Source organism: Manacus candei, unplaced genomic scaffold (genome assembly GCF_025592945.1).
Source record: "Manacus candei isolate 608988 ecotype Guabito, Panama unplaced genomic scaffold, ASM2559294v1 h1tg000050l, whole genome shotgun sequence".
NCBI lineage: Eukaryota > Metazoa > Chordata > Aves > Passeriformes > Pipridae > Manacus > Manacus candei.
Window position 1 is genome coordinate 11,150,416 of NW_026138098.1, and position 72,089 is coordinate 11,222,504.

Below are 72,089 nucleotides of genomic sequence, written 5' to 3' on the forward strand. Positions count from 1 at the left end.
ACACTGTGGCCCTGCAGGTTGGTTTCTTATCACAAACCAAAAGGAGTGACCCAAAGTCAAGGTGTTTCTTGTTTTATCTGGATGAATTTCTAAGTCACAAATGCAAGTTGAATCCAAAAAGCTGGTAGGTGTAATCTCTTTTTTAGAGATCTTAGTTCCTCAGTTTCTTTATGTGAGGAACCACCTTTGTACCATGTACAAAGCTGCAGTTAGAGAAAGGAAGTTAAAGAGCAAACGCTCTCAGCAGCAACCATCCAAAATCTGTGCATCACAGAAAGCAGTGACACTTTTCTGGAGACTGCTGAGATGAAAAGCGAGGGTGAGCTGCTGAGTATTCAGCTGTTTCTCTGGTGAGCTGTGTCTCAGCCACTACCTGAGCAGGGCTCAAAATGCTTCACCGTTAGGTGGGAAGCTCTGCCACCATTGCACATTCCAGGCAAGATGGAACTGGAGACCTTCTCATATACTTTTAGCAGTTGTTAGTAGAAGCTTCATGCAGGTTGGATCTTTGCACTGAAGGTAGTTATGACACAGCATTCAGAGGGCAGAACAGCCAAAATGGTGAGAACTGACTCCAGAGGACACAGAAATACTGAGAGAGAGGGATTGACCCAAATCAACCTCACTTCATATTAGCCTTCCTCAAGTTTGGCTGGTGGTGAATTGTACCCTCCCAATTGCCCTGAATTGCCCCCAAATGCCCATGTCCTGTGACACTGATATGTTACTGAGCACTGCAGGAAACAGAGGAGCATAACATGGAGTTGTGGGACTGATTATAGAACATGGTGCAGTTTTGCACGAATAAAGAAAAGTAGAACTGGGTCTTGAATGAGGAGTTTGGATTTTCTTTCTTAAACAATTCTGATTAATGCTGCTTCTGTAAGTATCAGCAGCTTAGATCAAAAGGCAACTGCTCAACAAAATGTTCATCCTGGAACTTTTACTATTGAGGTTTGATTTTCTTTCTTGAAGATATCAGATCACAGGGGAAGAAAAATGACAACAGGAAGTGTGGTTTGCATGTGATACAAGCAAGATCAACAACAAAACATGCTGAGATACTTCCATTTTTGCTGGTCCTAATGACACTGATATTGTTTCTGGTGGTGGTGGTTCATGCTCAAGAAAACTCAGGGTGGTGGCAGGATAAAAGATGACAGTGGTTGCAGGAGAAAGAGACTTTTTTTTCCCCTGTATGAACTCCAAAACCTATCTACCAAACCTACTCTCAAATGTGGTCTGCTCCTTCAAGGGCAGTGGGGATCAAACACTCTGCTCTGCTAGTGCTGCTCTGCTTTGCAAGGGAAGTTCAGCACCTGAGAGAAAGGCAGCTTGGCAATACAGTGGTAGCTAGAAAGGAGTTCATGGAGATCCTTTCTTTGGGCATCCAGAAAGCTTGTAGACACATAGTTGCCTCTGGACTATCACCTGTAAGAGAGTCTTGGGAGGAAAACTAAGCTGGTGAGCAGGTGTATGGGTCAGAGAGCAAAATGAAGTGGTAGGATAGGCAGTGGCTGCTACAGCCTATTTACAGAGAAAAGGGGCCTGGAAGTGGGATTCCAGGTCCTTGTAAAGGTGGTCAGAAAGCAGGAGATGGAGCAAATCTAGGTCTGAATGCTTCAATGGAACTATTTCCTAACTTTCCTGCTTTACTCCTAGGCAGAGATGTAATTGAAAATCAAAGGAGAAATCCCAGAGAAGCCAGTTGCAGAGCTAGACTTGACCACCAGCCTACCAGAGAGGGGGCAGCAAGAGACAGCATAAGTGGAGGGAACTGAGGCAGATTCACAGTGATAGAAGATTGGCATTTATTGCCTTTCTTTTGGAGCTCTGAGAGGCTCTCAGGCTAATTATTTGCTTATTGTGGTAATGTTCCATGGGTGTTCTCAGTTCTGGGAGGAGTGATACCATCCTTCAGAATGAAGATGCCAGTCAATGCTGAGAGATGTTAATTATAGTTATTATTAACTTTGAGTTTCTCGTTGAATGCTTGGAGACATATATATAATGACAAGTTAAAGCAGTGGAGGTTTTTTCCCTTAAGCTAGTAGATTTTTTAATTCCCGAAATTTGTGGGCATTTAAGTGCATGAGTGACACTGCTTACAATGACTCCCTTTTTGCCTCCATAGACCCAAGCATGTCCATTCTTGCATCCATTCGTAGTCTCCAAAAAGTACTCAGAAGCGTATCCAAAACTGCAGTTAAAAAAAAAAAAGGAGAAATGAAGAAACTAGAGAAACTAAACACCACTGCTTTAGTAGAATGATTGCATGGTGAATTTTCCAAATGAGTTACCTGCCCTCTCTCTCCCACTGAGCTCCAACCATGGTGCTAAGAAAAAGGCTGTATTTATTCCAGCAGGCATGAAGATATCACAGGTTGGGATTGGCAATGCAGCTCATTTTGGCAGTACTCTGAATTCTGTTGTCCATCCCAAAATGAGGCTACTTAGATTTCATGAGACACAAAGAAACTGAAAACAAGAGCCAAAAACTGAGGTGGCATGGGTCCAACCTGACATCCTGTTCTCTCTTTCTTTTTTCTGCTCACAATCATTTTTCTATGCATAGAGTCAGGGTAGGGAGGGCAGCAGTTTCGTGCTACTTCAGGAACATCTTTATGCTGAGAAGACATGCCATTGCAGAGACAATCTTCTTCTTTTGCAGAGTCCATCAAAATGATGTTTCATGGGAGGGATTCTTAGTTGCCTTGGGTCTGGGGCTGACAAGATGTAGTAGCTCATCAGTAGTGTCATTGTGTCCATGCAACCCAACTAGCAATAATTTCTTACCGTGCACCAGTTGTTTAAATGGATCTCAGTTGGAGTAATTTACTGGCTCCAATTAACTGAAAGGTTTTCAAGCAAAAACTTTTGTAAACAAGAATTTAGCCTAATAGTTCTGTGTTTCGTACACCTTTTTAATATCGCATTATTGTGGTCAAGCTGATGCTGACCAAACAAAAAACCTGTCAATTATTCTATATGTCCAGCCTTCTGGAGTTCATACAACAATTACCATTTTGTCACCACAGCCCCCAGCATGAAATGGATTTCAGACGCCTGAAATCCAGATAAGCCAAGTAGTCAACTTGCATCTGCACTGTAATGCAAAGAAAGAGGCACTGAGAATCAGGAGTGGTAGAGAGGGGATGAAAACTTTCCCTGCTGGGGCTAACCCAGAGCGAGACTTTGTTTCAGAGGAGATCTTGCTCAGATCCTCATACCAGGCCTTGCAGGGCATCCCCCCGATGGTGCCAGGGATTGGTTGCCTTCTAGGTTACTCAGAGGTCTGCACACCTGGTGTGGACCTGTCTTGTCTCCTCTTGTCACATATGTCCCTCAAAATGCCTTATGAAGCATCTCCATGCATGATTGATAGTTCACTTATTTCCAGTTTGTAGCTAATTTGTGCTTTAAGATCACTTTGCAACAGGCTTCTCCAGCATTTTTCCTTTGTGATGCCAGTGTTAAGTTTCTTTCGTACGTGTTTGTCTCTGATCTGAGGAAGTTTTATCAAAGACTGGAAAGGTGGATGTTGTCCAAACCTTGTGCTGGTAGGTGAATGTCCCTCTTGTCTGTCAGCAAGAGGAGTTGTAGAAAGGCAGTTTGCAATGGAGAAAATAAGAGAGCTTGCTGTGAAATAGACTGAGATATCTCTAAATCCACCTCTTATAAGGGGTAGTCCTTGATTTTGAGATCCATAGCTGAAAAATAGTTCACAGAATCAGAGAATATGCTGAGTTGGAAGGGATCCACAAGGATCATCAAGTTCAATCCTTAACCCTGCACAGGACCATCCCTAAGAGTAATTAATGTTCTGACTGCAATGGCTCAAAACACAACCTACCAGTCAACTAACACCCAAATCTCCCAAGCCCTCAGATGTTCACACAATTGCTTAAGTTCTGTATAACAATGAAAATAATACAGAATATATCTTTATTCTTCTGGTAGTTCTTGGAGCAATTCTAGGGTGGAGCAAACTGGTGTTATGCATAATGTTTGCTTTTTCTGAAAGGTTATATAAACAGATATTTTTTAAATCACCAAAGTCACCTGGAAATATTTAGGCTCCAGGCTTCCTTCTGAACACAATGTTATTGGTTTTTGCTGTAGTGTGAAACAGTAGAGCAAAATTCTCATGTTATCTGTCTCCAACAGATTTACAATATTGCAAGATTAATTATATTAGTTGCATTTCACGACTCAGTGCATTTGTATTACCATTTCAGAAGCACAATCATTTATCAACAGCAAACTTCGGGGCATTTACTTTCCATGCCCTGGCATTGCAAACTTCAAAGTATGTGAGCTTACCTATAAAAACTGCATATGAGTGCGTGCTCCCTTTTCCAAAGCAGTTTCAATGGTTTCAACCTCCTTCAACCTCCTGGGTGGGACAATACTTTCCCAATTAAGATATGATTACTAGAGTCAGATTCTGACACCCTCCTTCCACTCAGAATTTGATGCTGTAAATAATACATTTTAAGTAATTATGATAAATACATTATAATAACTAAAAATAAAAAAGGCATAACAACTGGCTAGAGGTGATCTCCAGCTTGATGTAGAGGTTGTCCTGAGTCAATTCATCTACCTTTCTCTCATTACAAGATTGATCTCTGTGGTCCTTCTGTACATCTTATCTCTAACCATTTCCCAAACAACCCTTTCTGGAATGAGCATCACCTAAACTTCAGCCTGCCTGAAATATATTATCTGCATTTCACCATATTGTATCTTCCTTTTTCAGGTTCAGACATCTTTTTCTTTCAAACTTGATCTTTTTCTGCACTCGCTCTAGACACGCCAGAATTAGTTTTCAAGTTGCTAGTAGCATCTACACAGATACTGATCTGATTTTACAATAAGCTGCTGCTAAGCCCTGTTCTGTCACTGTTACAGACCCCTAGTAATTTAAAGCCACCTCAGGTATGTCCATATTACAAGGATTCTTACCATGGCTGCACTTAACCATGCCCTGAATTTTGTCCAATTTTCTCCTTACCTAATCCTGCTTTAAATACTTTAAACACTTCCAGCCCTTTCTTTACAGCAGGGAAGGTGAGGCGTGTTCTGTGTGCAGTGCAGCAGTGGTAGCTGACCACTGAGAATGTTAGCTGGTAGGAGGCTGACAAATTGCACTTTATGTTTCTTGTGGGTCTGGCAGAGTTTTTTATGTCAATGGCAGTGCAGTGTAAATAGCAACCTGGCTCTTGAACACCTGTGTGGGAATAAGAAACCTCAAAACAGAGATCTGCTGTGGGAAGTGCCAGAAACCCCATTTCACTTCTCTAGTTCCTCAGATCTCTTTGAGTCCTGTGGGAGTTAAAGTTGCACCATGACTCTTTTCGAAAAGTCATGATTTCCTTTAAATCGTCACCTCCTTTTCTGGAGAAGGAATTATTCAAAGAGCAGACAGACATACACTGCCTACCTTCAGATACAAACACATGGATTGCCCATCTGCCCACCAAGCAGTCACATGTCTGGCAATTTAAATAAAAACCACCTGGTACTGGATAAAGTGACAGTCCTATCGTATTGATAGTGGGCATAAAAAGTATTGCTTTCCCCTCTGTATTCTACTGCATTATGGTTTGCAAATTCCCATAATTTTGAACAATTCAACAACAACAAAAAGAAAGATCTGAAGCTGAAGTGGGCTGAAAACTTAAAAAAACCACATAAATTAGTTCATGTTCATTTTGACAAAGAAGGTTGTTTGGCACCTGTGACGACGCATTGCTGTTGATGTAATTGGCTCACAAGCAAGCTCAGGCAGGTCATTTTACCTAGTAGAGCCTCAGATTTCAATGCAAAGAATCACAATTTTACAGCATTTTACTCCTGAGGATAATGATACTAATTTAATGGTAAAGCATTTTGAAACCTAGGGAGGGACATATTCTCGCTCTATAGATTGAAGGAAGCAGAAAGCTCAGATCTCCTTTAAATGCACCACATTTCCATTTTTCCTGCAGTTTACATAGATGTTGGTTATGTTTTGAATACAGTTGTCCATATGTAATTTTCCCACATAAAGATTAAGAGACATGTATTTTGCCTGTGAATGTCATCTTGGTGTCCCTGGGACAAGAAACCAAACAGTTTCACAGCTGCAAGTAGTGCTACATCAGTCAAGACCAGACCCACCTCAGAATATAAATGTTTGCCTGTAGCAGCTCATTGGGTTTTGGTGGTCAGGGAAGGTCTTGACCTGCACCCTGGTGCACTCTGTTTCTTATATACAAATTCAGTTCAGATTCTGGGAAAAGCAGCAAAATGCTGGCAAATGTTATCATTATGCAGGGTCCAAGGAGCTAGAGATAACAGATTCCAGCCATTTACCACCCTTGTTATTGTTGCCGAAAAAGCAGTTTGGATGACACACTTGAAGAGTACAACATCATGCATCTGAAACAAAGGGTATGCAAGGCCAACAACGTTCTGTGTTCACTAAGTCACTCCTTGGATAGTGCAACTTCATATAAAGGAGGCATTTGAAAGTCCACTGAAAGGTTTTCTGTCTTAGACTTCTCTTGTTATTAACCTCTTTTTTTTTTCCTATGATATGTGAGTGCCAACCTAAGGGAACCTTATAAATCACAGTAAGAAAGAAATAGTCCCATTTAATCTTGCACGGTGATATTAAATTTTCACATCCCCTAACTTCATATTATCCTTCATAGACCCATTGAACGCTTCAGTAGCTTGACGCTGTGCAGGAATAAAACTAGGACTTAACTCACAGTAGAGGATGCTTACAAAAACAGGCCCAGATGTCTATTTTGTATGTGCTCACTTTCATTGACTCTCCTATTTGATTTTTACCAGGTCTTTCTAACACTAATGAAAAACCATGTGGCAGTATGATGTATTTCATTTCTAGGATCCTCTGATGAAAGAATATATGTGGCATTGTAATTAAAAGGACCTTTATGACCACCAGGTGAGTTTGGAGGCAGCACAGAGCAGCCTGTGACATATACTGAGCAAGAGTAATTGCAGGAGACTTCAAATGCACCTGCCACTCTACTTCTACAGATCCTTCCAACTCTCCTATTTTCATACTACATTTTCCTTTGGGCAGAGGTTAAAACCAAAGTCAGTCTCTGTGCTTTCAAGAAGCTCAAAGCATGAATTTTTTTGGACAATGTAAAAGCAGGAGGCACCACCCCAGGCTTTTTGAGCTCCTCAAGGTCAGCTGGAAGAGCATCATGCTTCCTTCAGGCTTCCTTTTAAGGAGTCAAGCTGGGGACGTGTGGAAAAGAGAGGAATGAAATTCTTTTTACCTTGCTTTCCTTAGTGTCAAAAGAAGGACCTTCAGGGCCCCAGCCTTCACAGCAGCAGATGGGAAGCTGTAGCTGAAGAGTAGTGCACTACTCCAAATCTTGTTGTTTATGTCCCTTGCTCAGGGTTAAAGAATTATTCAGGTGGGTTAAAATTTATCACTTGCACAATGAATATCTGATGCCCCAGATGCTCTTTTGCTATTTGAGTGGAAGGAAAACTAAAGGATTCCCAAATTATTAAGCATGCATTTTCCTTGCATTCCCATCTTGGGGTTCCCAGACATCTTCTTAATTGTCTTTAGCAAGAAGTTTAGGTCAGCTGAATCATTAAGCTACTTGAAACAAAAACCAAGGTGGTGGCAGCAAACAGGCAGAGAAGTGCTGGCCTTTCAGCAAGCACTTCACTACTCAAAACAACCACTCCAGGTGAGGGATGCCACCTGGGCTTCTCCTGATCAAGCTTCCTGGTGAGATGTTGGTGCTGATGGCATGGCTCACAGTGGGAAAGAAGAACAAGCACAGCTCTGTAAGGTGCATTGTAAAACCTGCCTGGGAAGGGACTCTCAGCACAGTCCTTCATGGATCATTGTCTATACTTACACAGAGCACAGGGAAAATATTCAGATTTAAGATGTGACCTTTTAAAGGATAGGCATCCAAACAAAACCAAATAGACCATCAGATTACTAAGCTGCTTTGGGAATGTCCTAAGCTGTTATGAACACAGTCTGGGATGTTCTTTGTTGTCGCCAGCACAAAGATATCAGTGAGCTGCACTTCTCTCGTACACTGGCACATCAGAACAAACAAATGTCAGTGGAACTGAGGAGAAGGCATCGATTCAGAACTGCAGTCTGGGTGTTTTGGTGCAAATTCCATCTCTTCCACTGGAAAATATTGGGAGTGGAGAATAAAGTGGGACTCACTGGAAGACCTCAGCTTTCTAGCTTTCTAACTCCAGGAACTTAGAGAAAAGACCAGAAGAAACCTGGATGCAGAAGGTATCATGATTTTTTCTGCTTTAGGCCAGGGAGAACATGATTCTAGACAGAGAACTCACTTATTAATTCCTAGTCCTGCCTAAGCCTGCCAGTTTCGCTGTGAAAAGGGTGCACGTCACACAGAGGTGAGTGCAGTGCCCTGCCTCTCTATGCCTGTTGCCACCGCAGTGCAGTGCAGAAGGAGACACTAAGGCAGCTCTCTGTGACACACTATAGGGTCACATTCCTTCCTCCCACCCCCAGACAGTGATCAGCTCAACACTTGAAGCACAAGGGTTATTACTGCTGGATTTTGCAAAAGCAGAACACTTTCATAAAGTATACCTGAATTTGGATACGTGACCATACCTTATGCCCTTGAAGCTCTGTTGAATCAGGTCAGGTTTTAGGAAAAGCCAGATTATTTTCCATTGTGTTTATCCTCCTGCAGGATCCATTTCTGTGAGTGATTAATAAACTGTTGTTTATTAACAACAGTTAAAGGGGTTCTCTGGTGTCCTTACTGTTTTCTTTAGATAACATCTAGGAAAACGCAGTGAGCAATTAGCCAGTTAATGTGCTGTGTGTCAGTACTTCAGATGGAGGGTTGATTGTGCTCTTCCCTGTCCTGAATCACACTGGAGCCATTTCACTTATCAAGGGAACAGAAGTGCTCCCAGGAACAGCATCTTCATTCATTATTAGCGTATGGAGGCCTAGGCAGGGTCTGTCTAGGTCTGTGAATGTTGTGGTACCATTTCCTTGCTGGGAGGCCATAACAGGGACTACATCAGCTTAATAGACAGGATAGTGGTTCTGGCAGCCTCAGGAGCAGTGAGAACTTCAAACACCAGGAAGAGAGAGGTTTTTGTCCCTTCATCAGTGCAGAAGCTCCCCATGAATGGGAAAAAGCAATTTAACAGTTTACAATAGAAATCATATTTTGTCTGTAGATTGGACATACAAGATTCATATACTGTGAAGCTCAGAGGCATGCAGGAGATGTATTAGGTACAGGACTAAAACCTTATATTGTAACTGGAGGTTGGAAGAAGAGGGCAAGGCTATGGAGGGGAAGGGAGATGAGAGGAGGTAACCAGTAAAGCTCTTAAAGGACTGACGCCTTCTTGGACCCACAGCCTTCTCCAGAATGCCAGGCACTTCAGCTAACACAATCCCTTCCTTTCATGCTCTGGGTCCGTCCCCATTAGAGCATTCCCCAAACGGTGTTGGAGACAGCCACAAAGGGCAGCATTATGTCTGGGAAGTGACTGGTGTGTAGCCGGATCCAGCTGAAAGAGAAAGACAAATGAAAGCATTTCCCAGGGACAATGAGGGAGCTTGTGTCTCGGGAAGCTTCCCAGTCCATTAGCATCTGTAGAGGACAATGGACTTGTGTGGTGGAGAGGAGGAGAACGTGGCCTTGCCAGTGGCCCCTGTCCATCGCTGGCAGAGCAGCACTGCTGAGGAAGGACAGAGCCTGAATGGGCTGATTCATGGGCAGGCGGCCCCTGCATCCCGCTGGCAAGGAGAGACCTCAGCGGGGGATTGTCACCACTGGGCTGACCTGAGATATCGAGTACCTTTCTGACCTCTGGCTGTGCAGCAGCCCAGCCCAAAGTCTGTCCTTTCTGCTGACAGGCAAACGAGGAAAGGTTTGTCAGAGGAAAATATAACAGGGAATGGTGGGAGTTCCCTCTGCGTGCTCAATCCCAGATGCTTCTATCCTCGGGTTTTGGCTGGTCAGAACAGGTACAACCCTGGAAACAAGGGAGCCTGACACATCTTCATGGGGAGCCCCTGGTGAGATTTCTCTCCTGTCATGACTTTATATACAAAGTCTCCAACAGACCTGAGTGAAAATATGTTTTTGGGAAAAAAAACGTGCTGGTATTTCCTGAACAGGAGTGGCATACGGTTTGAAAGCATTGACAGTTTTCCTTAATTTGTGATAGTTTCAGCTAATTTGCTTATTCTGAAAGACATTGACAAACTTGATTATATTTTTAAAAAGATAGATGTTTGATCCATTTTAAGACACACTGGAGTTTTCCTTTCTGAAGCAGATTTAATGCACTTTACTCTAAAATCATTCAAAAATTTCTCAAAATTCTACATTACAATAGAATGTAGAGTTTGTTTTTTCATCCATAAACCAGTTCCTCTGATCCAAAAATTTTTCCCCCTTTTTGAATAGCCAATTTATTTTGTGAAATCATCACCACCACTGCACAGGACCGAAAGCTTTCAGCTTCTCTTGGGAGAGAGCTTTCTTTTGTGGCACTCAGGTTCTGTAGCCTTTTCTAAGCAGAACCCATGAAATACGCTTTAATGTTGAGAAGATTTTGTGAAACAATACAAAGTCCTTGTCAGAAATATGGAACAGATATACCCTGGACTTGATACACTAAGTTTGTCTTTAGTTCTTGTTTGCAAGTGCTTGAAAATGGGATGGACTTTAATTTTATCAGGAAAATCTCCTTTCAAGAGAGAAATGGATTTGTGAACCCAAATGACCTTAATCATTTACAGGAGGGACAGAAAAATGAATTCTGTTAAGAAAATATTAAGTCACGTTTACATTGCATTAATAAGGGACCCACTGAGTCTTTGACACTAAGGAGATGAAATACACACTAGCCCTGCCTCAAGTCCCATGCTGGGAGAGCCCATTTGGGTGCCACAGGTGCATCTTCCAGTTTTGCTTTCTGTGCAAGAAGTCCAGAAAAGCACAACAAATAGGGTCTGTTTGTTTTCAAATATCAGTTCTGGTCTGAGCAAATGTATGAGTTTAGCTGTGCCTGACCATAAAACATAGCCATCCCCATCTGCACACTGTATTGGATTCTAAGGTATTTTGTAGGGAAATAGAAACATTTTATTCTTGGAGCCAGAGGGAGCAAAACCATCTAGTCTCACCATCTACATGTTTTCTTAACTTTAAATAAGGTTAAGAAAGGGAGTAATTCAACCGTGGCAACTCTAATTGGCTACAAGTATAATCCAATAACCTAATTTCACCCATATTGTTAGTTAAGTTAATTGGACCTGCACAGCCACCAGCTAAATATATTGGTGTATGCAAATGGTGAAACTAATTTTCTTCATAAACCTTTCTTCTGCCGAAGTAGGAATTAGGCAGAAGGGGTGGGGGGGTGGGGGAAAGAAGGCTGTGCTGACGTCGTTACTTCAAAAGATCAATTCTCTTCCAATTATTTGCTCTCTCCAGATAGCCAGGACAGAAAATATCATTAATTCCTTTAAATAGAGGGGGGAAAGGGAAGTAATTTCATTCCCTCTTGAAGACACTGTACAGCAGAAGTGATTGAGCCTTTAGCTTTTAGGTGCCTCAAATCCAGATGGAGCTTCGCAGTCCCTGGGTCATGAAGCCCTATTTTGTTTGCACTATATGGAGTGAAGAAATCTGCACCAAAATGAATTCCTGGGTGTTGCAAGGACTTGCCTTGCCTGGAGGGAGAAGAGCAAGCTGATCTTCACTCTAACATTGATTTCAGCAGGGTACTTTGCAATAGAAGTTTTGTAATTTGTACCATGCTGTGTATCAGCCAAATCCATTTCCACCGTTAGGTTAAAAGCCTTCCAAGAGCATGTCTCCTGGAGTCTGATGCAGGGGATTGACAGTCAGGCCATGTGTCCAACTGTCCACACCTAGAGTAATGAGTAACCTGATCTGGCTGAAGATGTCCCTGCTCATTGCAGGGGGTTGGACTAGATGACCTTTAAAGGTTCCTTCCAACCCAAACCATTCTATGATTTTATGATAATTTCTTTCTTACTGTCACAATAGGGAACAGTCTTAGGAAGTGAAGGAGTGATCTGAAGCCATGCTATTCCATCACCAGAGGACCTGATGGCAGCAAAGCTCAGTAAGTCCAGGGGAAAGTCTGCAAAGCTGACACTGTGGAAGTGAGGAGCAGCATCCATAAAGATAACTTTGGCTCCAAAATGTTGGCTTAAATCATCAGGATTCCCTGCTACTATTCAGCTGATGCTTTGCATGTTCTTTCTGCTGCTTTTAAGGAATTGTAACTGTTTCTTTACGTGACACCAACTCTATGCCACTCTCTCATCAGATTTTTTCTCTTGCAGATTGGAAGAGTTGTGAGTGGACCACCTCTGGTGCCCTGTGCTCTGTATTTGCATCATGTGCCCACAAAGTTGGCTGCACTCATGGGTGTGATAGCAGCAGCAGCATGTACTCATCTCAGTTTCCATCTTTTGTAGGCAGTCCCAAAGGAGAGAACGTACACAATCTTGGTGTCTTTCAACTCACTTTGGAGCAGGCCTGCACTGAATTGGGACTAGCACTGTGCAGGGGAAGGAAGAGATGCTGCTTGCGCTTGCTATTTGAACTTCATAGGGGAATGGGATGGAAAAGGAAAAAGGATTTGAGGGAGTTAATGCTTTCCACAGTTACACTTGAATTTCAGCCCCTGCTAATATTCCCAGGGAAATCACAACTCGCATGCATACACACACACAGGTTTAATTTCAGCAGTAAATGAAGTCATAATGCAAACAGAAAGCAAACAGCAGGGAAGGCTATGCTTGGCCAGGTCTGCTCGTACTACAAGTAATACATATGCACCAGTGCAAAAAACTGGCCCCAGAGAGCAGTTAAATCTTTCTAGCAGAAACACACTCTGAGAAGGCAACCGTAACTTTTAACTACAGCTTCCTACAATAGAAAGTGCTGTGGTCTTCTTTAATATTGGAAAGGATAAGAACTTATAAGGGGAAACCAGTGCAGAAATCAGGTTGGAAACTTGTTTGCTTTTAGTGAACAAAAACACTGAGACAAGAAGACATTTACAATGAAAATATTAGATTTATCTGGTCTGAATATTGCATGTTTGTACCTGGATGTCGACAGTGGGGAAATTACTATAGAGTGTTCAGAAGAGTGATGAGTGGGGAAAGCCACGGTTGGGGAGGTTGTGGCATCACCTCTGCTTCTAAAAGCTGAAGTTCAGCTGACACTTGGGAGCTACTAATGGAAGGAAATTGTTTCTGGATCGTCATGGTCCACCAAAACAAGAAACCAAAAAAACAACCCTCCCAAGTTTTTGCTATTTTTATCCTGATCTGGTACATGAATTATATTTACAACCTAAATTCCTTGTGACAAGAGGACTCAGTACTTATTGCCATATTCAGAGTATGGGTAACCTCTGTATCTACATGTAATAGTTTCAATCTAAGTGGTCTTCCAGAGAGGATCCATGCAACTGACCCTTCTTTAAAAATAAGACTAAATTATGAAAACAAGGAGGATATAAAGTCGGGCTCTTAGAAAAATTCTGAATACTATGAAAAAATTTGCTTTTCTCCTACAAGAACCTCATACTTAAAATGCATCCTACCAGAATGGGAAACATTCAAAAAGCTTTCCAATAACAAATCCTTATACATTAACAACAATTACACATCAAAACATCTTTAAAATGTTATTTTTCTTTCTTTCAACATTTCTTACCCCAGTAGGAGAGTGATATTTCTTGTCGAAGTCTTAAGCAAACACTGCAAATATTTGGAGACTCAAATGACTAGATTAGCAGTGATGCCATCATTAAAGGCAGTGACAGAAAAGTGTCAGGGTTGCAACTTTTTTTGTTTTTTAATTGGCCCTGCAATTGTATTGTCAAAACATTTACTCAAGGGTGTGATTAATAATAATAGGTGACAGCTCCAATTATCCTCAAACATATTAGAAAATATCAGCACCCAGATACAATCTTCAGAAGTATAGCTTAAGCTGCTTTTACAAGCTTACTGTGACATGAATAAATACAGAGATAAAATTTTGAATTAAAACACTTGCTTATTTTAATCAGGGTTTGCTTGATTTTTCTTTAAGCATCATGGAGCCAAAATGTTTTTGTATACATTAACACTTATCTGAGGATCACCGAACATTGTGCCTGTAGTTTTCCTGAGTTCTTTAATTCATTCCTTGACATGGCTATGACTTTGAGAAGCAAAGTCATCTGATGCTCTTTTAGTCATATATAACCCATCAGAGTTTTTGAAGAATAAAAATAAAACCTCCCAACCCCTAAATAAAGTTGACTGAAAATACGAGCTATCTCACACATCTGAGTCACAGGCTTTCCTTTGCAAGCAAATAAAAAGCAAGCTTTGTGTCTCCATATGTTTCATTTCCTTCCATCTTTTCTCATGTGGTGCATGGTGGTGCATTTATCTTTTTTCTGTTGGTTGTTTGCAATCAGCTCATGGACCAATTTTCTCCAAAGGAAGAACAGTTGTACACAGCCCTGGGAAGAGGCACCTGAGTTTAGTGGCTGTGGGATTGACTTAGGAAAGGATTTAGGAAACTTTTTATTTAACCATTGACAAACCTTAAGCACTGTGCAATGCAGGACATGTAGTGCAGGTACCAATGGGCACAACAAAATTTTTGGTGCCTTCAGCTTCACACTGTGGGGCCAGAAGCCCTGACCAAAAGAACCATTGGTTCTTTACAGCTGATGAATCCGTATCTCCCCCTGTCTTCCCTTGAAAATTTTTAAAGGCTTTAGTGACATTATTAAAGCAAACTAAGTGTTGTTTTACTTTTTAAACTTTTTTAGAACCTTGGTTTCATTTAAACCAAGGATCATTTAAACCAAGGAGCAACATACATTTTGAAGTGATAATGACTAAATCAGGGGAAAAAACCCCACAGTTTCTGGGCCCAGAAAAGTTAAAACAATTGGTTCTCAGACACCCAGAATTCTGTGACAGGTGTGTTGTTGGCAAGAAGAAGAAGAAGGGCTGTGTTTGATCCATAAATTATTGAAAGGATCCCAGATCCGAGTGCTCCATCTGTGTTATTTTTAATTGGGATGGCTCACAGGAACAGTGACCATGCAAAAGTCATGAACTTCCTTGAAAAAAGACAGCTGAAGTCTCCTTACATCAAGGGCCCTTGGGCAGCATTTCACTTAAACGTATTTATCATTCACTGATTCCCAAGATACTGAGTACTGGGCAAGTGTGCAGGTACTTCTGCCAGTTTCAGAGCTGGCTCATTAAAAAAAAACGTGGAAATGAGCTGTGATTTGAATTGATTTATTGGGGGTTTTTTTTGGTTTATGTGTGTTGGGTATTTTGTGTGTAATTTTTTTTTTATTGTTTTTGTTTACATTAAGAACGAGGTAGAGCTTCTCTCGTCACAAACCAGGAAGAAATGACAGAAATGAGATCTAACTATGCCATCTAGAATATTATTTTTGACCATAATGCAAAGATTTTAATGTTTATTTTTTTGTTGGGTTTTTTTTTTCCACAGATGATGTGAGTCCAAGGGGGAAAACCTTTAATGTGTCCTGAAAAAGAATTATGTGTTTCAACTAATATATCTGGGAACAGTTTAGTCTTGAGACAGAATTTCCCTTTGCTCTCTCTCCCTACATAGAGTCTTTAATTGAAACCTAAACAATGCCTTACTCACTTCAGTTCGAAAGAAAGAAAGAAAAAGAAAGAGAGAGAAACAGAGAAAGAGAGGAAGGAAGGAAAGAAGGAAGGAAGGAAGGGGGAGGAGGGGATGTGTATAGTGGTGAGAGGTCTGAAAGGATGCTGAGCCCTAAAATACTGCATCTAACATCCTCCTGCTGCTTATTCTGCACTTTGATTATGTGAACATCCTGTTCCTCTTTCTAATCCCACTAAACTGTGCATCTCATTGATTTCCCATGGCAGCAAAGTCAACACATGCTGCTTAAAGACTTATTCCCTTTTATATATTGTTTTAATTTTGCTGCCAGTCATTTTCATTGACCATTGCTTTTGGATCGTAAGGCTGAAAGAAGCAAAGCATGGAATCTTCTCGGTTGTAAATCACTTATTTACTCACTAATCCCCTGCTTTTCTGTCTCTTCTTAATTTTTTTTTTCTGTTAGATTTTTTTTCTTTTGCTCACAAATGAAAGTTAGCGAGACTTGGAGTATGTGGATGACACCATCCCTCTCTGTTGGAACAACATAGCCGGCACATTTCAGTGGCACTTCAGCTCACAGAGCTCCTCCTGGTGAGGTCCCACACTTGCTTCACCAACATATCTGTGAGTGGGAAGAAGCTGCCCAGCTGCAGCAGCATAGCTGTGTCCCAATCATGTAAATCCACAGGGTAAATGTTGTTACCTTGAAGACATTATTTCAGGAGATGGGTATCTGAAAGATGAAAAACAGCATCAAGATGCAAAAGGTGAAAATGAACTTTTGGATATTACGGAAATTAGGGAGAAAGAATAAGAATCTCTCTAGCTGAGAAACCTGGATGAGAATCTATCAGGCAGCTGCATTATCAATCTTATTATATTAAGCATAAGTGTAAACACTGAAAAATTCATGAAGCAGAATGAAACAGTAAAGCCTAGTTAAAACCCAGAGCTCCAGTGTGATATATGCTGTGCTGACAGAATAAAGTGAAAGGAAAGAAGGAGAAAGAGCAAGGGCAGTTTTGTATGCTTTTTCCTTTATGGATTTTTTAAGATCATTTGCATTCATGAAGTTCAAGTGCTGTAAAGTGAATCTGTGCATATTGCACAGGGCATATCTCACTGATTCACCCTGGTAGTTCGTCTCTCTCTGCTTTTGGCCCCAGGGAGTGTTTCCTTTGGTCAGACTGTTCAAAAGTACAGCCCTGGCTGGTATCAGATGAGGGCTAGACTTGCCAAAAGTTAAGAGTATGGGGAGAGAATTTCAACATCAGATGAGGGAGTCAGACTTGGCTGGGTATCCTTGGGAATGAAGCCATGAAAGTGACAGTGTGGCCACTGGTAGGAATTGAACTCCTTTGTTGCAATGGGCTTTACTGGACATGTGAAGGCATTTCAGACTCAGTTCAGAGCTCTCTGCAAAGTTTAGTTGTGTATGTGCAAAAATTCCACGCTTTTTACTTTAATGCATGTATTGTAGCTGCACGTGATGAGCATCACATGGATATTACAATGTGAGAGCTGTTTAATTGATGGACATACTACCCATGAGCTGCTGAGGATGGCACCTTTGCAGGTCTGGTAGTGTGTGGGCACATCAGTGTGCAAGAAGATTCATCTCCAGTTTCACTCTGTGCATTTGCTACTGGGATTTGGTAACAAAAGCAGATAAAAACTTCCCACTCTCTGTGGATGTGCAGACAATACCAGCAAAAAGGAGAGGGATTTGAGCTTTGAATCCATACACATAAAACTAGCGGAGGGCCTTTTATTACTGAGACTTTAAAGAAAGCTCTGCATAGAGAAAGGGGGGGAAGTAAAAGGAAAGAACCAACAAAAGAGGTTGTGTGGAATAAGACAACTCACAGGTAGAAATTTACAGAAAACTCAGTGAACAAACAGAGAAAGAGGACAAATACAAGTTATACTGGAAGTTACTGGGGCCAAAGAAGAGCCAAGTGTCTTGCTTTTGAGGATACATCTGAGGTAAAAGGACTTGCAATTTCCTCCAGTTTGGGGTGTTCAAAGAACCAGACCTTTTGTTTTTTGTGTCCCATTTTCCGTCCTCTCATTTGGGCTGTTCTTTACTATTGCCCTTGAGGTTCCAATGGACATGGCACAGCAATCTGTCCCCTTTACTTTAAGTGGAGAGAAGGAAACCTCTGGCGGTCTTTTCCCTGTCCTCTCCTCCTGTCCCATGAAACAGGGCTTAACCGAGGCTATATAAATATGGACAGAGAGATATCCTCCTGCCAGGGCTTTGTTTAGGCTCCTAAATGTACACTGGAACAGATTGTCCAGAGAGATTGTGGAGTCTCCCCCACTGAAGAGATTCCAGAACCATCTGGATGCAATCCTGTGCAATGTGCTCTAGGATGACCCTGTTAGAGCAGGAAGGTTGGACCAGATGACCTACCCTGGTCCTTTCCAATCTGAATGATTCTCTTATTCTGTGGAGTATTGGAATGAAGAGATTTGGGGAAATCTAGTTCTCAGGAATCTACCAAGCCATTCCACCCTCATTCTCCAAATCCTCCATAAATATATAGTGTTGGGAGAAATTTTCCTCCTGAAGTACTACAATGTTTGCTTCCTTCATTCCCCACAAGGCATTGTCCTCCCCAGCTCTGCAGGCCAAAGTGAACCTTCTATGCTCAAATCAGAATGCCTTCCTTCTCCCTGAACTGCAGAACTAGAGGATGAGGTAGAGAAGACAGTCCTGCATGCAGGGAAACAACAGGATTTTTTGGGTGGAGACAAAGAATATTTTTTCCTTTTTTTCCCACTAAAGCTGCAGGGCAAAGATTTGGACACTTTATTTAAGTTATTTAGTGGTATGAGTGTTGATATAGGGTTTATGGCATTTGGTTTTTCATTGTTGTGTTAGAAGGTCTATGTGAGACACTGAGGATTGAAAATCATCTTTCTCGTCTATCCTAAGTTGAAAATTCTGGATTGCACAGTGGAGGGAACTTGTTGAGGCAGTCAATCAATCAATCAATCAATCAATCAATCAGTCTCAGAGTACCTGTTGGGTAAGGACATTTCTTTTGATCTACACAGAACTAAAAGTTGATCCAAACCCACAGGCTACTGCACTTCAAGCCCCAAGAACAAAGTGAGAAACAACAAAAGTTCTAAAAACAAAGCAAAGGACAAAACCAGTAGTTAACTTCTGATGACAGTCATGTAGTTTTAACAGGTATGTGTGAATAAACACAGATATACATGGAAGCAGACACAGACAGACAGTCACAATGTATTTGATTTATTCCCCTTACAGAACAGCTTATCTCAAAGCCAATGTTAAAAACTAGCAAAAAGCTGACTAAGTCCCTCGAAGAAATCCTATTAGTTTAAGACTAATACTGATGCATTTTGATAATTTGTCTTTATATGTGGTATGATAAAGAAATGGAACAATTCAGGGTGTTCATCTGACTTTTCCACCAGGTGGACTTGTGCTGCATGGCTAAGCCCTAAATTCTCTACATGGTGAGAAGCAGCTATAAATTGTACTGACTAAATAAGTAGGAGTTAAGCTTCATCGCCTGAGTTTAATCTAGAATAAAATGTCAGCAATACTGGTACCATTTTATTATAAACAAGAGGACTTCCACTGTATATAGGGCTCAACTCAGACATCTATATGAGCTCTGAAAATAATGTCCCTATTTTCCAAGTAAAAATGAAATCTATTTACATGCTATGACATCTTTATTTGCAAATCACCAAGAAATCCACTGATTTGAAGGCTGTAAGTGTGAAACAATTGTCCACTTAACACAGCTGACATTTGTAGACCTTTTTCAGCTTTCATTTGGCTGAGGGATAGTGCAATTTTAAAGAGTTAAAAACCTAATTTGATCTCTTTTGAACTCCTTTCAAGTAGTAGGACCTTCTTCACTGATTTTTTTTTTTTAGTTATTACACTGACTACATGATGTACATGCAGCCTCCAATGACATTGTAGGAAGGAGCATCTCTGTTTTTCTCAGGCTTTTTTCCGTACTTTATCTAGAATTTTACAACTCATGTCAATCGTTTGAGTTGTTCAAAGGGACAGCCACTGACTTTATATCAAAGCATTTTGATAGCTTCACCATGGGAGCTTTCATTTTTATTCACATTCTTTAAAGATAACTTATTGTGGAGAAAGCCTCATGGTGAGAAAAGTGTGCTATTTAATGCTGAATAATTGCTACACAATTTTCTGTCCACATTTTTACACATTGAGCTAGTCCTTGCACACACCCATGCCCACATAGCTAAGCACATTTACTCAGTGTTTTCAGACATCAGAACAAATAAATCAGAGACAACTTTTCCTTGATATTCATGATAGGCAGTGGAAATGTTCTCGGCTGAGTTCAGCCATCTCAGGCTGCAAAGACGTATGAATTAAGGAGTCTCTGATCCAAGCCCCATCCAGCTGTGGGGAGAGGGGACACGTTCCTCAACTGCTTCAAGGAACAAGAATATATTGCTATGAACTATGCTCTTTATGAGAGACAGTCAGAATTCTTACACTGTCTTCAAATGAGATTTAGAAATGGGAGAACCCATAATTTTAGTAATCTTTAGGTTTTTTGATTTAATATTCCTCTGGAATTCTTTCATTTTTGCTAACATGAAAAATTTTTAACTAACCTTCCCCTAAGAAATTCTCTCACAGTTCCAAAATCCTTGAGATGATGTATGCTCTGGAAATTCTGCCGCTCTCTGTCTGCAGGCTCAGGAGTATGCTCAGCAATATGCAGGGTAACTGATATTTTTCCTAAGTGATATGATAAGTCACTGCCCTCCCAGAGTTTTCTGCATCCAGGCTTGACACAGCAAGCAACTTCAACTGAAGTCATCAACATCAAAACATGCTGCACAATTTTGTTGTTTCCCCTTACTTCTACACAATCTTGAGAAAAAAAAAAAAAGTTTTATTTGCCCCTCTTGTGAGTTATTAAATATTTTACAGTTCCAAACTCCTCCTTTCCCCCCATAATAAATGTGAAAGATGACTGATATATTATAAAATGTTTTGGATAACAGTTTTTGACACCACTGCAAACAGTAACAAAGAAAATCCTTCAGTCCTGCTGAATTTCAAGTCATGTATCCGTTCTGGTTTTACTCAAGCTAGTTCACCAATTATGGGGAGATAATGTGAAAGAAATTACATCGCTACTGACCCTGGTTTTCCATTAGTTTGCAAATTGCAAACATTCTGATTTAGTAGCAGTTTATATTCACTTTGTAGGGGTGTAAAATTGCAGTCCCACTGGCTTGAAGGAAGATTAATTCATACCAGCCAAGAATTTGGCCCTTAATGTACTTAGATGTACTTTTGGTAATGAGCAAATTGATTCTGATAATAACAGAATCAACCCAAATTGCACAAGAAGCTCTTAAGGCCAAGACCTTAGTAAGATTCAGAAAAAAAGATTGAACATTTATGTAGATAATAAGTTTATATGGAGTCAGTCTGTGTGTTAACCTCCACCATGCCAAACCCACCCTCCTCTAGATTTTTTGACGGCTTGACCCAACTCTGATTTGCCTTAAAAGGAGCTGCTGGTGTGAGATATTGAGGAATATGACAATATTACAACATCACCACCATTACCAACGGATAAGGTGTACTATGGTGTCTTTGAACATGATTAAGTCACCAAGCACAGCTGACAAGACCACCAGCTCAGATGCTGAACAGCCACCTTTGTGCCCCAGGCCCTGTTCAGTTTGGGTAATTACATTTTTCCTACTAGATCTGACAGATGTGTGAAAGGGATGGTGTTTTTCACTCTGCCTGGGTCTTTGTTCCAAGCTGCTGATGTTTCAAGTGGAGTTCAGGGGCTCCCAGTACTTTCCTGGAGACACTCAATTTCAAAGTAATTCAGGTGTGACTTCACTGAGCCTAAGCTCCATGAGAGAAAACCAGAAAAGGATGATTATTGCATGTAGTATAAAGACACTACAAAATATAGTGCAATAGATGTTAACACACACATGTGAGGTCCCCATGGAGTCTGATTTGGTTATTGAATTTTATACTGGGCTACGTTTCAGTCTGTTACTAGCTTATTGTTTGAGCAGACATAAATTCCTTGAAAAATCATTTTGATTTTTGCATCTGACAAGTAACTCTTGTATATCTGTTATTTTTTCTCTGTTTTCATGCATATTTTTCTTGCAATGATGCCCATCCTTTTTTTTCCCAACATGCTGACAAGCACTGATGTTTAAGTTCAGACAGAAGTCACAGCTGAACGCAGCAGTCCACCCTTTCATTTTAACCATGATCTGGGAGAACAAGATTGCAGCAGGACCTTAATTTCCCTTGTTAGATGTGTAGCATTTGGGGCTGATGAAGTTCACAGTAAATCTGTCTTAAATGAGCCTTACCCAATATATTATCTATCAAAGCAACATAATGAACATCTGGTGGGGATTGTGGTATGTCTGCAGTGAGGCAGCAACTATTACACTGCTGAGGTGATGTGCATTGTGCTCGACGAGTTCAGCCACAAGAAAGTAGAATCAGGCTTTCACCGAGCTTTCCTCCACACTTATCCAGGACAGAGACCCAGCCTGCCTGAGGGCCCAAAGGGCTGTGCAGAGTGCACTGGGAATGTCAATACTTCAGCCTGCCAAGCTGTCAAGCAGCCTTATACCCTTTGCTGAATCTCTTGAAAAATAAGGGTCTTTGCTGAAGTACGATCACAGAGGATTCACTTTTATGATCTGCCATGACAACTGATGCCCATTGACTTGAGAAAAGATGTTTCCTTCTGACTCCAAGACATGTACCACAATTAACAGGTAAGCCTGGATTCAGAGACACATAGTGTTTTGTCACCCACTGCTATGCTGACCGTGACAGAAGATCTGCAGGGTTGGTAAGACCTTCAGTGAGAGATGCAGAGCTGCTCTGGCTTTCTGAAGGCTTGAAAACACATAGGCAGTTTATGAACAACTTAAGAATGTGAAAATGACTGCACTGAGTGAAAACAGAAGAAGTACTTCCAGGGTAAAATGTGGTGAGAATAGAGAACTCATAGCTTAAGGGATTGGTCACTGTCACCTCTTTCTGACAGATCTTCAAGAGAGGAGGAGAGTGAATGTCTTTCGAAGCAGACATGTGGGACGATTAGTCTCTCTCTTAAGTGAATGTAGGAATGGAAAACAGTCAGTGGTCAGCAGACCATAGCAGCAGTCTGTACAGATTAAGGCACTGAGAAGAAATGCTTCCTGCTAAAATGAATAAGGAATACAAACAGACAGCGCAGCTACTCTGAATTCAAACAGACAACCAGACTCTTATAAACTGGTTGTGTGTGCAGGGAGTGTGTGCATATGTGTGTGTGTGTGTCTTTGTTTTCCATTCGTGATGGCAATGACCCAGGCTCCAACAGTACCCAGACATCATTTTAGAAACAATGTTGTAATCTGGAGAGACAAGGTCTCTAAGCTTTTAATTCATTGTCTGTAAAGCATCTGAATAGCAGCACAAACAACTTGGCTGAAAGTCTCACAGGGAAGGAAAAGTTCATGCACTTGATGAACCAGTTCATGAGGTATCAATCCCTCTCTCCCCTTGCCAGGGATCACATTTCTCTCTAGTATTCAGTCTAATCTTACACTGATTTTTGTATTTCCTTTCCAAGACACATCCACAGACTTTTCTGTCAAAGATGAGACATGCAGAGCTTTAAAGATTTAAGGACTTTGTTTTCTTCAACTGAATAGATTTAGGGATTTTCATGAGTGCTGGAGAGCTGAAACTGCCTCTGTCATGGAGATCATGGAGTCCAAACACCTGTCAGTGCCAGACCTGGAAATATGATCTGTTCTTGATAAACAGCAGGGTGGAGGGAGTTGATTTCTTCTTCCAGGTTCTCTCCTTTGTAATGCATCTTACTCATATCATTTTAAGGTCTGAGGCACATTGCCAAATTTCTGGAGTTCGAAAGGAAGAAGTCTGAGGTTTCCTTTAATTTGCTAAAGGCTGTCTACTTCTAATCTAATAGAACACAGATATGTGATGGGGTTTATACAACTCCAATTTGTCTGATTTGCAGACAAAGCAGGATACAGCTGGGACGAAAATGAGCTGTAGGGAATTGTGAATTCCCCAGGGAAAATGCCTGGGGAAGAGTTCATCTCCAGGTGGAGACAGATTACCAAAAAGAGACTTCGGCATCAAAGGTGGGGCAGGAAAGATTTTCCCTCTCACCATAGGATTTTAGGATAGGACCTAGACCAGAAATCATTCCCTGGGTTAAGGAAGGCTGACTGTGCTTGTTGGACCATCTCACAGATCCACAGAAAATAGTACCATTACCACTCAGTGCTACCCATGGGTAACACTCATGGGTAGCACTCAAACGACCTTCCCATCACAGTTTTCCCTGCTGAAAGGCCATTTCCCAGCAATTGCTGAATCATCAGCTCCAGTTTACTAGAAAAGCTGTTTGCTTAGCAGAAAGGACCCTGTGGCAATTTAAGTTCGTGTCCTGAATGGAGTTTTTATTCCCCCGTATTTCTCAGTTTCTAAATAGATAATGTTAAGTCTCACATTTAAATTCTGTTAAATTGAGAGGTGGAGTGGGTGTAAGTGCTGGTTTATGCACAAGTCTGTATGAGGCAGAACAACCCGTTCTATTATGCCAAGTATATGTGTGACCAAACTGTACCCCATCCAAAGACATTTCTTAGATGCGGGAAATTCCAGGGACTGCCTCACAACAACCCTTCATGACACAGATTTCTCCCCAAACCATGCCTCGTTCAACCCACGCCTACATAAATTCACATCCTATTCCAAGTGCAGTGTCTATTTCCTTATGATACAAAGGAATTTGTCCTCTTTATAGTCAGGCAAATTAAGGGGGAAATAAAACTTAATTGTTCCAGAGTGTTTTCTGCCTCTGATATTCAGTTGCAACATCAGGGATAATATAATTAATGTAGGTAATGAACGGATATGGAAAACAGACAACTCTACAGACTCATTGTGTTGGTGTTCACTAATCAGTTTTGTGGATTAGTTGTCTCTGAAGTGTCTGTCTCTCAATGAATGGCTCACTGAGGACCACTCTTCCCTAAAAAGGTCTGGTTTAGTATATTTATAGTGGTGAAGTTCTAGTAGTGGACATACAGCTTGTGTAGCCAAAATAGTTCTTTTCCTGATAGTAAAAGCACTTCCATAATTGACATGAGATCTACTGAAAAAAGGGCTCTTTTGTTATAGTGGGTCGCATCTGCGCAGGGGGTTCTAACATTCAGACTCCACAAAGTTGAATCATCCTGTTTTGACTATGACTGAATGGGCCACCTCTCAATGTCAGCTCAGGGGAATCCCACTGGTACTTGTTATGCAGGAAATTTCAACTGTGAAGTTAAAACATAATTTTAAAAATCTCCTTTATTCGAGTAGAAATGTAGTGACCCCCCTTTCATGATTTTCTCATCCCCTTAGGGTATGTTTAGTGACCAGTGAAACGAGTTTCATTGTCTCAAATTTTTGCTTCTTTTTTGTTTGAACTGGTACACCAGTACAGTGGTGATGGTATCCTTTGGCCCAAGGCTGACATCACCTACTGATTGCTCTTGGTCTACTCTGTGCTGCATGTGCAAGTCTCCTCATGAGTATAAAAAGGGAATTCTGCTCCTGAATTTGAGGGAATTAAGCAATCATACTGTCTGGTGGATCCCACTCATATGGTTCACTATTTCCATTGACACACTTGATTCACTTTTGCCAGAACAACAGAAGACTCTGAGAATTCAGGTCTCAGAATTTTTCCAGCCATACAGAAGTTCAAAGAAATTCTCCATGACTTATGTTTCCCTCTATTTATCCTACCACTGTAGAATTCACAGGTGAATGGTGGCAGAATGGCTGAAGTAAATCCACTTTTAGGTCAAAGTGGAGTTGATTTGACTCAGACTTGACCTAAGCCCCATTCTAGTTGTCAGGTTCTAAGAAGGTTCTTTTGTCTGATGAGAAAAAAGATGGTCAGCTGGGATGTTTCTGTCACTGACTACAGATGTGGTTGTTCCTTAATCACTGTGGAAGAACAAAAATCATGTAAACTTTAAGTCATGGGCTCTGAGACAGCCAAGGAGACAGCTCTTACTGACCTGGTTGGACTGCCAAGACACTGGAGCTGCTGGGAACAGATCCAAGCTCTGTTGAGTCAGAGCCCAAAACATACTCCTTTCCTCCACCTAGTTTAACACTTATAAATATCACAACAGCTGCTGGATGAGGCACCTTGTGCAGAAAACAACAAATTAATTATATGTAGCCAATGAAGAGGTGTTACAGACGAAGTTTGTCCTTCATGTTTTATAATGTTCACACCACAGTTAATGTGGGATGTTATTTCTGTTTTAAAACTTTACTTAGTATTGTAGCTGTGTAACACCAGCACTGTGTTTTCAGCAGGTGTAGCACAAGGACTCCAGGATATTTATACCTACAGTACATCGAGGCGGTGGAGTGCATTAAATTTCAACTCAGTGGAGATTTATTGTGTTAGAATGAACATTGCCTACAATACAATAACTCACAGAGATATGAGGAAACATGCTCCTGGTACAAGAATTTGCATTTCATAGTTTGGGATTGTAACTGATACAGCAGGTGGCTTAATCTGGAGTCTTAGTTGTGTGACACTGCCGAAGGTCTTTTTTGCTTAAGATAGATATTGCCTGGATTGTGGAATAGCAGATCCAAGCTGGTGATGTTTGCAGTTCAACTGTTTTCACAGTAAATATTTACTAGGATACAACCCCTGAAGTTTTGTTTTGTTCATGCTCATTTGTATTTGCTTTCTAGTAAATGACTGTGAGGTGAGAACATGTGAGAACATTAAATAAACAAATTTTAAACAAATGTCAAATAATACATGTCCCTTAACACCTAATTTTGGAATACAAGAAATGGAAGCCTAGGAGGGATATTTATAGACCCAGAGAACAGTGAAAATTCCATGTGATTTGTTACAAAGCATATAAAGCAAGTCTCTGTGTGTCAAATGATGCAGTTTGCTGAGATTAGGAAAGCAAAGTAAACATTTCTTCCTCTTTGGTCACAGGTTGAATAAAGACAACTTTCCTCTTTGTGTAAAGGCATTACTCTCTTCTTGAGTCTTTAAATTAGGAAAAAACAAAGTAAAGAAAGATAGGCCTCTGAGAGCCAAGAAAATGTCCATGACTTCTAGATAAAGATTAAATAAGTTTTCTTTTTATTTCCAGAAACAAGACTGACCCACCATTTCTGTGCCATGATCATCTCTGTCTGGATCCCCAGCATCAGGAAGAAATTGTCTTTCATATTTCTATTGCTAATGTCAAGTGGAGCACCTCCCATGGACTTAAAAGGAATTGGGATTTAGGCTTTTGCAAATGATCAGTATGTGGGTTTAGAAGGAACTATGCTGCATTCAAACTATTTAGACACATTTGTATTTATATATATTTATTATATGGCAAGATCTCATTCAAAGCAGGTCACTGGATGTGGAATATCACTGCAAGCCCCCCTGTGACTCCCACCCATACAGAAACATTCAGCAAAAAGCACCTGTTTGTTGGAAAGACCTCATCCCCCATCTGCTTGTCAGTCTCTGATGCTCAGAACAGTAAAATAGAGTAACAAACTGTGAATAAGATTGAAAAAAAAAGAAAAAAAAATATGTTCCCAGCAGGCAAAATACTGCTGACATTTTTAATAATAATGAAACATAAGACGACAGTAGGGCAAAACTGAAATTCATTTTGCATGTCAAAGAATTGGTTGCGTTTAATTTGTTTGGGATATTTTGCTAGGGTTCTATTTCTTATGGAGTAAGTTCAAGGTTATGAAAAGTTTTGCTAGGACTAAGTACTCATAAGGCTTTGAGACGAAAGAGAATAAAGCAGAGGAAGGTCTTCAACTCAGTTTTGATTGATGAAGTCTTTTGTGAAAAATCCCCTTTTTCCTTTTCAGTTTAGCTTTGAATTCATATTTCAGAAACTAAGATGGAGCAGTATGAAAAATGATACTGTGACACCTATTCTTTCTTAGAGTCCTAGCTCACCTTTATTCCAGACTTGTTGAATTTATCTAAATGGTTCCCAAACTCTATAGCAGGACTTAAATGTCTGCAGTCTTGAGCTGAATTTGACTTTGCTTCTTGCGTAATTATTGCCTTATAAGCTTGAAACCACCTGATTTGGGTCAAATCTGTAAAAGAGCAGCTTCATTTGGGCTTCTGATATGAAAAATCAGTAACAGGGGAACTTCAAAAGCTTCTGAAAGGCCACGATAAGCCTCTGAATTATGGGAGGTTTATTAATGGATTTCATGCGAGTTCTCACAATGTGTCCATGCATTGGAAGGACAGGAACAAATGAACCCTGGGGAACAGGAAACAGAGCAATCTCCAGGCACAGCATCACAGTATTCACTTTCCCTGTGTGGTCAGATGTTGGGCTATGTCTTGGACTTGCTCTCAGCCCCACAGCAGCAAGGGTGTGAGGTGGCTGGGGGGGAACTACCATGGGTGGGTGCATGAGGTATCACAGTTTTGGCCCTCTGGACCTCCTGCATCTGCATTTTCTCCACTAGATGTCTGTGTGTCCTCTCCAGAGCCTCCAGCTGCAACTGAGAAAGTCTGGAAGAGCAACATTCTTCCTTCAATTTTGAAGGAAAACACTAGTTCAGCAACACTGCTCCCTTTCTTGGGTGCAATTCCACACCTATATTCAGGAGTGGTGTGGTTAAAAATAGCTCTTCGCTTTCCAGAATTATTCCTTTTCCTATTTTTAAAGGAAAAGAAACAAAAGATATTTCCCTCCCCCCCCCCCCCCCAGTCCCCTAAACCTTCACAATCGCTGAATGAAAATTGCCTTAGCTTTTACTTGAAAAAAAACCCCCAAAACAAATAATTTCAACTTTTTAAAGTGCAAAGAGAATGTTTCATAGTGGAAACTTTCAATCTATATGGTTAATATGACCCAGTATTCCTCCATCCCCATTTTTTTCAGTTTGTGGAAAATGAAACAAAGATATACAAACACCAAAATAAACAAGAACCAAAATCAGAATAGTTTGACTATTGTGAGGAAACAACCAAGTTGAAATGCATATGTTTCCTCTCACATGAGATTTATAGGACTATCTGCCATTAAATACAGCCCTATATGGGACAGGTGGGATGGTGCAGTGTAAAGGTTAACCATGACATAACCCATGGAGGATACTTTACTTCTCTTTATCTGCTCCACAGAAAACCAGAGGGTAATCACAGCTCGTAGAAGTGGGAGCACTCTCAGGCTGCTCCAGAGTCGTGCAGCTGGCCCTGCACAACATCCTCACAGACTAGAGAAATTCAAATGACAAGTTTAGACTATTTTAGTTATTGTAACTCATGCTTAGTCAGTGTGCATTCAGCAGAAATTTATGAAGTTTTTATTTTCAAATGAGATAGGAGAGCAAAATTTACACTGGTATAACTCCAGAAACATTAATCAAGGAACGAATTCATCTTCTGACTCTTTTTGTGTGACTAATCTAGGAAGAAAATAACTGTAGTAAGGTTTGATGACTTGTAAACATGTGCCTGTTCATTTAAATTGCATCCACACAACACATACAGAAATGTTGTTTGTTTGTTTGTTTTTAATTTAAAAAGTCTTACTGTATTGTGGTGAATTTTTAAAAAGCAGAAATAACCAATTTCATGAAAACTGTAAGTGTGGAAAATCAATGAACGGCAAAGTGCAATAAATCTTTTCTCCAAATAAGTTCACCTATCTTGATTTTGTTTTCTCTTATGCTGGCTGCAATTTCAAGTGTAACTACTGAAAAACAAAGTTACTTCATAGGCTCTTTTATAAATCAGAACAGAATATGACCCATTAGCTAAGTGGAAAAGATATTGACATTTCCTTTATGATACAAGGGAAAGAATTTGAAAAATATAGTACATGATAGAGGTAATTTTTATCCAAAGGTCAGAAATGCAGCTACTGAATTCTCAGCTACTGAAAGTTCTGAAGTAATACAACTATAATATTGTCTATTTGAGAATAGACCCTGTGATTAAAGAGAAAGTATTTTGGAAAATTAATTCTCAAAGTGTGAGTGATGCTGGAAGAGATTTTCTGGTTTTCCCAAAGAGCTGAGTGATTAATGAAACAAAATTATTCTCTTGTTAATCAGTGGGAGTCCTAAAAAGAGATAGCCCAGATTAACTCACAACTCATTTTGAGTGTTGAAAAATCTGTGCAGACGTTAGTCTGAGAGTAGGTATTTAGAAGAGAGAATTAATCTCTTCTCAAATCAATGGAAGTTTCTTATCAAAGACAGGAAGGACATTTTAATGTTAAGTGAGTAAAGAAGACACACCCCCCCCCCCCAAAAATCCAGAGATGGAATTATTTGCAGAAAATACTAGCAAGTTGTTTTGAATAATGAATGCATTCAAGGAACTAATGATCCTTCATGGACAAAGATGTCACCCATGGCATTCCTGGTCAAATTGGTGACATCAATATGTGGAGATCAATTGATGTTATTTGAATTTATTAGAAAAAGTATTCTTCACATCTTTTAGGAAAGATATTTAAAAAATGTTGATTGAAGATTTTAGTGAAAAAGAAAAAACAGATCCAAACTCCTGTGTAATTCTTACTTACATAGTTTGATTTTATTGGAATTTGATCAAAGTGAATCATAACTAAAGTGATAGAAGAAAATCAACTAAATTATGAAAACTGGGCAGATAATAAGGTGCAGCTTGGTTTTCAGTTGTCAATTGCAAATGACAGTGAAAGATTAATACCAAACAGTGCTTTGTATCAGTAAGCTGAATGGAACCAGCATGTATCTTTTGATGTTCACACATTATTTTTTTAACATTGCTTTTTTTTTTTACTGAATTTTTGGTAATGACTTCTTGCTACAACATGAAGACACAAATAAATGCTTCCCAGATGCTTTCTGCCCCCCTATCCAAATCCCATACTAAGAAATCACAGGTTAGCCCCCGTGTAAGTCAAACCTGTGGGATCCACACAGCAGAAAGACATATTCTTGTGTTTGGGTGGAAACTCTGTGGCTGCACCTGGGAGATGCACAGGGCAGCCCTCACACCATGCTGTGACATCACTTGATAAAAGAGTCAGAACCATTTTCTAATATTAGAACTATTGCAAGGAACCAAATTATTTTATTCTGGGCTTAACAGCAATGGATGGAGGTGAAATAGTCATTGGACTGGAAGCTGGTGTTTGGCTGGAGGCCAATACTCTTGACTCCTTTACACCCACACGAGCAAAAAGAAGGTAGAATCAGCAATTACACTTGCAAAAGGACACACAGATACTCACTGCTGCAAAGAAAGCACAGCTTCACTGAGTGATAGGAAAATCATTAGCTGAACCATTTGAAGAGGAAGGAATAAAAAGAAGAATGAGAAGGAAAATTGAGAGCTTTTTTAATTTTAGGAATCGACAAATCAGGAAAAACAATGACTTTGGCTAAAACCTGATTCTAGTTTAATGTGCAAGGGAGGCAGTTAATTTTTTTTCAAAGAAATTTATAGTTAACATTGAAAAAGGGAAACAGATGGCAATCAATAACCCTGGGAAATTGTGATGTGCAGAAAAAAAATAAAATCCATGCCTGAAGTCATACAGACTTCTACCTTGTCAGTTATATTAGGAACCCAAATCCTGCAAAAGATAATACTTTTATTGGTAGAGAGAGATAATGGAACTCTTTTTGGTACAGAGAAAGCCAAATTTTTTTACAGACTACTTTTGTCTGGAAAAATAAAGGTGATGAACTTATCACTCAAAGATGAAGAATTTTCAATGCATGAATAAAATGAGGATGTTAGGCAATTTCTAGTAGAGAATATTTTCTGTCTGATAACAGTCTAAGAGTTAAAAAAAAAAAAAAGACATAAACCCAGAAAAAAAATTATAGCAAAGGAGCATCTGTCTACCTGATTTTATCTTTAGCTGGCTTGGGAAACTGCAGAAGGGAAAGACAGTGCTAATGCTGGACTGATACTGAAAACCAAACCAAAGCACAACAAAATAAAAAATCCCAAATGTGGCAAACTGGTAGATGAAATGAAGTAGCAGCTAAGGTTATTGGCCTACTTAGCTAACCTCATATGGCTCCCAGGAACAGTGGTGGAAGGGCTATACTAGGTTTTCAGGCAATAAATACTGAAAAGACAGGAATTTAATTGCCCACAAATAAAGTAGATTTCTGCTAAATTTTAGGGTCTTAAAGATTGTCTGATAGGAAGTCAGCATGCAGTGAAAGAAGTGGGGAATAAAATCTAACATTTTCTTTTTAGGTGGCATAAACAAAAATACTTGCAAGAGGATGAGAAGTCTGACAACAAGGAGGCCCCTTCATCACCACAGACAAAAGTCAAGCAACAACCAACATTCAAAAGTTTGAAGAAAAAATTGGAGAATGCAAAGCATTTTTTATTTAGACAAGATGGTTACAGATACTGAAAGCTTTGATGAGTACATCATCAGCTCCATTTGGAAATCTGCAGTGAATTGTTTTCTAAAAAAGATCAGAAAAATTTGAGTGCTGCATGACTTTGGGCAAGATTCTACTCACGTGCACTTGTTTGTGAGTAGGTGGAAATCTGGTTTTGCTCTTTATAAACTGTATTCACAAAGAGAAAAAAAATGGGATATTAAGAACCTCTTTTGCCTGGAGGAGAGAAGCACAACAAGAAGCAAAGGTTAAAGCTGAACTAAGACTCAAAAAAAGCTTTTCAGAATACAAGATAATGGTGACTAACTACTGGAACAAAGTACAAGGAAAAGGATAGAGACAAAATCTCTTCAGATTTTACAGCAAAGTCTGAAAGCTCTTATAGTAGACAAGATTTAATCTAAGACAAAGAATGCTTTAGTCAAATACAATTTATTGGACTCAGGGCTAGATAATTGGGTGGCCTGAAATATTTCAGTAAGAAAACAGAGATCTCTTTTAACCTTGCTCTTATGATTTTGTGAATTGGATTCAGCATGGCTCCTGTTGCAGAGTTTCACCTGCTTATTGCTATACTGAAACCAGTAAGACACTTGATTCCAAATTAATTTTCAGTCAAGGGCTGGTTTTATTTTGAAAAACTTTATAAAATACAAACTGGTTAGGAACTTGATTTTCCTAGAATTTATCAGATCTTCACTTAATGTCTATCTTCTAGCTTCAACCAAGCTGACTGTAAACTTCTTGTCATCAGCCCTCGTTATACTGTCCTCTGGCTGGTAAAAAGTGTGTTTATTATCCAGAAATACTCCTTGTGCTTCTCTGTAAGTACTTTGTCACTTTTTACACTTCCCTTTTTTTACATTTTCAGTGCATATTAATGGGCATCTAAGTTACAAAATGGGGCATCTCAATGGGAGCAGGCATTTTGTCAGAGTATAGGTAATATACTCCAACATAAAATATTGCCCTCCATTTTCCATTTGCTTGGTGTCTTGTGTTCTCATTTACAGCAAAGCATAGTGCAGTGTAGGTACAAAACAACATTAGGTCAGATTTTTCCATACTTTTATATTAGCTGTAGCATCTGGTAGCCTATTTCAATCAGCTTTACATAGCACAAATTAGTGCATTTATGCCATAGACACTGCAGAGGTGCTTCCACTATGCTTTTATTCCTTAAAAAAAAAAATCTTGGTTTTCTGCTTCATATTGTCCAGGTATTCTGAATTTCCCCCTCCTTATGTTTTGCTATAAAAAATATACAGTGTAGTGATTCCTATTATCTCTTGATTTAAAACAAAATTATTGACTTTGCATCCCACACTCAATACTGCAAATATTCAGAGAGAGCTCATCATTTCTCATGACTTCACATCACCTCTACTGCCTTTAGTGGATCTAGAATTATCATGACCTAGGAACTAAGTTCCTTGTGGTCTCAGATATTTGGTCCATTTACAGTTGTAATGTTTCTACATTCCAGTTACTTAGTATATATTTAAAAGATAATGAGGCAAAACAATTGTGTGCAGTGTGTTATCATGAAGTAACTCCCTCACTCTCATGGCCCACCCATCAGCTTGCTATAAGCTTGATCAGTTCCTTAAGAATGATGAATAGCGTTAAAATTTGCCATATTCCTTTCTGCCAGATGCTTTGAAAAGCCTGTTAAAAGTCTATAAAACAAGCAAAATAAGTTCAGTTACGCTCTGCACTTTTCGAGCACTGCTGCTAGCACAAAAAATTGATTGATTGTGCTTTGTGCTGGTCTAAATCTAGCCTGTTCACCTGCAAAACACTGCTCTCTTGTACTTTTTTGTTATCCTCAGCAACATTCACATAAAAACCAGTGAATGTTTTTCCTGGTACAGGGATTTCTCTGTAAGCCTAGTACTTTCTTGCCTCTTCTCCCCTCTGAGTGCTAATCTCATTAAAAGATTCCCTCCTTGCCTTAGTGGCATGTCCCCCAGCTGCTGACCAGAGTCCTGCTGCTCCTCTGTTGCTTCCCTGGAGAAAGCTGAAATGTGTCACGTCCTCCTTTGCACAGGGCTGTGCGTGTAGGGACATGGGGGTTTGATGGCTCCCTCTCTTTACTGGGAACTCTCACTGGCTGCATCAATGCACAGCACTCAGGGCAGTAATGCTGGGAAATGCAAGTGGATAGCTTGGAGCAGAGGCACAGCAGAAGCTTGGTAAATTGAAGTCTTGCTGTGGTGGTTGGTAGAAAAATGAAACAGCTGTGATAATTTTTTTTTGGCAGGAAGGAATGTAAAGAATGCATTTGTCCCAGCTATAATTGCTACAAGAACTAAGGCTTGTAATCATGTTGAAAATTTTGAGGACAAACGATTTTCAGGAAACATGTAATGTAGAATCATTAAACCCAAAAGCTTTATTTTGGGTTAATATGAAGTTAATGGGAAACCAGTGGTGAATCCTGCCACAGATGTGAAGACTCTATGTAGGCAAAACCTTTGCATCACTGCTGAAAGATGAGTGAATATTCAAGATATCTGGAAGAAAAGTGAAAGAGAGATTTTGGTACAGCTGAAGTGCTGGCCACAGGCTAAAAGGAGGAAGCCAATGTGAATAACAACAGTCTAACTTCTGGAGAATGAGACAAAGGGGAGCTGGTGTATAAACAAAGAAGGAATCCAGTAGCTTCTTAATAATAGGCATTTGAACAAAGTAAAGAGAGAGGAGAGGATTGAATAAGAGTAAGAAATTTAAGGCAGTAGCCAAACACAAAAATAAATTTAAATTAGTCCATAAGAGAGCTGGTGGGGGTGTTGAAACTTAAGATGTTGATGGTGAAAAAGTGCAGCAAACATCTGAGTCTCAGTAAGCAAAGCCACCAGTTTGGTGACAGGAAGGTTATTCTGAAGAGCTTTTGGGGCTTGAGCACTCCTGGGGAAGCAGACGAAGAGCAATGTCCCAGGTGCAGGAAAGTTAAATTCAAAATTTAAGGAATAATAAACAACCTTTGGAAAAGCGAAATTGTGATAGAGAATACAGAGAGCCACAGAACTTCTGCAAGCAGACAGTGAGCATATGGTGAAGGCATAAACAAGCTACTGAGCAAGATTAACCAACATGAGGAAGTATTGCTTCCAAGAGACATGCCACCTTCCTTGGAGTAAAAAAACCCTGAAGGTATTTTGCATGTCTGGGAAAATGTCTTGCATGTACCTGGCTGTAGAAATAGTCATTCAGCAAAATCATAGAGTTATATAATAGTTTGGGTTGGAAGAGGACTTTAGAGGTTGTCTATTACAATTCCCTGCGATGAGCAGGGACATCTTCAACTACATCAGGTTACTCAGAACCCCATCCAACCTGACCCTGAATGTTTCCAGGGATGGGGAAAAATACCCACTGCTTTCCCAGAGAAGTGTTCCCAGTGTAGTGTGAAAGTCAGTTTTGTACTGCCTGCTCTCTGTGGCCACGTACTGCTGCATGCAGCTCCAATACCGCTGCTGGTTGATGATTTGGTGTCTTCATCCTGGTTACCATGGCCAAACCCATTTCCCTTGGTGCTCCTGCTGCTGCAGGCAGCTTGTTATGGTTGTTTTTTTCATAGTCTCATCCCACGTGGTCAGAAAGCTGCTGGTGTTTGTTGAGGGCTGAGCGTCTTTGTCAAGGGAAAACTTTAAAGACTCCAGGACAGAAGAACATCTACTGTGGAAGAGGTGACTTTGCTTTAGGGATGGGATTGAGAGTTGACCTCAGGCAGAGAGCTTAGCTAGTCCTTAACAGGGATCCAGCCAGACTACGTAGGTTCTCTTAAAGACTGTGCATAAGAGTAACACAAATGCCTTACAAACAAATAAAAGGCAGTGACCAACAAGTAAAATGCCAGACAAACACTGTTGACAGCAATCACCGTCACTCCCAGTCCTCACAAAATGCCTGAGCACACCTGTAACAGTGCCAGGGCTGTCCCTGCTTTCAAATAGTCCATAGAGGGTTAGTCTTTCCAGCAAGGGAGTGTTACAGTACAGTTTCATTTCCCTTCCACAGCCTGAGTGAGGCTGAAGGGGGGTGAAATGCTTCCCAAGGGGGTCATCAGCTTTCTGAAGACAGAAGGTAAAATGCTGCGACTTCAGCATATGTTTTAATAATCAGTGGAAGACTATTACGTCAGGTGTAATGAAATGGGCATCTTATCAGCTGCTTGAACATATTTGGTCATCAGTGAGAAAAGTAAAATTTCAACAGTAGAGTTCAGTGAACTTTCCCTTTTTTTCATCTGTCTCTGGTCACTTGCGCAAAAATGCAAAAATCATAAAATCATAAATTAGTTTGATTGTACAAATCTGATTGTATTTCTCTGCTCTCATTTCCATTAGTTTTTCCATGAATTCAGAATTTTTCAAGAAGTTACATGCAGCAGTCACTAGGGACATTTTCACACTGTTAGTTAAGCAGAGGCTTGAGTTCTGTCAAGATCAATTTATACATTAAGCCTCTGGCAAAATTTTTGCTCCAAATGGGAAATGCTCTTGAAGTCCAAGGTTTAAGGTCAAAAGTACTCCCGCTTATACCTGCTCTCACTCCTCCAGTGTTTTTGTCCAATTGAGAAATGGGGGATGAGAGGAGCCATGTGAGTCCTTCAGGGCTCCCATTTCTTTCACAATGCCACCCCCAAGGTAGCTCCTTGGCAGACAGCGCTTCTGGGGGCTTTGTAAGGTGGTTTGTTCCCAGAACTCCCAGGTCACTTTCTTGAGACTAGTTTTATGCAATAGCCTTATCCCAGATACCCAATGAGATTCAGCTGTTTTTTTACTTAACATTCCTTTCGTCAGGAAGTTTCTGTCTGCATCTGAAGTTGAGCTTAACAGCTACCTTATAAATTATAACAAGTATGCTGATTATAGAAAGATAATAATAAATACATAATTATAGGTATAATATATAAAATAGAGATGTAATAAAAAATAACAGTAATAAATAGTGGTAACATTCCCTACTGCTCCTCAGACACTCCATTCACCACTGAGATGCATTCTGCTCCCAAAAAACACAGCTGGCTCTTCATCTCTCAACAATGGATACTTACTGACAGGTAAAAGAGGATTTTGGTTTTATCTAGATAGTATGAGGTATACAGCACAGAAAAGAAATCAGAGATTGATATCTGCACAAAGGCATTGTAAAAAGAAGAAAAGCAGGGCAATTATCCACGATAAATATGTCATACACCTGTGCCAAACCAGGGGGATGTAAGCACATCGTAAAAGTTCCATCTGATCAGAACTTCAAACGCTCAGTTCTGCTGCTAAAATTACCTTGAATAAGAATTGAATAGATAAAGGAATGGATCATTAGTGTTTGTGATGAGAGACTGGTGTTGCAGAAGGCCTCCATCTACATCAAAATGACATCATGATTTGTGCTCTCTTTCTGATGGTGTGCTCAGTAAATTTTTACTAAATGCAGGAAAACAAACACTTCCATCTGTCTCAGGCCATGGACTTATTCCCATGACTGTGAAAATGACAGAATTATTTCCAGTGCAACTTTTTTTCTGGGCACAGGTTGGGTTTGGGCAGTTTCTTTACACATTTTTGTAGGTAAGAAGTTCTAAACGGGGAAGGATTGCTTTGCTTTTCTCACGGACTTGGACATGGAGTTAATGCCTAATCACATTAGTGATTTGATTCTCCTCAGTAATCAGTCTCCTGCTAAATGATGAAGACCTAATCCATCAGTCATTTTAGATTACTTTACATTCACATTTAAAGAAAAAATTTTAAATAGTTATCACCTAATAAAAGAGAATTCTCAGTACAAGAAGAAGATACGAGACGATATCTATCAAATGAAATGCTAGAAAATTGTCACTTCTAGATTATTTTTTTCCTATACATAGCCAGCATCAAATTCTGGGCATGTTCATATCTTATATCTCTGCTTTTTTCTAAGCTGGGATGATCAGACAGACCATGCCGCAAAGTTGGAAGTTGGATCTGAAACCTTCGGAGGAATATTAGAACTGATATTCTGCTTCCAGCCTTAATCAACATCCTCAAAGATTCAGGAGATAGTATGAAACTAGGGTTTGTAGCTGCATCTTTCAGGAGTCTGTCCCAGTTCTGATCTCTTTATGCTGAGAACATCCTTAAAAGATACATCAAACAGCACAACATGAGTTCAAACAACTTTGCTTGTAACCACAATGAATCTGAAATGTACTGATGAAAGGTTTATTAATGCTGTGCAAGGTAGAGTGTCCTCCTATTAGCAGAGACCTTTTGAATCACTGAGTGAACAGGTCATCAAAGAGAAATCAGCATGGTAGTTGGAATAATATTTTTAACCTAATTGCAATGGAGGTTAAATCATCACCTGAGTAGGGTCTTGGATAGTGACAATGACACAAATAAAGCAGTAGTAATCAAAGTCACACCTTCCCTTCTGCTGTTGTGGGGAATTGGGATGTGTGGCTCAGGCTGAGACAGACATTGGTACCTCTGGAATTTTCAGCTACAGTCACCCCAATGGACTCCAGCCAAGAAGTGTGGACAAAACAATTTTCCCTGGGGAGAGACAAACGTCACAGTTTGTGTTTGTGGAGATGCTAGTACAGGAAGAGTGAAAATTATGGCTCAGAATATGTACTGTGATACTTTTCTAGTGTGCAGAATCACATAGCTGAACCTAGAGAGTTTTCTAAGCCTTGATCATGCTGTCCTTTCTGACAGTGGGAGATATTTTCGGGGATAGGGGGTTGGGGATACTCACTAAAAATAATGAAACCCATGTACAGAACAGTCCAATGCTTCTGGGTCCCTTGGGTATATTATCCCAGGGTTTTGACCCATCACTACAGAATTTCTACAGCCCCAACCATTCAACTGGTGATTTTTGCATCTCTCTAATACATGGTACTTCGTTTCACTTACGAGGTTGAAATTAATTTCTGTTCTTATTTCTGAGTCTGAAATAGAAGTTAGTGGTATTGCCTAGCATTCAATAGAAATACTTTGAAGTTCCTGACGATACTTTCTTCTGGCTAAATGTGTTCTGACCTTGCACCTCAGTTTTTGAGGTCTTTTTTTCTAAAGCCTTTGAAAGATGTAATTTTGTCCAACACATTTTGTTTAGAGCAGCTAACTCATGTACTGTAACTGTGCCATCATTCCCAGGCATTGTTTGCTTTCTGCCTTTTATTCTGTAGGTATGAGTCATGTCCATGGCCCAGCATCTGACCTCTGTCTGCCTGATACTGCCTCCACTCTGATTTATTGTTACATTTTCAAGAACATATCTTCTCACTGTGTCCCAAGTGCTGACTTTCTCCTGAGTTCTTCTGGGTTTCTCCTCCCATTTTGGAGGATCCTTGTGGTAACGTGTTGATATTACCGAAGAGCTGGTGGCAAAACCATTTTGTTGGACTTCATATTTTTCTCCAAATTCTTGTCTGTCACAATGGCCAAAGCACTTTATATTAGGCCATTGATGGATTGATTTTATTATCTTTGCAGCTACCTTACATGTGTTTTGTCTTCACTACACTCAGCTCTGATAGGCCACTATTCAGACACTTTTGCCTGATAGTATTACCCACTGAAAATGCTTCATTGACTTGTAAAGCACAGGTTTTCAGTTCTGAATGTAAGCTTCAACTGTTAAACTCTCAGGAATAGAGATCTATTAGGCTATAAATGAAAGTTCATCACATGCTGACACTCATCCCCCTCTGCAAGTCAAATTGGCATTGGTAACACAGCAGATGTTCTCATTTTGGATTCAAAGAAATCTAAGAAACACAAAAGTAAAAATTAAAAACACATCTATAAGAAATTAACAACAACAACAACAAGAAGCAGCAGTCATGCATAAATTTTTCAGAGTGCTGTTTGGTTGACCCCAGTTAAAAAAAAATCATCAGTTACTACTTTTATGAGATAGAAAAATTCTCTGTGATGAATATTTACCAAAGGAAGTTGCACACACTCACCATCCAGTCTCCCACCCTGTTGCTAAAATAAATTCTGTTTAGGGTAAAAGAAATATGCAATAGATTGCTTCTTACACTGGGCAGGAATAAATAAATTCACCCTTCATCTCTGGTGGTATGGAGAGTTGAATGGCTTACAGATCCTCTACGCAAATGGCTATGGCTAGACATGGTCCCCACAAGTGTACACCAAACTTAATCTAGGAAGGCTATTATTAGGCTGTTACCAACAAGGCTGATACAAATCTTGATATAAAGAGTCCTTGCATTTTTCCAGTTTTGCACCTCGCATCTTCTAGCTCATCCAACAGACAATCCAGATACTTGCACATATAGATGTGCCAGTCCATGGATTAAGCAAGGAATTCATGACATACATGGCTGGAGAGGGGCTATGCAGAAACATATAACATGATGATGTATGAATGTACCTGCACCTGTTGACTCTAATGAGGAAGAATGGGCGTAAACAGCTGTGTTCATCTGGAAAAACACTCCTTAAATTCAGCAATCCTATCTGTGAACTTAGTTTACTTGCTCAGACTGCCTCCATATGGGGTATTATGACTACCAACAGCTCTCTCTAACCAACAGAAGCTTAGATACAGCTAAAGTTGCTGTAAATCTCACACAATGATGCTTGCTTTGTTCTCCTTTTCACTTCATTTGCATAAGCCATTTTAATCGCCTGCTGTGACATGTCTGAATCTTGGATGGTGAAATTCTCTGGCATGGCTGCATTCTGTGCTTCTTGAGTAAGGTTTTCCAAGAGCCCTGGGAATTTTGACTTAACATGGCTGCCTTTCAAGTTAGTTAAACATTTATCTATCCACTTGCCGATGTCTCTTTTTATCAATAACAATTATATATTTAGAAAATTCTGCATTTCACAGCCCTTAAACAAAATCATATCTGGATTTAATAATATTAAAACAAAAGGGAAGTTGGTGAAAAAAATATCTGGACTGTGATGACTGGTACAATAGACAGTAAGAGCCCAGTAAGAGAGTTCAGTTTAGAGAATCTGAACCATGCTCATAACACAACACAACTAAAAATGTTGTTAAAATATAAATATTTCGTTCCATACACAAGGCAAAACTGTTAGAAATCAACAGTGGTGGTTTTATCTAACATTTAAACTCCACATCTTGAAAAAACCCCTGTTCATTTTCACTGTTGAAGACATATCCTTACTCCTTGTAGTCTCAGACATTTCCTCCTCATTTTTGTTCTTTTGGGCGTGTATAAAGGATTCACTGATAGCAATTTAATTATGGAGAAAAGTTATTTCACACTCTTCATGCAGATGCCCTCCTAATGGTCTCCTCTACAGTCTTCTCCAGACTCTCTTCCGTTGCAAAACTGTGTAAGATCAGTCAGAAACGGGACTGATGACAGGGAGAACATTTAGCCCATTGTGTCACTTCTCATGGAGCAGAGATTAACTAGCTGAACATTCAGACTTCTCCCAGCGGCACTCAGGTGGTATCTGAGATGTGGTGATTTATACAGCTGGTGAAACTCCTCGTGTCTCAGTCGATGTTTTTAAGTGAGAGAATACATCATTCAGAAGAAGCATGAAATATTGAATCCTGAATTCTTGCAGATATTAAAGACTCCAAAATATCTATATACAAAAGTCAGTGTTGTAGACTAATTCTTCCTCTGACTATGAGTAAGATTCAGAATATGATGTGAAATTTTTTGAGGTTCTTCCTTGAGGGCTAATTATGTACAGCAAAATTCTTCTTCCTGTCCATAAATGTTACTGCATCTGCTCAGAACAATTAAAACAGCCATTATGTCCCTGCCCCTAGATATAGATGCATTTCATTAGTGGAAGAATAATGCTGCATATGGTCGTTATTTTATAGGATTTTTGATAAGAAGATTGATCAGTATTAATTATACAGGTGGCAACAACAAGGTATATAATGCTGCAAGAGGGTTGGGAAAAAAACCAAGTCCAGTGTTTCTTTAAGTGAGAACCAAGGAAGTGATGGATGTGATTTATACCACACTGGAATAAATCATAGTGACTGTTTCAAAGATGTTGAAAACAAAGATGTCTGTCAGCATCCAATATTCATTCTTAACCTATGTGAAAAGGAAAAAAACCCAACCCACTAAATTAGAATCTTAATCTTTATTAAGTCTATGGAAAGATATCAATGAATAATAAAACTGTCTGCAAATCATGAGAACCAAGATATATCTGCAGCCAAAAATAGGAATCAGAGGATGAGAGAAATCTTCCTAAGTTTGCTCAGTGGTACTATAAGCTAATTACAGGTAAATAGTGTCAGATTGCTCCAGAATACTGTGTTATGTTTGCAGAACTTTTCTTAAGCAAGGCCACTTGACTTGAGAAAGACTAACTTGCTGGTGTAATACAGTTAATGGACCAGATTGCACTGACCTGCCCATTTTAAGGACAGTTTTCACCTTATAGGAGACTGGGGAAAAGTCTCGAATGGGCACAGTTAGTAGAAAATAAGTAAAGTGCAGGGAGGAGACTTTTTTTCTTTCTCTAACCTATGACATGAGTCTTGTCTTGCAAGGATCTGGAGCGCTATTAATAAAAGGTACTTTATCTGTGCTAGTTTCTAGCTGAAAAATCCTCCAAGAAAAACTGCTGGAAAAAAACCCTACAAACGAAGGATCCATAAAATTCCCTCCTGGGACAGTTCTCTAGCTCTCTGGGCAATTATACCAGAGATGAATTTGTTTAGAGAAGTCCTGCAACATGCTAATCCCAAAGTAAAACACTCCAAGAATTGTGGGCTATTATTGCAGCTGGTGAAATGATGGGCGCAGAACAGAAACTGAGATATCCCTTTCATTTTTTTTTATAAAAATGGCACACTAAGCTGCTCCCAGAACTCATATTGCTTTTTCTTTTTCAGAAAATAGTATAATGTCTATTATTCAGATTTCCTGTCTCATCCTGAGTGGTGTTTTTTTCTTGAACCCTTTGTAATAATAATAGAAAATAGAGAAAGTGGAATCCCATAATAGCACTAACTAGCAATAACCTCAATAACCAGCCACCACAGGCACCAAACCCTTTTTAATTGCTAGCTAGAAAAAGTAGCTTTGCCCTTTTGAATCAGTGAGATACTTGTGCAGGGTGTCTGCAGTAGGTTACTTCATGTACTCTGAGAGAGAAGGATGAGAGAAGAATAATAATTGAAAGTAGATGGAAAATCTGTTGACTGGTTTTGAAATATAACTGCCTGACCATCTTCTTTTATTTAGACAAAACAGCTTGTAAGCAGAATTCCCATCACTGAGATGTTATTGTTGCCAGCTAAAGCTCTGCTCGCTGCAGATGCACCTTCTGTGCATTGCATTTCAAACCCTTTCAGGGAAGGCTGAAGCATATCTGTTCTCGTCTGTTTGAGAGATTTTTCTGAAAGATTTTCTGCCAAAAAAAGCTTCCAAATAGCCCACCAAGGAGAACAGCCCTAACCTCAAAATACCCCATGCATTCCACTATTTAACTTTCAACTGGATAGGAGCACACAGCCTGTCGGAAGACACAGAGATCTGATGGAAGATAACGGGGAGCACATTTTAAAAGGGTCCATTAAACATAACATGCAACATTAATTTTTTACCTGCAGAAGGTATGAGCTGAAGGTATTTGGAAGTTAGAGGAAGAAATGTGAATGGTTCAAAAAAAAGCTGGTTTTATGTTAGTGGACATCTGTACAATTTTACTTGGATATCCTTACTGACTGTGGGGAATTTTAAAATCTCAACTTTAGAGCTTATCTTGAGGGAGGCACAATTGACCAAATTCCATATAAATTATGCAAAATTTGATTGTCTAAAAAATTACTGGCATGAGTTTCAGTTGCAAACATATTTATGTATAAATTCCTTTAATTAAATGGTTTGAATGATTTGTATATTGTTGTATTATTATACTCACAGTAAATATTTATATTTTTGGAAATCTTCAATGATGATAGGAGGACTAAAGTACTAATGAAGTTTCCAATGTTGTTAGGCTGAAATACTTAAAAAAAAAAAAGATGGATAGAACAGGAAGTGCAGACCCAATTCAGCATCCAGACAGTGGGAAAATATAGTCCTGTTAAATATTCTTTCCTATTTAATCTTTTATAATGAACAGTTATACAGAAATATTTAAAGTTGGATTTTCTAGAGTATAGAAACCCAAAGTTTCAAGATTTTTTAATCCACTGTAATTATCTATTTAAAAATAAGTTAAAATAACTCTTACACACATATTAGGCTATGGAAAAAAAGAATTTCTGCACCAGATATGAATTCTTTACACTTAGATCAAAAATAGAAAGAAATTTCCAAAACAGGTTTTTTCATCATTGTACCTCCTTCTCTTAGTGAGCTCCTGAAGTAATATTACACTAATTCCAGATTTGATATACAGTCTAAAGAATGAAGAGACTTGATGGCAATTACTTAACTTGTCACTGATCAATTAAGGTTTCCCAAAGCAATGGCACTGGACCTCAATGAGTCTAACACTGGGCAAAGACATCTGAGAAATTCAGGTTCTCTTTGCATCCAAGCCAGTATCCTGCTGTGTATCAATTTCTCTCTCCTGTCATGTTTATGTAGATGCCAGTATTTGCCTGTATATATTTACACACATTCAAGAAAGGAAATTGCATCATTTCCCTGTATAATGTCTGTTACCCCCAACAGTTCACATTCATTGGGATGTTCAGTTGATATTCCAATTTTAGGAATTGGTGTCAGAAATCTGTATTCTTGAAGCTGTTGCTCTTGGAAAGAAGATGAAGCTTTCTTTCCCAGCTTAATGTATTGAACTGTCTCTCAACCTCTTATATGATGTATCCTTGCTAGCAATGTCTCCAAGACACTAATAAAAAGAAGACTCAATAGTATTGGCATGATAAAGTGCAAACTATTAATAAAGAAAAGCAAGTCCATCATACTCATTAAATTTAAGCACAAGGAAAAGAATATAGTGTGTATGTGTGATGTAGCTGGGGAATTATTTTACAAGGCCAATCAATTTCCTTGTGGAGTTTTTGTCGTTGCTGTTGTTAGAGAGTAATTAATATAAATAATGCTGACTGTATTTAAATATTGAGGATACTAGGGAAAAAAGTGTAGAAGATGGCAAGCAGATGGATCATTTAATTTATTCCCCAGTTACAGCTGACATGTTGGGTACAGAAATGTGTGCGTCATCTATTATTTTTTATGGTCCATTTTACAGCTGTGTTTATTGTTATAATAAATAAATACATTATCTCATTAGGCTGATATTGTAAAAAGCTTGTAATATAACAAACACCTCCTCTTTCAGCACTTCCCCCCTGTATCAGGGTATTACAGTCAAGGAGGAAGGATGTATTTATACCTTATTAAGAATAAGGTAGATCTCACACAGCTTGTAAAAGTACGGAGACATGCAGTGAAAACAACTCTCTCAAGTCAAGACAAATAAATCTGACTCTTTTTAGTAGAGGTAATGGGGAGAGTCCTGCTGTATCTTTTCCCTGTTTGACAGAGCAGAAAATATACCACTCGGCCTCGCTCTACAGGCAGTAAATATACATTGTAGATAAATGTCAGATTGGCAATAAAGTTCATTGTATTTAAGCTTCAGACTGTCCCATAAAATGGCAATTTGATGGGGAAAAACAACTGACTCTTACAGTATTTAAAATTCAAAAGCACTCTTTCTGAGCCTGAGAATGGGAAGGACTTGCCATTCAGTCGATTCCAGCGAGAGGGTGGGCACAGTCCCCTGCCTGGGGTACCTGACCTTGGGGTGACACAACAGCAGAGATCTGCTCTCTTGCTCCTCTCTGTGCCAGAGACTCAGAAATTTGGTAATTGCTTTGGGGGAGGGCAGTAGAAGCAAATGGTTGCTGTCATGGTGTCCCTACCTACGTATAGAAAGAGCAAGTCTGACTCTCCCAGCCTCCCCAAGCCAAGTAACATGTACCTGTCTCAATGCAAACCATTCCCAAATCTGCCATCCTGTGACAGAAATTGTTGGCTGTTAAACACTTCTGTTTTCGGGGGCCAGGGTTCAGTGTTGTGCTTCCTGCTGAGAAGCCCTGCACAGATCAGGATTTGGAGTGACCTGGGTCTCACATGTGTCTTCTCCCTGTGCATAGCAGGAATCACAGCACCCAAGTTGGAGAGTCATTAGTACAATGGGCAGAGCTCAAGCAAGCTCCTCCTGTTGCTGGGTGGCAGTGCTATCCTCTCACACTTTTAAGATCTATGGACAAGTTGTACCCAGGCAGGCTGGCGTCTTCTACAGATGAGGTTCTCAATGTTTAGCCAGGGAGGTGGCATAGGGAACCTGCCAGCTGCTGCCCAGAACCCAGCATCAATAGTTGGAAGGGAGGTGCCAATTGTCCCTATTCCAGTGCAACGACAGATCTTGCAACTTTATTAACTGTTTCACTGATCTCAAGCTCTGAAAGTAAGCAGCACATCAACTCAAGCAATATTGGTGTCTCAAATAGGCTGGGTTTGCTTTATCTGTGGATTAAGACTAGAGGTAAAAATGATCTGTCAACATATTTTCTCACAATTTATGCCAATATACTTATCACTTTGTATTGTCTATTGCCTTCCTTAGAACAATTGAGAAAAAAGGTAATTCCTTGCTTCCATTATTTTAAAAGAAGATCACTTGGTCTTTGCTCTTCCTTCCAGAATAAAACCCTCAGATACCCAGGTAATGATTATTTTCATTATTTCAATCCAGGTCAGGAAGTCTCTCTCTTAAGTAATTCAACTCTGCTTCTATTGTAGAACCATAACTACACCAAATGCCACATGCAGCACATTTTCAAAAGAGTGGGGATCTTTTCTTCTGCATGAGAAGCAGCAGTTCCAGAACAAGAAGTTTTTGCTTTAGAAGCTCATGAAAGTTCAGAGTTAAAAGTTTTGAAAGCAACTGTTCTCACTAGTTACACAGCAGAGCAGATAAGGCTGAGCTCTACCTCTTTGTGACTATGGTGAAAATCCAGCCTTGTGTTAGTGACCAAATGAAAAGTTGTATTATCAGCTGATACGCTGGGTATGTTCATCTGAGGACAGCAGCATAGTCATCTGAATAAAATCAATAGGAAGACTGTTTTCCAAGAGGTTGTGTTTTCTCTTGGTTTTCTTAACTGAGAACTGGGTGAAGATGGCTCGGAGCAGTCCCAAGAGGAACTACAGCTGAAATGACCTGCCCAAGGCCACCAAAGAAGAAGAGTCCTGAGTATGAGACCCAAATCAGTTCTCCTGCTCTGATCAGACAGGATGCCCGTCTCCAAGGATAACAAAAAATAGTTGAGCAGTAAGAGGGGAGATGTGTTGGCTGTTGTATTTCAACCTGGAAACAAACAGCCCCCTCGTCACTTCTCCCATTCCCTACAGACATGACTCTTCATGATGAAGTAGGTTGATACATGTGCTATTTTTTCAAATTCCATTTAAAGAGACAACAAGAACTTGAACTTTGGATGAGAGGTAATCAGCCTAGAGGAAAAGAAAAAAAAAGGAAAAAAAAAAGTTTAAAAAAGGCTGTTTTAAACAACATTAGTTCCTGGTTGCATAGCACACTCATCAGTTTAATCCCCTGAAGTGTCACAAGAACAGAGCTTCTCCAGCAAGCAGAGGAACAGCACGTACAAGCAATCTCACATTATGTACCTTCCTGATGGATCCATAGTCTCAGTCTCTTAGGTCTGCTGCTGATATACATCGAGTTTCTCATCTGATGTATTATGTGTACCATTGAACTGCTGTCCAAAGAAGATTTTCTGTGGAAGAAGGACAATATCTTTAGGATATAAAAAGGAGTTGGGTTATAATTTTAAAAATGTTTTCTAGAGTTCAGTCAGAAGAATATTGGGGGAGAGAACATAGGACAAATTTTCAGCCACTGATCTTTGACATTAACAGATCTGTAATGCATATAAAGCTTCATCACTTGAGGTAAGAGCCTTATCTAAAGAAGGGTAGGAAGAGTGTTTCTCCACCAAAAATGTGTTCTGCTAGTTACATCCACACAGTGCCTATTCAAAGGGAGGATGCAGGTATACTGAATTATACCCAGGTAGTATGATCTGGGTAAAGAAAACAGGCCTGTGTCTCACTAAGTAAATCAAATCTGAATTGCTGTTACTGTAGGAACAAATATCTCAACTTTACTATGTTACCTACAGTCTGCTGGAGGGCTATTACCCATCCTGTTATCTATGGCTTCCTCCTGCTTGGTTGTATTGCTATTCACAGCTTAATATTTATCCACATAGCTATTTTCACTTAGTTGTCTCCAGCTATAATTAGAGTACAGATTTAGCAATGCACTTTTCCCTATTTACTTGTAAGATGTGGATGAGGACTTGGTGGTCCTCTTAATCAATATATCTCTCTACAGCTGCTTCCACAGGCTTTTAAAGAATTGCCAGCTCAGGACAATGCTGATGTCTCCAGTGATGTGCAAACAGGCGGAGGTGTAAATAAATAGCTGTTGCAGCTGTGCAGCTGCTTCTCTGCTCTGCAGCAAGAATGTGGATTAAGCAGCCTGGCTTTGAGCAGGCACTAGCACAGTAAGATAACTCTTTAGCCTGTGCTAGAATCTTTGAGGCAGCAGGAACATGCACCCAGGCACCTTACTGCTGTTCATGCTGTGCTGAGCATTAGCATGCCTGGACCAACATGCCACATTTCTACTGAAAGAGGCCAGAAAGTGTTTGCTTCTGTTCTAAATAGTGTTAAATGCTGTGGGACAGAGTAGCAAAATTAATCTGTTTTCCCTGTGCAGTCAAAGGTTTTCAACAAGTTTTGGAGAAGTATGAGTTATGTTCATACAGATGTAGAGTTATACTGTGGAATTATGTATTGCTCATTATTCTGTCTTCCTTCTGAAAACATTTGACCTTTCTACTTAAATATAATGTTTTATTAAATCAAGTCATATTTTGGGGTGGGGAAAACGAGCTTAAGGAACATGGGAAAGTGAAAGGTTTTCATACTATTAGCAAGGATTCAAGAGACTGTTCTTCTAAATTTGATTCAGGTCCTCATTGGATTTGCTCAGGACCCAGACGAAAGCTTGCAAACAAGAAGGATTTGGGTTCTCAAGGCTGAAGCCAAACTTTGCTAACAAGCCATGAATGGTGGACTCTAACTGAGTCCACTATTTTGCAGATCTGCTGTTTTGCAAGCAGTGACAAAATTTCCTGACTACATAACCCCCCAAGGCCTGCAAGTTTTGCCAAGATCTTACATGTGTGTCTAAGCTACAAGGAGAGAGATGAGGGAATTGAGCTTGTTACAACCAGGCAAATTTGGTTTACTGTCAATGGAAGTTCATTCCCACAACTCTGTTTCATCTGGGGAATGGCAGGTGGCTGGACTCTGTTTTGTCTCAAAGTGCTGGAAAGCTGACTAAGAATTGGGTTTCAGTTTCATCAAGGTGACTGCAAAAAACCTACATGGATAAAAGAAAAAAAAAAGCATCAATCTCTGCCTTACTCTTCTCTCCCCTGAGATGGATTAGATTCAGAAGTCCAGTCTTTCTAGTGCTACACCTTCATTTAAAAAGAGCAGACCTTTGTCCCTTCCATCCTGGGAGGTGCCCCTTGGTATTTAATATCTGATAACTACCTTTACACAGGGCATCTCTATGTTCAGCCAAATTGTTCTCCTACTCCTCTTCCAGAATCCAGAGGCAAAGGCCATAAGGGGCAGGGGGTGGTGATCTCTGTTACTAGTGTGAGGAGGGAGCAGATCTATTCTGCTCAGCCATGTTGTGCAGCATTTTGTTGTCAGGCTCAAACCTCATGAACCTTTCAGGGATTAAAATTGATGAGATTCTCTGCTGCCACCAGGCTCTTCAGAGTACACGATTTTCCTGAGCTGCAGTCACTCAGAGTGGGAATTGCAGTCAGAAGGTCAGAAAGCTGTTAAGAAAAGAAAGTCTATATTGCTGTTTTCCATTATTTGAGGTATAAAACTGATACAAACAGTTAGAGGTTTGATGAAGCTTTCCTGTACCCCAGTAGCAATACAGATCATAGAATTAATTCAATGAAATTTTCATATTGAAATGTAAGAGAAGAAAAGGCTCTTCCAGCACTTTTGATTTTTTTTGTTGTAGGGAAACACACTTTTAAGAGGCTAATGTTAAGAGCCAGTGTGTGATGTTATTCACAGCCTTAAGCTGCACTGTACTGATCAGTGCAGATAGAAACTCAGGATGCAACTCCCTTGTCTCAATAAACTTGTCTGATTAATTTCCCCTACTGGTATTATATATATATATCAGCTGCACTATCTCTATTTGAGAGGCATTTGCATCACAAAGGAATTATTTTAACTCTGCCTGTATAATTTCAAGTGGCGGTGGCTCACAGACATTCCCTGTCCAAGTTGTTGTCCCTGACTGAAACTGCACAGGGGAATGAGCTCCCGTCTCATCCTGTCATTGTTATCTGCATCAGTATTTCTATTTTTTTTTTCTTTTTGTTCATGCAGTCTGAAACCTATGGTGAACCAATGCTAATCTTTATTGTGCTGAATTTACATTCAAGAGAAGTGAGGTCCTCTAATAGATGATATAATTTAGGCAGAGAAGAGGAACTAGGGCTTGCCTGCAGAGCCATCTTAACCCCTGCTTGTTATGAGGTTCTACCTTTTTCCAAAAGAGGGTAAAAACCCTGCCAGGAGGCAATAGAAATATACCGAAAAACATAACAATATACAAGAACTCTTACTAGTGAATTTATGAGCAACTGTTGCCCTGCACCTGGAAGCCCCAAATATTTAAATCTTCCCTTGTTTCTGCCCATATAATATACATTTTTTGTCAACTTGTGATCCAGGGCCTCAGGGGTATTTTGTACAAATGATTTGTGCTTTAAGTGAAGGAAATGGTGTTTCCTTTCAGTTTACTGTGTTCCCTATGTGTTGAGACAGGGAGGTAAGCAAGGAAAAGACATGGAGAGGAGCTGTTCAGATATCGATGGCTCTAGGCAAAGTGTGAGCAAGAAAAAAATGAGAAAAATTTTAAAGTAGTGAAACAGGTGGAGAAAAAAAAAAAAAGACAGCCTGGTCTGCATTATTTGAGAGCATTTCTCTCTCCTGGCTTTTTATATGCTTTCAAAACCGAGGAAAATGAAGCATTTTTCCAGTCTGAAATCAGTCTCGTTGCCCTCTCTTTGGTGTGCTTTCAATCTCATTTCTTCCTAGATATGAGGTTACTCAAAGTAGACTGTGGATTTCCAAAAAGGCATTTTCAACATTGTTTCTCTTCATGCATAAAACATCCATTGCATGTTTAATTTCCACTGAAATAGGGTCACATGAGCAAGAGCTCATATAACGCCTTGTTTCACATTCTCCTAATTCATTTCAGAGAGCCAGATACAGCTGCATTCTTTCATCTCATCCTCTTTTCTGGACTCCAGGCCTATTGAGGCAACAACTGTTTTCTTTGTCAGCACTCACCTGAGCCTAATTATAGGCAATTTTTGTAAATATTTTTCCGATACAACTGCACTAATTTTTATGCTTCAGAGCCTTTTTGCAAGTAATTTATTCATATACCTATTTTTTCTCACCAGAGATTAACATGTTCTCTCCCTGTTTAAATGATGCCCAGAACTTGCTTCCATTTTGATATATTTAAGATATGTTTGTTTCTACTAGTTTGTAATTTCTGTGTTTCTGAAAGCAAGTCTTTCAGTTAAAAGTATCAGCAGAGGGAAACAGAATCTGCAGGAAGAAAATATTTTTCCCATAATATGGGGCAGCAAGTACTTTGGAAAGATTGAGATATCATTCTCTATTCAGCCACTGGGAATTGTGCTGAGATGCCCAAGTGATAGCTGAGCTGATGTAGATGAGAACTAACAAACCAATTTCGCACAAGCAGAGCATGAAAATAACCATTACACAATAGCCAGGTCAATAGGAACTGATGAGCAAGGTCTCTGGGGAGCATGTCTTTGGGCAGGGAACCTTAGCCATGGTGGAGAGGGGGTTTGTCTGAGCTTTGCCACCATTGCAGAAATGCAGTGTCTATTTTTGCTTGCAATTTCCCGTCCATCTCTGCTCTAAATAAACGCTACTGCTTTTAGTATTCCAATACAAGTAACACTAAACAGAAGTACCCTTTGCTTCATTGTTATGTGTGTTTTATAAATGTTACAATGTTATTTGTATTCCTTAATGTGGGGTGAAATTTCAGCATTTCCCACCAGTATTCATGCTGATAAGCACACATTTGTTCCCTCCCTCCCCATATAAAACACAAAACCTGCCATTTTTTATTGTCCACAGGAGAAAACACAGGGGAGGGGCGATGTCTGTGAGGCTCTTTTGTTGTGCTATTTTTAGTGCTAAATAGCTTTCTGTTTGTAGAAGTCCATTTTTTGTGTATAAACAGAAAGGGTTTTCTTTCTGTGATATCTAAACATCACATAACTCAGCACTCGAAGATCAGCATTGCAGAGCCCTCATTGTGAGAAGAGTAATTAAAATGAGAGCTGTACTATGGTGTTCATGGGGACATCAGGGGATAACTACCTAGCATTACAACAAGCATTATGATTAACTTCATACATTTGGCCCCATTTAATACTTACATACTGCAAGCTACCGAGATTTTGGTAAAATTTTTGAGACGTGTTTTCTTCTCTTCTGCTTTAAAGCCTGTAGTGAGAAGCTGCTTTGTATTATTTGCATTTTCATCTAGACTGGAAGAGTGCCTGTTGGATAGCATAGAAAATGCAGTGATTAAAAAGACCCAGCAACTGAACCAAAATCCAAGCTCTGACAGGCATAAGTCTCCCTTCAAAGACTGCCAACAACCCAGAACTAAAGTATTGTCTGAATAACTTGCACTCAGAGCATTTGAGAACCTAATCTCTGCCTACATTTTGTAGAAAGAACCAAGCACTAAAGAAAGGAAAAGACTTCCAGATTTGAAGCTTACACAAATAAAGCAACAAAGGGAGTTTCTGCAAGTAAAAATTTCATTGTGAAATCACAGGAGTTTCTCACAGTCTAGACAGCCCCTAATGTGAATCCCCTGCACTTCTTAGGCAGCCTTTCTGGGTGCTCTAAAATGCACCTTCATCCTTAGCTCAACCTACCCGAGAAAATAAGCTGATTCCACTTTTCTCCTATTTATAGTCTTTTTGGCTACATTAACTCTCTTCAGCTGGTTTCAGTGAGTAATGTATTTCTTCTTCTTAGCTGGCTATTGTAGTAAAAGGAATAGCTGCTTGGTCTCGTGAGCCTGGTAATGCTGTTCTTACTAAGCCGTTACATGCAAAATATATCAGAAACAGTGTCTAATATTTGGGGTGGCTGTTTGTGTTTATATTGTTATTGTTATTACCTACTTTTGGCACAGAAAGCTTACGTGAGTTGCTAAAAGAGCTCCTTAGTGGCTGTTTCTGCAGAAGGAGCTCATTGCAGAATTGGGAGTAAATGATGCTGCTGAGGTTGTGTAGGGGGAGAGATCGGGGCAGTATTGGGAGGGAAACTCTGTGCTTTGGTCATACTTAAGTGTTGTGAGAAGAGAAGAGAGTCTGGAAACACCTTGTATGTGAGTATGGTGGCAGGAATGTGGACTTAAAGTGATGATATGATCATCTGATCATGTAACACTTCTTCACAGGCAAAGCAGACCTCACCCTGATGCTGGGGAGAGTTACTGAGTATCTTGGCAACCCCTTGCTCTCACTGGTCTGATTTTCCCTGTGGTGCCTACCTCAGCAGCCACCTTTGCTATGCTAGTAGCAGCAGGGACCCGTGACACACATGATTAGAAGGAGCATTTTGGTGTGTGTGACTCTGCCAACAGCTTTCTCAGCCTGAGCTCAAAGCATTGCACGCCAAGCTGGGGCTGCTGCTGTCTGAATATGTAAAAGTTTAGCTTCAAGCCACTGTAAGGTTTATAATTGCTTGTTGCATTAAGTCAGATGCTACCATGGAGCATGCTGTGTGTTACTCTGATTTTATTTAAATGAAAAAGATGAAATGACAAATTAAAGAAAAATGAAGGGTATTATCATGACTCCGGGTTAAACATAAACAGTGGGATTCAGAGAGCTCCTGAAGAACAGAACTCCTCTTTCAATAAAATCTCTCCATTTATAAAGCATATAAAAGTAAAAGGAGAAAATATCTATATACTGTATCAGGAAAATTACCTTTAAATGGTATGTTTCTCAAGAGTTTCTGTGAGGCATTAGTAGGTCCCCCAGAAACAGAGACATTGTTTTTATGTTAATAGTAACTGAAATAAAGACAGAGGGAGGGAAAATGGAAAATGATCTGCCATATAATCTGGGCTGGTTTGGAATAAGTATCTATTCTTTATTGAAAGTTTTCTACTGGCTAGCAGCAACTCTTTAAAGGAAATATTTGTTCTTCTTTGTTATTTGATGATAATCATTGCCAAATGCAGGAGTGCTGTGAAAGGTGAAAGATTTGGTTTATTTCATTTTCTTCTCTTGATTTTGTTGCTTTCTTCTCTCTCCAGGAACCTAAATAATGATAATAATAAACTCAGGAAAAACTCTCAGGTAACACGAATTAAATGCAGAACATGTCACACTGAAAAAATTAGAAAGATACGTGAGAGTCCTGAGATCCCCTGAACTGGAGGAGAAGGCTTAGGGAATTTGATTTTTGAGTATTGCCCAGAGAAAGAACTGTAATGGAAACCTCTGTTTTCATTAAAAACACAAACAAAAAAAACCCCCAAAACATTTCTCAAAGCATGATTACAAGGCTTTAACTTTGACCCTTATTTTAGTTTTAATGCTCTTAGGACAAGAATAAATGAAATGTGTTTCAACTCATAACCTCTGGCTTGGCCATGGCAGGGTGCAATCTGCAAGCAAATTTCTGGTGAAATTGTTTGTTTGGAGCCAGCACCACACTCTGCAGCACCAGAATGAGAGAGCAAGAGAAATGGTACCAAATTATTCCTAAAGATGCACAACAATGTGGGGGACGTGCTCAATGTTTAAATTTGTGCCCAATGAAGCACTTTCACCAAAGGTAGCTAAATCAGGAGGCCGATGTGGACTTCTTCCCTGTTGTATGCAAGTTCATTTGTGGCCTTAGTACATATCTAAGACATTTTACCACGGGAATGGCTTTTTTTTTTTTGATGTAAAGGAAGATCACAGTGCTCACTGGGCTGCATTTTGCCCCGTTCCAATATCCCCTGTGTTCTCTGTGACGTACCAGCTCTGAGTGTGGCTAAATAGACAGCTGCCTTGTGCAGCAGACTGTTATGGGCAGCAAATGAGCCAGACTCATATGTTGGAAAAGGGTATAAAGTAAGAGTGTTGGTCAAATGTGTTTGTGCTTGAGGGGGAAAAATGGTGCATTTTGTTTGGTCCTATGCTCAAAACCTTGGGGATCTTGGCAAAGAGTGTCCTCGGAAAAGAGTGGTGTTAAGAGATTGAGGTTTACAAGGGAAAGCTGTCTTCACTGGTATTTTTAACTATTACATTGCCCAAAAACTCACTGCAGCATGTCTCACTATAAGTTAATGAAGCATTTCTATGGGTTCTCTGAGATTCGTCACAAGATCGTTGCCAGGAGTGGTTACAGCTGCAGATTTAATCGTCTGCTTCTGTATCGTAATGCAAATGCTGACAGCCCGTGGAGCAGGTGAGCTCATCATTTATCTGCAGGAAAGTTCACTTGCAGTCAGTGTGCTTATAAATCTTCACCTCCTGAACAGCTTTACAAGTGTTTCTGAAATATTCAAAACATTTTTTATCCAGTATGCTCTTCTGCTGTATTATTTAGATACCAGATTCAAACCAGTGAACCTGTCCCAGGTGACTATTTGTATTTTGCTTTCTGTGCCTGATATAAAACATCCACAGAGTTCATTAGAAGAAAATGCTAGATAATTTTCTTAAGATAGATATTCCAGGGTCTGTCTGGTAATATTTTCTCTGGATATGATCTGAGTGTTTGCAATATGGGATTGACTTGGAGAGGTAAGCAGCATTTTGAACACTTTTCTGAACCATCTGCATTTTTAAGGCTCATCTTCTAACTAGAAGAAATTAGGTTCTTAAATTCTCTCTGAAAATATCAGAAGCCACTGGATTTGAGAAACATAGGAGTGTACAATAGCATCATGCACCACTACCACCCAGTCCTGGTGAGGAGCTTAGCTCTCTTGTCCCCATTTCTGTAAGAAGAGCTCTAAATGAACAGTATTTGTCTGAAAAAGGATGAAAAATATACAGAGAAAGGAAGGTTCTTTTCTGAAGCATGCTGTAAATAGGAAGGACACTTGTGTAAGTCTTTGGAAAGCAATGGGTTATGTTGAATAACTCAGAGTCAACAACTCTGTTTCTCACTTTGCAGTTCCTACACCTAGCTCTGAAGATGTAAATTCTTTGTGTCTGTCATCAGCAGCTTTTGTTTGAACCCAGATGAAATATTGTAGAGTTTTCAAAACAAGTTTTGTATTTTATCTTGATAAAAGACATTCTCCCATCCTCACAAGTTCAGAAATAGCCTCCCTTTTCCTGCTCAAAGCCATATGTTGCTGACAGCCCCACCTGATTATGTGATTCTCTTTCTAGATCCTTTTCTTTTTGGAAATAAAAAGAGATTTCCTTGACTGAAGTAAAAAATAGGTTATTTTCCCCATTAACAAAGAGAATACTTTGTCTGTAAAGCTAAAATAAACAGAAACTGATGTCAGATCTACACTCAGCATGCATTTCTACTCTCAGCACTAAGATGGCTTTGCATTGAATTTTGATGAAGTTGGCAGTGGAATAATTTCAACATTTGTAATTTTTCCAATGCTTTTCAATGCGTTAGCAGCAATACTTCTTAGACTGCAGTAATACTTCTTAAACTGTACTTCCTGGGAGCAATGATTCCCTGTAAATGAGCTCATTGCAGTATCTGTCCTGTCCTTTTAGCAAAGAGGAGATAAAATCCTGATATCTGGATATGAATCAAAGTCCTTATGTAGACTGTGCTGGCTGCATATGCGTTTATGACAGGTTTACTTCCCCTCTGTCTGTCTACCACCTGCAGATGTGGGCTGTGCAGGCCTGTTCAGAATGGCAGTAAATGTTTTCTCTTGTTTTTCTCTATTTCCCTGCTCTTGGGACTAAAGAGGAAATAAAACAATGGAGAAGTTTTCTGCTAGTATTTCTTGATTGGGTGGAATCAGAAACTATCTGCAGTTGTTGCAGTAAAGCCCGGATTCTTTAATTTTCTAGATCACCAGAACCTTTCCATGTCAAATTTCCAGGTTGACTGCTATTAGATTTCAGCCAAACAATTCAGGAGAGTCCATCTAAAAGGGCATGTGGAGAGCTAAAGGTGTGGTTCCTTTCTGTGCTGAAGGAAAGCAGAAACATTTTATATTTTTTGTGAAGTGGAAGCACTCTTCCAAGAGAGGTGTTTTTTTTGATCTGATGGGAAATGTAATTTGCCTTTGTTATATTGCATTTTAAATAAAACAATTTGTCTTATTGATGCAAAATATTTTGACTGCCTCAGAATTAAATGCTTCAATAGGTTTTCACCAAAAGTTTCAACAAAATTAACTTGCTTCTGACATGCTGAGCAGGCTTTTTATCTGGGAAAACTCTTCTGTCAGACCGATTCGCTCAGTACTAAATTCCAGGTCAGATTTCTTCTTGGTTGCTCACAAAACAACTGTACCCTCTCCAGGTCAGAGACTGCTTCCTCTTGATGCTTAAAATGCCTTTGGATTCAGAATAACTCCTGACCTGTAGCTCCAGGGTGGGAGGAATAAATAATAATGGAAGAATAAGAAATGATTTTGTCAATACTTCAGTTCATCTGGAATTTTGGACTATGAGCAGTCTCACTGGAAAATCAGTGACCTGTGGGTCAATATCAACATTTTGGAGGTGCTCCCACCAAATCATCAGCTACCTGACTGCAATGTCTTAATAACTGGGAGCATATTCCTTTCCTCTAAAGTTTTCTGTACGTGGTTATAATACGTGTTCAGTTAGGAATAAGATGTGTCTTATTCAGAGGGATAATGATGTGTCTTCAGATAAAAACATTACCAGCTCTATTTTTGCCAAAACAGTTCAAACCAATTCTATCTCCTCCCCGTAAATATTTTGGAGGTACTCTTACATTACCCTAGTTTAGGCACAGGATTAAAATGATGGCTATTTATATGAAGAGTATTTTTCTTTCATATAAATATGCTCCAAACAGTGCTGTGTTCAGTGGAGCAGCATCAAAGTCTGGGACTAAGACTCGGAAACTAAAATAATAGAAAGAGAAACTGAAATTGAAAACTATGAAAATCCATGCAACTTTAAATTTAGGAAGGTCACCAGTAAGTGAAAGATATCATTCTAGTTTTGTATTCACCCATAAGTGGAATGAGAAAACAGTGAACATCATAAATGGGTGATAGATTAGAGTTTAAAAAATCCCCAAAGCTGACAAAAACTCAACCTTCTCTCCCTCCTCAGTTTCACACTGGGTGCTATCCTAGGTAAATAAAATTCCCATTCTCAACATCAATAACATTTTTTCCACCCTTTAATGTTAAAAGAGAAAAATCTTCAACATTCTCCAAAACAAAAAAAATTCTGCAAAGGGTACAGAGATTGCTCATGATGTCTTGTTTGTTCTGAATTAAGTCCATGAATGAATAAAACAAAAAGAAACTTGCTCAAGAATATCCATTACTGTCTATTTTGTTGAGATGATTTATGTCAGAAGTATGATGCTTTTCCTTCTTTAGGTCCTTCCAGAATATTTGTTTTACAAAACTGTTGCATAAAAGATCTACTTTCTAACTGTTGTGAGTGAGAAATAACTCCATTGTGAAAAGAGGGGGGAAAAGTGTCTAAATCTCTCTGGTTTGAAAATAATTCTAAATTGAATTTTACAAGTCACTGTGGTTTTATTAACACTGATAAAGTAAAATAAAGTAAGGTGGGGAAAGAGAGAAAAGAAATTCAAAATCAATCTTATTTTAGTGAAGACTGGTTGGCGACTTGCACGAAACAAAATTAATCTTGTTGGGGAACAACAGGAAGTACATAATAGAAAATAAGGGTAAGATTGATTCTGAAGTTAGACAGCTTTGTTGCTGCTTATACACAAAGGAGAGGAAAAAATATTCAGTTCATCTCTGATAAATTATTAATCTTCCTTTTTTTTTTTTTAACAATATTGTTAATGTTTGTGGCACAAAAGAAAAAGATCAAAGCAAGTGTATACTCAGCAGCACACAAGCTTGGTACAAAAATCTTCTACCATTGGAATAAATAGGATTTTTCTCCTATCACTCTGCTATTTATGTTGTAAAAAGATTTATTCCTGATTTCCAACCCAAGATTTCTGCACAAAATGTGTCAAAATATGTACTTAGCACAATCAAAAAATCATCATTATGTTTTCAAGCTGATTGGAAAGAAACTGGGCTTTAGTTCTATATAATCAAGAGGAATTACAGCCTGCAACACAAAAATAATCATTCTGGCACCAAGTGAGCATAGAGCTCTGGAGTCAGACGTGCAAACTGCAGATCCCTTGTGCCTCTCAAAGGAGGTTGGTTGTGTCGGTGTCTGCTCTGCATTGTCCTGAGGGCAAGCAAAGAATGGGCGTGGAAAGACATACATTAAATCCTTGCTGATCTCAATGGAAAAATGGTGCTGGTTGGGTATGAAATGTGTTTCTGTGAGTCGTGGGATTCTGTCCCTTTTGGATTTCATCTATTTGGGTGGGTTCTCTTATGCCTTTGGAAGGGACATGCTCTTCCCCAGAGGAGGCATTAACCCATATATGGACTCTGCCTATGCCACTGGTAGGGACCCGATATCTGTCTGGCTTCCCCTGGCTTAGCCTGGCTGAGAAAGGCCCCATATCAATATGCTGTTAGGAAGACAGAGAAGCCCCTGCATGCAACATAAGTCAGTGCAAGTATATTATGCTTAACTCAACTGCAAAAAGAAAGGAAAGATGGGATAACTTGCTTCTCCTTGTTTGAGTGGAAATATAAAATTTAGGCAATAGATTGATATGTCACTACTAATGTTTGAAGAGCGCGTTTTAGTTTAACTAAGAGATGAATGGTCTTAAATATTTTTTCACCTATCTGCCTTCTTCCTATCCCTACTTCCCAAAGACCTTTTAGAAGAAGCTGGTGTTTTCTAATTTCCCTCTGGATTGTTATTCACAGTTCTGTCCTTGCTCCCTTTTACAGACCTAAGAAAACTTCTTCCCTACTGTGGAAAAACAAAAAATTAAAAAAAAAAGGCAGTTATGTAATTATGTAATTATTCACTTTAATGCAAGCAATAATAGTATTTTTCCTGTTTGATGCAACTGAATCCTGTGTCATTTGCAAAGTCTAGTTTTCTGTCTGGCATGGAGAGTTTCTCCATTAAGTTGTTTTGCTGCCTGGGAGCATTGTTGACAGCTATTCTTCTGATACTGATTCTGATGAAGAGTTAATCTTTCTCTTTCTTTCCTGTTCAATATTTTCACTGTTTGATGGACAGATTGGCTCACTACGTTTTTCTGTGGACAGTGGCATCCTTTAGCTGTAGGTGACTAGTATTGAACCTGACTTGGGTTGGGAATAACTCAAGAGAGACTATGTACAGTCTTTACCTCCAATGGCTCTTGGGTGACATCTCAGATATCACTCCCATTCCTAATAACCACGTCTTGAAACCTGACCTTGCAGCTGATAGTAATCTCTATTGACATGCTCAGCCAGAGGCTGGGAATTGGATGTGGAGATTGAATTATCCTTTGCCTTGGGATGAGATGACTCCAAAGCCTGCATGAACTGCAGTGACACATGGAGTGAAACGGTGGAACTTCACAGCTTGCCCTGTCTTTACCTGGTGTATAGGGAGCAGGTGTTGTCAGTGTGGTGTGTTCAGCCATTTTTGTCAGTATAAACTGCAAAGAAATTTTAACTTTTTCTTCCTTGCGGTTTACTTCATCCAGAAAGTGCAGTTATTCACTGTTTTTGGCTTGGATAGATTCAATTTTATTCACAGTAGCTTGTACAGTGCAATATTTTGGATTGTGAGCAAAACAGAGCTAATAACAAAGGGATGTTTTTGTTACTGCTGAGCAGGGCTTGGACAGCATCATGGCCTTTTGTGCTTCTCACACAGCCCTACCAGCAAGTAGGCTGGGAGTGCACAAGTAGCTGGGAAGAGACACAGCTGACCCCAGCTGATCAAAGGGATATCCCATACATTATGATATCTTGCTCAGCACACAAAGCAGGAGAAAGAACGAGGAAGGTGGTGGCAATTTGGACTGATGGCATTTGTTTTCCCGAGTAACCACTGTGTCATGGAGCCCTGCTTTCCTGGGGATGGTTGAACACTTGCCTGCTGGTGGGAAGTAGGGATTGAATTCCTTATTTTGCTTGGCTTTGCCTATTAAAATATCTTTCTCTCAACCTATGGTTTTTTTCACTTTTACCCTTCAGATTTTCTCCCTCATCCAATCAGAGGGGTGAGGGGAGAAAGTGGTTGGCTGCTTCCTATCGGGGTTAAACGCCAACCTTCAGGAACTTGCAGACATGTCAAGAGGAAACATTGCCCTGTAGTTGGACTTTTAGGAGGGATGTGTTTCTGTGTACATATGTGTTCAATAGTTTCTTAGTGTATGTAATGTGACAGAGTGTAGATAGCTATGTCATATTTGCACATGTGTATAGAAACATGATTATGTGTGTGAAGATTCGAGAGTGCATCTGCTAAGATGGGTGGATTTGCTGCTGCCGCAGTCTAACTTTTTGGAAGGATGTTAAGTCAAGGGGACAACTTGAGGCAGTGTCTCAGCACACTTAACAGTGCAAAGGGATGGTGTCCCACTCCATCAATACTTACTCTTATCTGCCCCTTTTTTGCAAACTTTTAGCACTTTCTCACCTCTGACTTTGCTCCTCCAATTTGTAATAACATACCTTATATCACCAAAACTTGGACCATGATGATAAAGGCACAGTCTTATCAATGTTGGCTGGCACCAGTACCTTTCCATATTGAATCAAGCTGCCCTTGAACAGCATTTGTTCCTTTTGGTTTTTTTGTGGAAATGGAGAACTGGTGATGGTGTATTTGACAAGCTTGGTGGAAATATCCCATACCAGAAATGACATAGAGACAAACAGACTCATAAAGCATGAACAATAGTAGGTCATCTATGGGTCTTCAGGTTTTTTGGAATGTAAAAATGGAGGAAACTTGCACAATTCCAGAAAAGCAATGAGTGAAATTTACAGAAAAAGCCTATTATTACAGACCATCAGAGGTCCTTAGTCTCAGATATCCCTCTTCCAAACTGTTGTACACAATTTTTATGCCTTTGGAAGGTCTCAAGCAAATCTGGCTCAAGGATGCATCAGTCTTTCATATGTACAAGACTTTTGAGTGTTCTTTTGTTTAACTGTCATAAAGAACCCGTGTAGCTGCTTGAAATGATGTGAGAAATCATTTTGCCTAAGTGACAATGACATCACTTTCTGTCTCTTTTATCTTGCAGTTTTCTGAAAGGTCACAGTGTAATTTATGAAAATCATAATTTTGTCCTTTTTCTGATTGATTTTTCTACGTAGATTTTTTCAGTATTGAATTATGCAACTTGTTTTTTCTTTTGACTAATTTTCCCCCTTTTCACACGAAGTCTATTGTGGGTATTTAATTACAGCTGACTCGTAATAGCTGATTTGGTTTTAACTAGAAGCGTGTAATTGCTGTATCATCGAGTAATTCAATCATACTGTGTAAAACTCAACATATCAGATGTTTATCTGACTTTACTTGAGATACCTTTTTCTTGTTGTTCTGAAAGTGATTATTGCCCCCTCCACCAATTGAATGATTTCCTCTTAATTCTTTCTTGATACAAGGTGTTGTTTTATCTATTTGTTTCTCTAGATTCAGAGGTTATAAGGTTCTTTCTCTTTCCATAACTAGACCATTTGGGAATGTTCTTTTCACTTTTCCATTGGTTGCATCAAATGAGGTTGAGTATATATATGTATATATATATATATATACACATATATATATGTACCTGTATATATATATTTCAGAAGAAGACACTCAAAATTCTTTGAGATAAAGGTCTTCACTAAGATTACCAAAGCAGTGATGATTGTTTGGTTTATTTTATTAAAAAATTTGAACAATTTTAAAACAAATATCATGTGTTTAATTTCTGAATATCAGTCTCTTTTTATGTGGTTTATCTAGTTTAGTATGTGAAATTAGTTTAATATGTGAAAACCTTTTCCTGAAGATTATTTTCTTAGCTCTCCTGTGATGTTCTAACCATACTTCCAGTCTTCCAAAAGGTCTACCATTCTTATTATCGTTCCTAAATACTTTCTATTTCTGTGGACAGACCATAAATAGAACTGTGGCTAATCTCCAGCTTCAGAATTTCAGCAATTGCCATATAGCTTGTACATCCCTGTCATTTAAGATAAGATACATTGGAGCAGAAGTGATATATGAGCAGAAACTACTTTAAAAGACAACAGAGAAGCCTGCTCATTAGCAAATGCCATGTGGTGAGGTTATGGTTCAATGAAAAACCCTTTTAAATCAATCTCTGCTTCTCTTTTGCCAATTTCTAATCTCAACACCACTGCTGGATTGCAACTTTATCATGTTAAAAGGACATACCTTGATGCCATAAACTATGTCTAAATATGCATTAAGTAGTTACACATTCCTAAGTGCCTGAGCCAAATGAGAGTTATTATAGATTCTGTTTTCCATTCTAAATAGATTTGGATCTCCATTAGTTTCTAATGTAAGATTGGGGTAAAACCTATCACAATTACTAAGTAAATGCAGTTGTAAAGTCTTGCTCTTGTGTGGAGGTGGACGCAGTTGGCAGAGCAGAGGGAGGGGGATGTGGGAGTGAGGGGAGTGTAGTCGAGCCTGGGTAATGGCCCTGCTGTGGCTGCTGGAAGGAACTGGAGAGTGCTCAGTGCTGGCAGTGGGAACCCTCATGGCTTGAGGTGATAAACCAAATGGTGGGTGACTCAAAGAAGCAGCTGAAGTGCTGGGAGTGGGGAGAGTTGGATACAGGCACCTGCTGAGCCTCCTTGATGAATTGTTTACTCTCCCTGAGTGGGATTCGTCTCATCTAACTTTAGTGACTGAAAGTAACTGCTTAGCTACCCATGGATTTTTTACTATGCATGAGCTGAAGGACAATGTGCACGAAAAGAAGGTAGGAGCAGGTAAGAGAAAGTTTTCCTACCAGGTTACTCTGCTGCAGATAAAAGAAATAGCTGAAGATCTCCGGCATCAGTCAGGGGACTTTTCATTTATTTTCATAGATTTTTGGGCTAAGATTGGAGATTGACAGCTCTGGGCACTCTCTTGTGCTTGGGAAACAGGTATTTATCCATGGGGCAAATCTGTCCAGGCAAAGCTTTCTTTTAGTCACCAAAAATTAATTCTTAAGTTCCATTTCTGGAATGGCTTTTCCATCCTTTGCATTGCCTTGGCGATTCAAAAGGCAGAGTTGTACCTGGAGGTTTCTGTTTCTCAAGAATAAGTGTTTGTGACAGTCAGCAAAGAATTTCCCCAGCTATCCTTTAGTGAAATGAGTCTGCTTCGATTCCTGCCCAGCCTAGCAGGAGAGATTCAGTGAACCACTGTCTAAGAACTTGCTAAATACGAGCCAAGCCAGACCTGAAAACTAACCTGAAACATCTTTTGAGACAGTGAGGTCCCTGGCTTGGTGAGTTGTAGGGAAGAAATCTGCTGAGTTCAGACACATTTTGGAGTGTGATGATTAGTGCTGTGACATAACTGTCAAATCCTGAACTATGGAAACCAATATTAATGTAAAAAATTAATCACACATGAAAACCAGTGACCAGGTATTCCTCTGAGGTACTGAGTATATAGGTGTGTGTTCATATATGCCTCTATGGATAGTTTATACACTTATTTATATATGCATTTTGGTAAAGTGACCTTTTATTTGTGCAGTTTTGGCCCTCAGAACTAGGAGAAATTTAGCAAACAAGAATTTAAATTACTAAGCCTTTTCTTTCTATTAAATAATTTGTTGTATTTCTAAATGTGGATGAAAAATTCTGCTCAAGGTCTAATTTTATAGAAAAAAATCCAACTCTTGTATTTGTCAAGGTTGAAAAATTTCTTGGAAACTTTTTATCCATGAGGGGGTCTGCAAATTGGAAGAAATGTGGGAGCAGTAAGAGGGAGTAAAAGTAAAACAGATGGAATTGGAACTTGAAGGTAAATATTTTGACAAGGACCTTTGAAATGTTTTACCTTCGCTTCAGTGCAGGACTAAAAAATCTCTTAAACATTAAAAAAAAAGGTTACTTTAAAATAGGCTAGCTATCCTGCAAAGATATCACTGGTAAAGACTTCTAGTGGTTTTTCAGGTAAAATATTTTATTTCTAATGCTCTGATCATCTTACTTGCTAGTCAGCAGTTCAAGTTGGCTGCAGATTGAGTTTGCATGGCATGAGATGGTGCTGGAAGAGAGGCATCCTTTGCATCCTTTGCATCAGCACAACAATCTAATGTAGAAGCAGCTTGAGATAAACACAATAACCTGGTCTCAGTATTGGTCCTCACTTTCACAGCTACCTCAGGTTTCGGTTCACTAAATAGTGTTTTGAGATCCTGACATACGTTCAAACCTGAAACAAGCACATTATAAATTGTTCTGTGGTTGTTTCTTTCTTTTTGTGAACCAATATAAAGCAGAGTATGTGGAGTGCTGCAGTCCCTGGGGGTCCAGTACTCAATTCATGAGAAGACAAGGAGATTGCCACACATTGAGACCTCTGGAGGTTAAAAGCCCATTCTTGGTTTACAGGGTCATTTGGAGTGAATGTGGACTGGATGTGCGGGTGGGTCATCTGGGAGGCCATGGACAGGGTTGGGGGTAGGGTGAATGATTAGAAAACAAATAATACTCAAGTGCAAAATTGGCAACTTGCCTCCCAGAATGGAAGTGGCCTTCTCTTTCTCTCCCTGCAGCATTTCAGCGAAAGCTAAATTGGAAAAATTTATCTCTTGTGTTTATGACTTTCACCAAGGTTTCCTAAATATTAATGTGGGAAGCAGAAAAGCTAATTTTTCACCAACATTTTTTAATGATACTTATTCCCTCCACTACTTCTAAGGAAAGAAACAATTTTTCATCTCTGCTCTTCTCCGCATTATCATACCAGGAATGAGCATCAGAAAAACCCACCTCTCTTATTCAGGAAAAACAAATAAGACATTTTCTAGTTCAATATTTAAAAAAAAATAAATGTCCAAAGTGCTGAAATAACAAATGAGAAATTTATCAGAAGAGGAAGAATGTTTTGCAAAAATATTGTCTTTATGACCTATGGTGGTGGATTTGTCTTACTAAGAATCCAGCTGACATACTGACTAGACCTTTTGGAAAAGGAATAATACTGATTGCCACTGAAAAATGCTTTGAACTTATTTGGAAGAGAAATGTGGAAGCCATTCTAACTGTACATTAAAAGTATGTGACCCTCTCCTACCTTTGCTTGCAATTCCATCAGAACTCTGAAACTTGGGGAGAATGAAGCTGGTTCTCCACTTGGCTGAAGATCCTCTCACATCACAATCTAGTGAACTTCTAAATGTGGTGCATAAAATGACCAACAGGCTGGACCCCTCCACAAGGTTCTTTGGGATGGTTGGTTGTTTCAAAGGATGCTTGTTATTGAACATGATTCACAGATTCAATGTACTCCCAATTAGACTCTTATTTGGTTTTGGATTTCTTTCTTGATGTGTTTGGGGACACGCTGCTGTCTCTACTACTTCATTCTTTGGAAGTGGTAGCAAAAAAGGGAGGATGGGATGATAATACCCACCTACACTACTAAATGCATCTAAATAGAAATTATTTTGCCTACGTGCAATAAAAAATTGTTGTACTTAGAAGGGCAGTAGGGGCCACACTGCCCAAGCCAGAGCTCCTCTGCACAGGAATGTGCAGCCCTGGGGAACTTTTAAACTGAGTAGGAAGGTCAGCTCCTGGGCATCTAAGTTCAGAAGAGTGGTCCAGAAAGCCTAGTCTCCCCATTGAGTGTATGTGTATGTTGTGTTATGGCTTGGGTTTGTTTGAGGGTTGAAAGGAAATGGTCTTGTACCCCATCCCCTTTTCTCATCACCCTTTTCTCATTCCCACTGAGATACCGCCAAAACACAATACAGCCAGACTGCAGGTGAAGAATGCAATGAGCTGCCTGTGCCACTTCCCCCATACTCATATACTGAAATTAATAATATTGACTCTCTTATACCTAATTTTAGGAAAAATATCCCTCAATTATGGGCCTAATTCCAACCTAATACCAATCATAATAAAGGCAGCCAAGGTCAGGTCTTAATTTAGGCTAAGACTTGTAGTCTGCTGGGAGAAAAAAATGGCAGTGATCTAGATATTCATCTGCAGAGTGTAGCAAAAGAAAGTCTGAGTGCCCTGAGGAAGAGGGTGACATGTAGGGTAGGATCTGCTTTTGGGGAGAGGACCATTCCCTGAGGGTTTTGTACTCTCTTTTATCCCTATGGTGTCAACAGATGCATGCAAGTCAAACTCTGAGTTTCTTCTTTACACTCTTCATGGAAGCTATGTCCTTCTTGTGGCAGCTGCAGCTCATCCATAGGGTGGTAAATTGAATTTTCATATATTTCTGAGAAGTGTTGAGCCAGCTCTGGGTGCATTAAGAGAGCTGGCCAAAATCCTATTGGCATTAGTGGGGATGCTTGATAGCTTGTGCTGTGGTAAGTACTTAAATCCTGATGTTCTATAGATCTAGACTTAAACTGATACCATCGTGAGACATTAATAATAAGGTTCTGTCTATTAAATCATCAATCAGCTCTTCAGCTGTCAAAGCCCACAGTTTGGGAAAATTGCTGTCTGACAAGTGAAAAAAAGCCAGAGAAAGTAAAGTTGGGCAACTCAACAGCTCTTGAAGTCATCAGATTGATGGCTCAGTAGATACCTGGTGAAGATATGGCTTTTTCTTTTTAAGGACAAGAAAAGACTTCGTAAAAAATCAGTCATTTGGATGGAGTTTCATGGAATGACTGGATGGAAAATAAGCCCCTCATTCTAATAAAAGAAAGCTTTAGTTGGCAACATGATTATTATCTATACCACTGATTACAACTAGGAGTGCATTGCTTGAAGCTCATACCAACTATCTTTTCAGGTAGCTGTGTCTTGATTGTTTGTCCCCAGCCACCTGTCAGTTCTTTCAATGAGTTTTTGAAATGATTTGTCACGTTTTGCTTCTGAGGACACTACATCCAGAGAAAAGGACACCTGTAAGAGGCTGCCTGGTTCCTGTGGCTAACAAGAACCACTGTTACTCTAAACAGTGTCTTATGTGGTTTCCATCAAATGTGACAGGGTGCTGCTTCCTTGCAATCAGATCCTGCTACATATCAAAGGCCAACAATTTGCCTAATAAAGACAGAGCAGAGATGGCACCTGTTCTATCAGCCTTTAAATTGTTACCTTCACGACTAGCCTGGATTGTGAAGATACTGGCCTTAAGTTTAACTTCAGAATCAGCAGAAAACAGCCATTTTCCATTTTCAGGGAGGCACAACGACTGACTGGGAGAGACATAAAAATCACTTTCTGCTTTATGATGTGTGGATTAATGAAAGTATTAAACGATTCTAAATGATAGATAAGGAAATTATTTCCACTGTAGCTTGAAAGAAATAAAACTGCTCTGTCTTAAATTTAGGAGGTTTAAAACTTTGCAAGCTCATCAAAAGTACACGGGCAACAAAGAGGGGCAAACTTACAAACACCTACAGATCACCCTAATATTTTAACATTCATCATTTTTCTGCTTCATTACTGTTAGTGTTTCTCATAAGCTTTGAGACACAAGCTAATTTCTCCAGAAAAGAAGAGTAAATACAGGTCAGGCTAATATGCTTTTATGGGCAGTGCTGGAATTTTCCCATTTTATTGCCATTTTGCACTATTAATTTTATATCATTGACATTGTTGTCTTCATTGCTCATGTCTCACAGGCTTGAAGAGGATTTACTATGCTGAGAAATTCAAGTGTGAACTGAAATGGAATGAAATTCAGATGTGGTTCAGTTAGACAGTACAAGTTCTATTATGTGACCCTTTCTGGCTTCACAAATGGAGTAGAGTGTAGCTTTTTATTATTTTCATGTGCAGCAGTGACTGTGCTCGATCATGGCTTTTGTGTGAATGTGTTTGCACCAGAATATGTGCAACCAGGTTTTTAACCTGAAGATGAGTATGTGGTCTCTTGTATAGTTGCTTATATTCACAGATAAAAAATGTCTGTGAATGTGTCATTCTGAATGCTTCAGATATACTCGTACTGGTGTTTTCATAGAGATATAGTTTTATGTATTTTGACATAAAGATGAGTGAATTCAAGAAAGAGAATGATGCTTTGTGTAGAGTGCCTGCAGAACTATTCATGCACACCTTGTGCATAAAAGGTTTGCTTGAGCATGGTAATTGCCAATAGAAGTTCACACAATATTGAGTAGAAACAGATCATTAATCATTTGATTTAATCTTGAAGAACACCCAGAAAACAGTGGTCTGTTTATTAGTACCTGGAGTTTTTCATGCAGTCTTGAAAACTCAGTCATAAATAAGTAATAGGCTGTTCTTAACCTGATGTGCTGGATAATAACTGGTAGAATGTGCTCATTTATGGCATTTATGTAGAAAATAGAGAGCAGCTGATTTAAAAAGAGGCTGATAGGTCACATATGGAGGAAGAAGTCAGGTCTTCAGTGGACAAGTAGAAGAATAGAACTGCAGGACAATGGAAGAGGTGCAAGAAGTCAAAGTTCTTTTAGTGAAAGTGATGAATAACTGTCTTTGGTTTCCCAAGAAACAGTTTGTTCCCTTCTTGCCTTGCACAACACTGTTGTGTAGTTCTCTGATGCTCTAAGAAATCACTGTGTCTATCCTTTTCAGAAAGAAAATAACTAGAAGCCTCTTAACCTCATAAATCCAAACTCAGAATCATTACTTTCTACAATTCAAAGTACTAATTATGTAAGACTGAAGAGTCCATCCGCTGGACTTGTGCAACTTCCTTGTGTTGCCTACTCTGGTGAATTCTTGTAACACAAGACACAAATCAGAAAAAAGTAATTTCAGCTTTCAAGTCCCATGTCCTTCAGAACACATACCACAGAATTTCACTTGGCAAACCCTGAGTCATGCCTGCAGTAGTATCTTTAATACATCCAGAATGACAAAAGAATTTTAAGTTGTGACAAATCATAGGCTGGCGTGGGTTGAAAGGGACCTTATAAACCTAGTCCCAAAGCTCATGCCATGGAAAGGGACGCCTTCACTAGACCAGGCTGCTCAGAACCCTGTCCCACCTGGCCTTGAACACTTCCAGGAACAGGGAAACCACAGATTCTCTGGGCAACCTGCTCCAGTGCCTCACCCCTCTCGCAGTAAAGAATTTCTTCCAAATAACCAATCTAAACCTACCCTCTTTCAGCTTAAAGCCATTCCCCTTTGTCCTATAGCTTCCTGCTCTTGCAAAAAGTCCCTCGCCAGCCTTCCTGTAAGCCCCCTTTAGGCACTGGAAGGTGCTATAACATCCTGAAGCCTTCTCTTCTCCAGACTGAACAGTCCCATACCTCTGGGTGTCCGGGTAGAGGAGAAAATCCTTAAAAAGAAAAAGAGGAAATAGATATTTATAAACCATGACCAAAGAGAAAACTCTCCAGCTCAGTCTTCTCCTTCCTATAATATAAGGATTTACTGCTGTTACAATGGTAGAATTTTTCCCCCTGGCAGCAGCATCATGACGAGGCCTTGACATTCAGGTCCATCAACCATGTTTAAATTAACACACTCAGATGATGTTTAGGTGATTAATAATATTCAGTCTCTAATCAATAGTTCAGTTACCTTAACAGAATTTAATGTTTCCTATTCTTTGCTGTATCTGTTTTAACCCTACCTAGCACTAGGTAAAACCGTGAGAATATCTCATAATACTCATGTTTGAAAAAATGCTGCAGTAATCACGACAGTAGTGTCCCAAACAACAACATATATGCTCTCTTGCTCCTCGTTAACAAGATCTGGCTTTTCCATGTGCTCAGTCCTGTCCTTCAGCTGCTGTTTCTCATTGTGGAGGCTTCAGTTGATTTTTTTAATCTTAATTAGTTTTATCTAATGCTTTTCAGAGTCTCATCAGTAATTAATTAATAGGGGTGCTCTGCTTAGCTTGTCTATCACAGGGCAAGCAGATTTTTAGTCTGGCCCTGCTCACCCAGCTTCATCATCCTTCATTATTTTAGTGATCATAGATCTCTTGAAGAAACCACATGGAGTTCATTAAGCAGATTGTAACATCCAGTCTGCAGTGCCTGTTGAATGCCAGGGGAATAACTGAAGGTAGTGTTGACTTGATTAAATAATTATACATGAAATACTACTTGAATGTTCTAAAAAAAATTATTTTCTTTTTACTACTTTAGATTCTTAAATTAATATGACTCTATCCTTGAAAACTTGTACATTTGAAACCTTTCACAGACAAAACTGATATTCATTTAGGTGGCCCACTGTTTATAAGAGACATGTACTGGAGTGGGAAATGAGTGTGGTGTGAATTTATGCAATCTGTATGGGTCATGGAATCTCTGAGTGGGGCACAGCAGTGGGGCAGCAGCAAAGCAGAGCAACAGCTGTCATACTAAACTGTGCAGTACTAGTCATCAAGGAATCATGATGAAGCTGCAGTTTCTT